The 63,154-nt window shown below is 43.5% G+C and overlaps 1 protein-coding gene and 1 pseudogene across 9 annotated transcripts; both read right to left on the minus strand.

The window, feature by feature from the left end:
* Nucleotides 1-9,658: 9,658 nt before the first annotated feature.
* Nucleotides 9,659-37,430, minus strand: OGDHL (oxoglutarate dehydrogenase like). Of its 9 annotated transcripts, none has more exons than XM_023527969.1 (25): nt 37,323-37,423; nt 36,805-36,983; nt 35,002-35,075; nt 33,278-33,482; nt 31,486-31,656; nt 27,801-27,903; nt 27,284-27,399; nt 26,982-27,136; nt 25,993-26,139; nt 24,151-24,241; nt 21,555-21,734; nt 21,189-21,317; nt 20,060-20,239; nt 19,631-19,783; nt 18,962-19,064; nt 18,339-18,467; nt 17,149-17,299; nt 15,876-16,003; nt 14,773-14,951; nt 13,119-13,190; nt 12,903-13,028; nt 12,730-12,802; nt 11,192-11,355; nt 10,872-11,026; nt 9,659-10,412 (listed from the first exon to the last, which is right to left on the minus strand). In XM_023527969.1, the coding sequence occupies exons 4-25, from the start codon at nt 33,479-33,481 to the stop codon at nt 10,289-10,291; spliced, it is 3,033 nt and encodes a 1,010-aa protein (XP_023383737.1). In that variant the 5' UTR covers nt 33,482; nt 35,002-35,075; nt 36,805-36,983; nt 37,323-37,423; the 3' UTR covers nt 9,659-10,288. The 9 variants fall into 9 exon arrangements, with proteins under 9 accessions (XP_023383737.1, XP_023383733.1, XP_023383736.1 ...); XM_023527965.1 differs by having other exon boundaries at nt 33,278-33,595; XM_023527968.1 differs by lacking the exon at nt 36,805-36,983 and having other exon boundaries at nt 37,323-37,430.
* A 1,088-nt stretch (nt 37,431-38,518) lies between these two features.
* Nucleotides 38,519-39,014, minus strand: LOC111736540 (annotated as a pseudogene).
* Between the last annotated feature and the right edge of the window lie 24,140 nt (nt 39,015-63,154).

The raw sequence follows: 63,154 nt of genomic DNA on the forward strand, positions 1-63,154 counted from the left end.
GTATTTTTTAAATAAAAGCATACCCTATAGAATGCATACTAAAATGAATAAAAATATACATGTCTTCCAAACCAGAGGAAGAGAAATTGGATTTTTAACATTTTTAATGTTTATTCTACAAAAGATAGGATAAATAAAATGGAAAGATAAATTAAAATTTGGAAAAGTATATTTGTAACACATATAACTGTCAAAATTAGATTCCATAATTATAAACTCCTAAAACTTAATAGAAAAAGAAAAATAATTTTCAACTTTGTTAGATTTTATTATCTTAAAAATCATAAAGCATGTATGACAAAACATTAGGATTTGGTCAAGATAAGTGGTTGATGGGTATAGTGATGTCTGTTCTCATATTCTCTTTATTTTTCTGTGTATTTTAAATGTTTTTTTAAGAATTAGAACCATAAGTGTTATAGCAGGATTAAATACATCCCCATTTGATCCCCAAGTTTTTACCTTCACACAGAAAGCAAATGCTCACTGTGCCCTCCCCAAAGCACTCTCAGCTGAGACCAGAAGTCTGGGATGGTGGAGGAAGGGAGGTTCTTGGACATGGCTCTGCCAAGTCGAGATCTTTGCCTCCCTGCTGGAGGGACTCCCTTTCTTTCTGCTGTTCTGAAGAAGGTGAAGATTCCACACAGATGGCAGATGCAGTCCTCCAGCTGGTCTTGCTCCAGAGAATCCAATCTCTTTTTGTGTGGTTTTTCCCACCAAGTCTCCCATGTGGAGTCTGGCAACAAGGAACCACTGGCTGCTCCACAGGGCTCACAAAGGGTGAAAGGACACTGCTGTCATTTCTGCTGCAGCAGCCCCATTTCCACTGACTCCTCAGGACTGCTCACTCCCCTGCATTTCAGGACCTTTGAAATAGGGATTTCAATACAAGAAAAGCCAGTGTAGCAGTTAGAAAGTAAACTGGAGTAACATTCAAGCCATGGGATATTTCGGATGCCACATTCTTCACATTTTCCAGAGAATTAAAAGTTTGAAGATGCAAATTTTATATAAGTTGCTCCTTAAGTGATAACAGGAATCCCATGTAGTCAGAAACTCCAATTTAAAGCCAAAAAGCATGCCAATACAATCCATTTTTAACCCATAGTTGTCTAGCTTTCACTGATTACAAAGAACTTATCTCTTGGAGCAATCTCAAGGGCATTCTGCTAAACAACAACAAAAAAGCCAATCCCAAAAGGTGCCAAACTGTATGATTCCATTTATATAACATTCTGAAAATGAAAAAATCATAAAGATGGAAAAGAGATTAATGGTTGTTGGGGGTTGCCAGGAGATTAATAGGGCGCGGGGGCAGGGAGTGAAATTTGTTACTATAAATGAATAGCACAGGGGAGATCTTTGTGATGGAATAGCTCTGGATTTTGAATGCAGTGGTAGTTACGCAAGTCTACACCTGTGATAAAATAGCATAAAACTATACACACACCCATTACACCAACTGGATCTCCTGGGTTTTATATTGTACTATAGTTATGTACAACGTAACCACTGGGGAAACTGGGTGAAGGGTACACAGAAATTCTCTACTATCTTGCAACTTCTTGTGAATCTATAGTTATTTTAAAATTTAAATTAAAAAAAAGAACTTACTTGGATATAGTTAAATCTATAGACTGAGGGCCAGTAAGCTAAGAATCACAGGCCAAATCTTGCCTACCAACTGTTTCTGTGTGAAAAAAAATCTATGTGTACATGTGTAGGAATATGTCCAGGATAAAAATTAAGAAATAGAGACATTTAAATTTTTAATAGACATTGCCAAATTGTTCTAGGGAACAGTTTCTGGTAATGGGAAGGAGCTTATATCAAATTTCAAAATGCTGGACAAAATGTAAAAAGAACACTGGGGATCAACTAAAAGCTGGCAAAAATTGATGTGATATGACACTTATAAGAAGAGAATCAAAGTGAGAGACACATTCAATCAGCTTTTCCTCTGAGGGTGCCCCCTTAGAGGACAACGGAGAATAGAGCCCAAGTAGTATCTTATAGAGATGAGGAGTCAGAAATCAGATTTTAGAGCTGCTAGCTAGTAAAGAGCAGAGCTTTCTACAACTGCCTGGTATTGGGGAATTGGGAGTTTGGAGTTCAAATTCTGCAACTTAGAGAAGCACGGAAAACTCAGAATTTCCACTGATATCTCAGAAGGATCACAACTTACTAAGGACTAAGTAAAGACTATACACAGAGAGTATTTCTCAGCTTTTTTATCATTATCTCTCCTTTCTGGCCCTGCTGAGGAGAAAATTAAATTTAAACTCTCCCAATGAGAAAAATTAAATACGAAAGAATAATATTTTGTCAGGTAGGGCTGAGCTTTGGAGGACCACAAACCATTGTGATATCTAAGATATTTTTCACTCGCAATGAGTACCAATTTTCACTCCTTTGGGGGAGATATTGCTCCTGTTGAGAACGCATGTCCTGGGGATAAGTGAAAACCTAAAAAAACCTCAGCTAACTAAGCCTAAAGCCAAGCATTCAGTGGATAAAATTGAACCACCAAAAATCTAACTGCTTGGTAGATCAAACCTCAACCTTTCTTTATAGGAAGATAATAGAAATCAGTCTCTACAATATATCACCCATAATGTCCAGTATACAATAACTTTTAAAAATTGCTAGACATCTGAAGAAGCAGGAAAAAAGGGATCTATGACCAAGAAGAAAAATAACTAAAAGAAGCACACTCACAAACAAGCCATTTTGGAATTAGCAGATGTAGACTTTAAAAGAACTATTATAAATATGTTAACAAACTTATAGGAAAAGATAAAAATAATGAGTGAAATGTTGTGAAATTTCAAGAGTATGAAAACTCATTAAAAAAATGACAATTCTAGAACTGAAAAATACAATATCTGAAGTAAAAATTCATTGGATGAGATCGTCACCATGTTTGGACACTGCAGAAAAATGGATCGGTGAATCTGAAAGTCAATCAAAAATAATTCATAAAGATCTATGCATCCCTATGTTCATGGCAGCACTATTTAGAATAGTCAAGATATGGAAGCAACCTAAATGCTCATCGATAGACAACTGGATAAAAAAGTTATGGTTCATATATACAATGGAATATTACTCAGCCATAAAAAAATAAATCCTACCATTTGCAATGACATGGATAGACCTAGAGGTTATTATGCTAAGTGAACTAAGTCATAGAAAGATAAATACCACATGACGTCACTTATATGAGAACTCCAAGGAACAAAAAGAACAAACTAATTGAAAACAGACTCACAAATATAGAGGACAATCTGGTGATGGCCAGAGGGGAGCGGGATTTAGAGGGCTGGGAGAATGGCGGGGAGGGTTAAAGAAATACAAATTAGTGATTGATAGATGTTCACGGGGATGGGGAGCACAGCATAGGGAATGCAGTCAGCAGTAATGTGATGGTTAGGTGTAGAGCCAGAGGAGAGAAAGTAATCAGGGGTATCATTTAATAAACTATATAAATGTCTGACCAATGTACTGTATACTTGAAACTAATAATAAAATTTTTAAATTTTTTAAAAATGATCCAAACAGAAATAATAAAATGAAAATTGAAGTCTCAGTGTTTTAAGAAATGATATCAATTCATCTAGCAAGAGAGTTGGATAGACCTTGAGGGCTTTATGCTAAGTGAAAAGTCAGAGAAAGGCAAGTACTATATGTTCTCACTTATATGTGGAATCTAAAAAGCTGAACTCATAGAAACAGAAAACAGAATGGTGCCAGGGACTACTGGGCGAGAGAAATGGGGAGATATTGGTAAAAGAGTATAAGCTTTCAGTTGTAAGATGAGTAAGTTTCAGGATCTAATATTCAGCATGGTGACTATAATTACCAGTAGTGTATTATATACTTGAAAGTTGTTGAGAGGAGATCTTAAATGTTATCACCATACACATACAAAGGTAATTATTTGAGGGGATGGAGATAGTAACCAACCTAATTCTGGTAATCATTTTATAATATATACATGTGTCAAATTATCACATTGTACACCTTAAACTTAAAATATATTAAATGTCGATGATATCTCAATAAACCTGGAAAAAAAATTAAAGCTAGAAATAAAAGGAGAGGAGAGAATAGGGTAGGAAAAAATATTAGAAAAAATGTTGGGTAAAACTTCTGCAAATCTGATTTAAAACGTCAACCCACAAGCCTCAAAAAATCTCAGAAACTCCAAGTAAGATAAATGCAAAGAAAACCATACCTAACTTTAAATACAACTTTCAGAAGTTGTATTTAAACTTGTGAAAACCAAAAAAGAGAAAATATTGAAGGCAGCCACAGAAAACAACTATTGACTTCTCATCAGAAACAATGGTAGCGAAAAGAAACAGCTTTCAAATCCTAAAGGAAAGAAATGTTAACAAAGAATTCTATATCCAGTGAAAATTTCTTTCAGAAATTAAGATGAAATGAACACATTTTTAGACAAAGAAAGCTGAAAACTTGTCACCTGTAGTATAAGAAATGTTAAAGGAGTACTTTATGCAGAAGGAATGTGTTAACAGATGGAAATTTGTATTCAAAGAAATAATGTCAGAAATGGTAAAGAGGTGGGTAAATACAACACACATATTTTGTCCTTTTAAAACTATATAAAATAATTGAATGTTTAAAACAAAAAAATAATGACAACTATTAAAATGTTTGACCAAATCAGCTCAAAGAAGAGAAGAGGAAATGGAAGTATACTGTTGTAAGATAATTAAACTATGTCTGATGTGTTACAATACTATTGGATGGCAGACTATGATAAGTTAAAGATGTGTATGGTAAACCCTAAAGGTACTACTTACCAAAATAAAAACAAAAAAGTATAACTAGTAAGTCAATAGTGAAGATAAAATGAAATATTAAAAAATAATTCAAAATAAGGTAGAATAAGAGGAAAAGGGGAAGAAATATTAGAAAGAAAATGAATAGTAAGATGACAGGTTTAAGCCTAACCCCATCAATAACCACATTAAATATGAATGGCTTACCAGTGCTGCCCAATAGTATTTTCTATGTTGATAAAAATGTTCTGAATCATGCCATCCAATTGATACCCACTACTCATATGTGCCTGCTGAGTACTTGAAACGTGGCTAATATAACTGAGGAAATTAATTTTCAATTTATTTACTTTTAATCATTTTAAACTTGCTACTCTATTGACAATGAAGATCTAAACACTAATTTATAGGCAGAGAAAATCAGATTAGATAAAATATAAAAGTCCAACTATACGCTGTCTACAAGAAAAACCATTTTAAATATATAATGATACAGATAGGTTAAAAATAAAAGACTAGAAAATATATACCATTCAAACACAAAACAAAGAGAGCTGAAGTAGCTATATTAATATCACTCAAAGTAGAATTCAGAAGGAATAATAACAAGAATAAAGAAAGATACTATGATGACAAAGGGATAATTGATCAAAAATAACAAATTTAAATGTGCATGCACTTAAGAACAAAGTTTTAAAACATATAAAGGAAAAGATGATAGAATTGAAAGGAAAAATAAACTAAACCATAATTATATTTGGACATGTTGACACACATTGGTTAATTGATAGAATAGACCCCCAAAATCAGTAAGGATCTTAAACACTTATCAACCAACCTGTCCCCACTGGTATTTCTGAAAAAGTCCACAAAACAACAGAAAAATAAACATTATTTTCAAGTTCACATGGAACATAACTGAGATAAATTATATTCTGGAGTGTAAAACAAGTCTCAGTAAATTTGAAATAGACTGAAATAATAGAGCTATATTCCCTGACCGAAAAAGAACTAAACTAAATATCACTAGCAGAAAGATATGAAAAAAATACCCAAATGTTTGGAAATTAAAGCACATGTTCCTAAATAAACCACAGGTCAAATAAGAAATCACAGGAGAAATTAGAAAATATTTTGCACTAAATTAAAATGAAAATACAATCTTAAAATTTGTGGGATGCAATTAAAGCATTCCTTAAATGGAAGTATATGCCATTAAGTATTTATATTAGAAAACAATAAAGGTCTAAATAGCAGTGATCTACCTGAAGGAACATAACATCTACCTGAAGGAACTTAAAAAGAGCAAATGAACCTCAAAATAAGAATAAAGATGAGAGCAGAAGTCAATGACATAGAAAATGGAAAAAAAATCACAAAACCAAAGTATGTTCTTTGAAAAGATTTTTTTTAATTGAACTTTAGTCAGAAAAATAGGAGACACAAATTGCCAAAATCAAGAATAAGAGACATCACTACAGAGGCTACAGACATTGAAAGAATAAAGGTGTACAATATTACAAATGTAATACCACTGCACTGTGTATAATTGTATTAACCAGTGGTACTCCAATAAACTTAATTTTTAAAAAGTTTTTTAAAAAAGCACATGGATGAAAATTTCCTTAAAATATATAGTTATATGAAATATGTATTAGGTTTTTATTAGCCTGGCACAGACACACACACACACGCACACACACACACACACACACACACACACACACACACACACACAAAGAATACAGATGATACTGTGAATAATTTTATTGTGGTGAAATACATATAACATAAAATTTACTATATTAACCATCTTTAAGTGTACAGTGCAGTGGTATTACATTTGTAATGTAGTACATTACTACCATCCATCTACAGAACTCTGCTCATCTTAAAAAACTGAAACTCTATACCCATTAAACAACTCTCCATTTCCCCCTTCCCCCAGTCTCAGGCAACCAACATTTCTACTTCTGTCTCTTTGATTTTGACTACCCTAAGTACCTCATATAAGTGGAATCATACAGTATTTATATTTTTGTGATTGGCTTATTTTACTTAGCATAATGCCCTCAAGGTTTATCCATGTTATAGTATATGTCAGAATTTCCTTCCTTTTCAAGGTTGAATATTCCATTGCATTTATATACCACATTTTTCTTATTTGTCCATTGATGGACATTGGGTTGCTGTCATATTTTAGCTATTATAAATAATGCTCCTATGAAAATAGGTGTACAAATATCTCTTTGAGTCCCCGACTTCAATTATTTTGAGTATGTATGCAGAAGTGGAATTGCTGGTTGGTTCTATTTTTAATTTTTTGAGGAACTGCCATACTGTTTTCCACAGTGGCTATACTATTTTACATTACCATCAGGAGTACACAAGGGTTCCAATTTCTCCACATCTCTACCAACATTTGTTATTTTCTTTTTTTTTATAGTAGCCATCCTAATGAAAAAAAAATTCTATTAATTAAGCCACCCAGTCCATAGTACTTTGCTATGGTAGCCCTAATAAATTAATAGAGTCTTTCAAAGAATTTATTCATTTCACTAAGTTGAATTTTGTGGCATAAAACTGTATAGGGAAATGCAAATCAAAGTTACTAGAATATCATATATTCAATGCACAGGTCTCATATATCTTTTCATATTGTTGATGCTATGTAATTGACTATATATACAAAAGGTGCCAAGTTAATTCAATGAATAAGGGGTAGTCTTTTTAACAAAAAGAACAGGATCAATTTGGTATCATATAGAAAATGCTAAATTTTGACCCTTACTTCATACCACATGCAAAATAACTCAAAATGTATGTTTACATACGTAATCTTAAGAGTTAGAACTATAAACTGTCTAGAAGAAAATATAGGAGAAAATCTTTGTGCAGTTAAGTTAAGCAACAATTTTTTACTTAGGATACAAAAAAATTCAAACTATTAAAAATGATAAATTGGACTTCACGAGAATAAAAATCTTTCTCTTAGAAAAAATTAAAATATAAGCCACAGACTGACAATATTTATAAAACATATACATGACAAAATATTTATAACCAGATTATTTAATGAACTCTTATAACTCAGTAACAGGGAGTGAACAATTCATTTTTAATTAAACTTTTTTATTTAATTATATATTTACATGCAGTTGTAAGAAATATATCTCATGTTGCAGTTGTCCAATTTCTCCCAATAATAACATCTTGCAAAACTATAGTACAATGTCACAACCAGGATAATGACACTGATACAATCAAAAGACAGAACATTTCCATCATAAAATTCCCTCATGTTTTCTCTTCCTGGGATTCCTGTTACAATGCATGTCAGAACTGTGGGATCTATATGTACTCCATGTCTCTTTAAAGAATTTTTAAAAATACATCTTTTCTCTTTGTTCTATTTTCTTAGAATTCCTAGGCCTTAAGTCCAAATTTGTTATTTCACACTTCGGCTGTGTCCATTCTTCTATTCAGCTCATTTTTGAGGTTTTATTTTGGTAATATTTAGTATTTTCTCAAACTCTGATTAATTTTTTAGTCTGTTATTATTTCATAGCAGCAATATCCTTCTTGCCCTCTTAAAGTTATTACAGTTCATTTAAAGTCCTTGTTCCATGAGCTCCATTTTACTTCCAGTTAGTTCTTATGTGTGTAGAGTTTGCAGCCATCTTTTCATGTGATTGGTCTTCCTCAGTTTGGTGATCTCGGCAATTGGCCCCTACCAGCCCATCTGCAGCCTTCCTACATGAAAGTGAGGAAGGGGCAGTATGTGCTATGGGCAACCATTCAATTACAGAGCATGAGGGCTCCCTATCCAGTCCAAGTGCCTGCTTCCCTGCCTACTGCCCCAGCCCATCTGCAGGGTGAACCCAGACAGCTAGCACTTCACAGGGCCAGGAATGCATGAAATGCGAAGAGCTTATTTTCCAAAAGAAGGAGTATGGTCTCAGGGATAGAGGCCAAGTCCAGTTGGAGAGTGACTCTGGGCAAATAATATCACGTGAACCTTGATTTCCTCATCTATAAAATGGCCGTATTTCCAGCATGCAAAGCTACAGTGAAGGTTAAATTGTATTTAGTAACATATGCAAAACATCCAGCAGAGGGCCCAGGGCACAAAAGACACACTATAAAGGCAGCTGTAATTATTTCTATTTTATCTCACTTAGAACAAACACCCCTGTGGTGTGATTCAAAGCTTACCCTAACAAGCTTTATTTGAGGCTGATGGAACTTAACACTGTTTTCCAACTTCAGGCTGATTTTTCCTTTAGGTTGCCTTATCCCAATCCTGTGGCCAGATTTCTGGGTCTGCTCCAAGGAAGGCTCATCTCTCCTGTGTTCTCCTGTAATACTCTTCTTCCTTCAAACACCACCTCCTCCAGGGCACCTTCCTGGACTTCCACAATCCTCTGCACTTACCTCCAACATAACTCATAACTTGATGAATAAAAGTGTTTACATGTCTTCCCAGTTGGACTCCTGAAATGGAAGAGCCAGCACACAGATGCACATTCTTTCACCCTGTGCTCCCATGTCTAGCACAGAAGTGCTCTGAGAAAGGGATAAATGAATAAATGATTGGCAAAAAGCAAAAAATCCCTCCTGTGCCGCAGCTTCCCCAGCATCTTTGCAAGGAAGCAAAACCAACCAAAGGCTGAAGAGTGGAGATACCAACAGATTTGCAAACATTGCCTGGTGATCAAAGGAAAATCTGTCCAATAAAGGCAAATATTTTATCATCTACATATTTAGTTTTTTCTTCTCCCCCTTCCATAGCCTCTCTAAACCATCTGCTTCTTCTCCCAATTTTACAATAGGAAATGAAAACAGAAAAATCTCTCTTAAACATTTTTTTTTTATTTCTGTTATTTGGTTTTCTAGTTTGGTGCACATGAGCTGTGGCTGTAATTCACACAGAAGCTGGCATATCTCATTATGAAACGCCCCATAAAACAGAGCACATATGAATCACCTGACATGGTTTTGCTTCACCTGGTTGTTATTGCTGAAATCTCTATTTCTAAGAGCACAAAAGAGAACATTCCTTGAATCTACAGATGTACAAGGACAGGGTGAGGGGCAGCCTGATCTGCTAGAATAAGAGAGAACAACAACCAGGGGTCCTGGGTGGCTGTCTGTAGAGACATGAATGACACAGATTGAGAAGCCACACACAAATTCCAGAAAGACCAGGACAGCTGGGGAAACACTCCAGAACTAAATCTCATCTATCACCCGCTCTGGCTTTCTTGGTCCTAGCAGATTCTGAAATAAACACAATGGCCCAGGTGGCATAATACCAAAGCCAGCAGTGGCTACTCTATAGCCTCAATCACTGAAGGAGTATGTTTTATCCTGGAGCCCCCAGTAGACCTCTCCTGTGCAGGACCACTGCCCCTCCCCTAACCAGACCCCTATATTTCCAGCTAACTCCACAGCCAGACCCAGGCAGGCACTGCCCAGCTCTAAAATGTCTTGCCCTCAAAAGCCTGGAGATTGAAGGCAGTATCCAGAAACTTCTTCAGAGACACCAGGTGAGTGTTCCTGTTTCCTGTGGCTGGTGCAGCCGCTGGGTCACGGCCAACATACCTGGAGTAGGAGAGACAAGATAAGGGGAGAGCTGGACCTGGCTTAGCCACTACCCCAGGACTTCATCTGATCTAATCTTTATCATTGTCCTGCTGTAGCGATGAAGAGCCTGAGACTCCAGGAGGCTAAATAACTAATTGACCTAAGATCAAAATTAGGAGATTTAAGACATGCAAGAGGTTCTTTAGTTCTGTTGTGGCTACAGAATAAGAACAAAAGTTTGCTCTCATAGAGTGGTATTGACTGGGGTCCCTGATGGGGAAGCTGACCTGTCACTAATGGTCACAGAGCCAGTAGGGACTGTGGTTTCCAATGTGGCCCAGAGAAGGGTAGTGACCAGTTCCAGGTCACACAACAATGGGGCAGGCAAAGGCAGAATGGAGTCTCAGGTCTCCAGAGCTCTCAGACCCTGCAAAGGCAAAGGGCAGGTGACAGGCACCCCCACACCCAGCCTTGTACCATATGGGCCGTGCCCGACTCAGGATGGTCATGAAACGCGGGCTGATGTAGTCATAGTAGCCCATGTTCTTGTGCTCCTCCTGGCACCACACCAGCTCTGCACTTGGGTACTTCTCTGCCTCTTGCTTGATCAGGTCAAAGGGGAATGGAGAGATCTGGGGCAAACAGGGAGAAAGGAGAGTGTAGCCAGGGGAAGGGGAATAACACAGCTCCTCTTAGAAGAGGGGAACAACGGGCCCCAGACCTGGCCCTGCCTGGCACACTGCCCAGGGTCAAGGGGCTGGCAATCTGACCTTGTCCATCATTCTGACTAGGTGTACCTGCTCCAGGCGTGTGATGGCCACTTGCTCCTCCAGGCCCTGGCTGCTCCGCTCCTTCACCAGGTCATAGTACACTTTTCCTGTGCAGAAGATGAGCCGCCTCACCTGCTCAGGAGCTTGTGCCGCGGCCCCATCCTCAGGAATCACTCGCTGGAAGCTGGTTCCTGGGAAACCGACAGGGTATGGTAGAGGTATCAGCTCCCAGAGGGGCCAGAGAATCTTGGGAACCAGGCCTGCATCCCTGGCAACCCCAGGCTCTCCCTGACCCTTGAGACTTGCCCCAGGTTTAGATCTAGGCTACACTGGGCATCTCCTGAGCCAAACAATATAGAAAGGGGCAGATGAAACCTGAGATATCATAGGGAGAGAGTTAGAGTCAGGAGCTAGAGCCAAGGGCAGAGCTCTGGGAGGATTAACATTCAAGGTAATGTGGAGGTACGATAAGAAGAGCCCCTGGAAGAGACCCTGGCAGGGATAGGAAAGGTGACATCACAGCCCCATCTGATGGCATCACTGTCTGTCCCAGTCCTGCTCCCCATACAGTTGTGCCCACCTCCTTTGTGCACTCTAGCCACCCAATCAAGCTAGAAGGGGAGCAGCTGTCTCAGAAGACCACAGAACAGTCCTCCCTCCCTCAGTCCCACAGTCAAGCCCCCATCTTCAAGTTCTACCCATTTTTGCTTCCTGAGCTCTCATCAGATGCCGGGTACCAGGCCAAGCATGCTGTAAAACCTCTGAGGAAGCTACTATAGTGTTCCCACATCCCAGGTGAAGACAGTGAGGCAGAGACGCTAACAGCCTGCCAGTCCTCAACAGAGAAAAGCCAGCACCAGGCATCCAGCCCAGGCTGTCCAGCCCCAACACCAGAGCTCTGAACTGCCGACTTTGCCACCTGCCCACACCGGAGGGATGCCCAAACACACACAAGTGAAAGACAAATGCCTGCCCAAGCTGAGGAGGTCCTTCCTGAACAGATTTGCCGCTCCCTCTAGGACCCAGGACCATTCTCTAAGACAGCTTTGCTTTGCCTCAGGGCCCCACGCCTGTCACTCCCTGATCCTCCACTGGCTAATGTCTCAATTCCAACACCTGGCCCTTCAGGTACTTTATCTGATTGACCCCTGAGTCCCAGGTAAATGAGACTGAGAGCTCCTGGAGTGGACACCGTGTCCCCAGGGACAGTAATGTCTATTTGGCTCATGAGTTAAAAAACAAACGTATGACTGAAGAAATGATCATCAGTATCCTGCGAACTAGGCAGAACTCAAACAGGCCTGCCGCCTCTACACTCCCCTGGCAAAGCCAGGCCGGCCCTGCTGGGGCCAGTACACTCCTCTGGCTCTAGTGATCAACCCATGACCCAACCTGGATCAGGCCAGCTGGCTGCAATGCCAGCCTCCCAACCCAGACCAGGTGGGAGTTGCTGCATGACCTTTAGAGCCACAAGTAGAGGCATAGATGGAAGAGTCCCAGGAGAGGCCAGGCCACAAGTGACCAGGCCCCACATCAGCCACCCCCCAGCATGCCCAGGCACATACCACACAGCATGTGGTCAAAGTTGGACTTGGCCTCTGGGTGCCTCAGTAGAGATTTAGGTGTGAAGATGATCAGCTGAAAGAGAAACGTGCCCAGCTGCCAGCTGCCCCTACCAGGCCAGGGCTCTCTACATTTGGCCCCAGCACTATAGTGGTGACCAGGGAGGGCGGCTCACCGGCTTGCGGAAGGGCAGCAGGATCTGCCGGCGTAGTACATGGAAGTAGCTGGCTGGAGTGGAGCAGTTGACCACAATCCAGTTGCAATCGTAGAGCTGGTTTACCTCGAAGTCCTTGGTGAATGTCTGAGGGGACAGTGTGTGGCTGAGAGATGGCCCGCCTGTGGTACCCAGGCGGTAGCCTTACCTAGCACAGCAGATGCGGGCAGCACTCACAGGGTAGGCATCCGAGTCATCATTGCTCATCTGCAGGAACCTCTCAGGCCTCGCTGAGGAGTGCTCCGGACCCTGAAAGCAAATGCCAGATGGCCCAGGCTGGCCTGAGTGGGGAAGAGGGGTGGGATGTCACACAGGACAGACACCTGGCATTGCAGGGTCCCAGGTCTCAGGAAAGAGTAGGGACAGATTCTCAGAGAAGTTGCCCTCCCTCTGAAGCCTGGAAAGAAGCAGGAACGTGGGAAAAGACTAGGGAGGGCATCCTCTGAGGGGGTCCAGCCAGAGCCAGCACATTTGAACACGTGGGGTGGGAGTAAAAGGCAACCAGGAAAAGCTGAGAGGCTCTTCCTCCTTGTGCTCTGACCTACAGCAGCTGCTATTCACTGAGCGCCTGCTGTGCCTGCTGTGCACAGTTCTACAGACCCCACACACAATATTCACTGGTCTTGAAAGCAGCCCCGTGATGTAGATATGCCCTTCCTCACTTTACAGATGAAGAAAAGATTAAGAAACAACCTCAAGGTCACTCAGCCAAAAGGGGCAGATGTAAACCCTGGAATGACTCTTCCTCCTGTACTCGCCCACATGGGCTGCTATGTTCCATGAGAGCAGAAAATCCCACACTGACCTCCAAACTGGCTCCCCATGCAGCAGGGGTGACCTACTCCACAGCCACCACCTGCCCCTCCCAAGGACCCAGCATCACAGGCACCAGCCGGACCAGCCCAGACCTCCTCACTCAGCCTGGCTCGAGCTCCATCAGTGAGAAGATTTTATAGCTGGTGACTCTGGGCAGGTCATACCCCTTCTCTACTCAGGTGTGAAATGAGAACAGGACCAATGCCCAGTCCTGTTACAAGGATTTCACAGCATGTAAAGTGTTTTACACAGCATGTAAAGTGCTCAGCACAGAAAGTCCTGGCTCTGCAGTAATGACAGTGCTGGTCAGCCCCTGACTAGATGACTATTCATAGCTGAGTGGCCCTCAGGGACATCCACGGCAGCCCGATGACCCAGGGTGGGGAAAGCCTTGCCCCAGGTCACACAGACAAGCCCACCCTGCTCAGTGCTAGCCCTGCAGCCAGCACAGCCCTGCCCAACCCCGATTTGGTCAGGCTGCAAGAGCACTTGGGTGGCATCTCAGGATGCTCTGCTCCTCCTCTTCCCTCTCCTACTGGCCTGCATAACTCCCCTCCCTCAACATGTGGCTGCACAGGTTGGTCATCCAGGAGGGGACCAGAGGACAGGCAGTACTACACAGATTAAGTTTAAGTCCAAGATACAAGCTATGTGACTTTGGACAAGCTAGTCTACCTCTTTGTGCCTCAATTTCCTCATCCGGAAAATGGGAACAGGACTTACTTCATTAAGTTATTGTAAGGATTAGAGGAGCTAATACACAGAGAGAGTTTTAAACAGAGCCTGGCGCATAGCAAGCTCTGAGATATGTCAGCTATTTCTGTTGCTAGTAACAGTAGTGTCATCACCTTCAGCAGTGGCAACACAGACCTATGCAGGCCCCACCCTAAGCAGACCCATGTGTTCCAGGGGCCCAGAAGGTACATATGTTCCAACCCTGCACACAGCCAAGGGTCCACCCACCCTTTCCCAGGACTGACAAAGCCCCAGGCCCTGGTCACCAGGCAGCCCTCACCATGCCTTCCATGCCATGAGGCAGCAGCAGCACAATGCCATTGTGTCGAACCCACTTGGCCTGACCGGTGCTGATGAACTGGTCAATGATGCACTGGGCCGTGTTGTGGAAGTCACCAAACTGAGCCTCCCAGAGGACCAGGGCGTTGGGGCTGGCCATGGCATAGCCCAGCTCAAAGCCTACACAAAAGACATCAAGACAGAGCCTGCCACACACTGTCACCAAGTACCAGTGGCTCCAGTCAAACCCAGCCTTTCCTCATACATACTCCCTGCTCCACCCATGTCTCCCAGCAGGCCAGAAGAAGCCTGGGGACTCCTCGGGGTCCAAAGGCCAGGATCTCCCTTCCTGGGAACTAACAACATGCCTAAAGAGGCCACCTCAGGCCTGACCACATGTATGGCCAGCTTTGGCTTTATCCAGACCAGGAGCCAAGTCCAAAGATACCCTGGGGAGGCAGCAGAGGCTGCCTTCCAAGAGGACCCCCCAAAATATGTGCAGGGCTGCTGAGTGGAAGGGTAAGGAACAGTTCTCTTGGGGTTGCTGCTTCTGGGAGGAGGCAGTAAGGGAAGACGCAGGCCAGCAAAAGATCAAGGGAGTACAGCAAAAGAGGGAAAGAGTACAAGGGGACACAGTCTGAGCAGCTCTGAACCTGGAGAGAGTATGTCAAGACAGGGATGCTGGGTGCAGAGTAGTGGAGGCAAGACAAGGGTCAGGAAAGTGAAGCAGGCCAAACCAGGCTTAGGACCAGTTGGTGGCTGTGTCCACAGTGGATTCTATTAGAGTTTTCTGGGCCCGCTGAAACTGGTGCCCAGGGACAGGGTTCTGGTATCCCAAGAGCCCCTCCCAGGCAAGTTACCTGAGGGGCCAGATGAGACAAGACCCCATCTCACACGTATGCTCAGGTTGGGGAAGCCCAACTACCACCCCTCAAGACTCAGGTATGCCCCGGGGCCTCTGAGCCTCTTAGCCCCTGGCTCCTTCCCAGCTCCAAGCCCAGTCTATGGTCAAAACAATAAAGACAGGACACCTTAGGATACAAGCCACTCTCCTGTCCCCAGGTGTCTCAGGCCCTGCCTGACCTGCGGCAGAGTCTGACCTACCCAGAACTCCATATTCCGAAAGGGAGCTGTTGCACACAGTGTACGGGGCCTGGTCAGGCCAAAGATGGTTCATGGGGACGCATGTCCTCCGGTCAATCTCTTGGTCGTGGAGAACATGGTGCCGATGACTGGAGAGAGACAGACCAGGAAGGGATGGAGGGCAGGTGGACTGATACTTATTCACCCAGAGCAGGAGGCAGGCAAACCCTCATCACTGTGCCAGGAATTCTGACAGAGTCCCACAGGATGGAGACACCAAGAAGGTCCTGAAAAGCCAGAGCGATCGATCTCTTCCCTCCTTTAGGCAGCCTCCCTCCCAGCAGTACCCACACACCACACACTGAGGGTCTTGGAGCACAGACATGAGAGTCTCAGCCTCTTACCTGTTAGAAAGGAATCGACTAGACCTGCCTTGCTGACTCCCAAGTGCTAGGTAGAATCTGAGACCCTGAGAGCCCACACCCCTGGGGCACTGTCACCCTGCCCATCCTGCTAGCTCCTTCAGGACCTCACTTGCTCTGCCCAAGTTCACAGGAGGCAGGAACTGCAGAATGAGGGGGACCACTTGGTTATACCCCATGCCCAAAGAGGACTGACATGCAGCTCAGTGTGCAATGGAACAGCCCCCTGTGCCCCCAGTCGGAGCAAAGCCAGCAGTGATGAGCAACTGGGACTTGAGAAAGATGGCTTGTCAAATCCTGGATGCCACAGCACCATGACTCGCTAACATGGCAGTGATCAAGTCAGGATCCAAAACATTTGGGGTCCCAACCAGAGGAAACATGATGGAGATAACTGACAAGTATAAAGCTCTTCCTTCACTTGGACTCAAAAACTCAACTGCAAACAAGAAAGATGTGAGAGGGGTGGCTTGACAGCACACACACACACACACACACACACACACACACAATCATGAGGACTACAAATGACCACAAGGCTTGATATCACTCAACAGCTTGGGCCAAGCGGTCAGTTCTAGATGTGTCAGTTCCTGTGGGGGTGAGAGGGGTGGCCCAGCGGCTCTCTGATGGCTTGGCCCAAGGGTGGGGGCTAGAGATGCTTATGGGGTTACCTGTGATTACCTCAGCCAGACAAGGGCCCTTCATGGACTCTTTAGACAAGGGCTAAGAAGAAGAAAAAGGGCCAGCTCCATTCTAGAGCTCCTGAGCTGACTCTAGGAGATCCCAAACACAGCTAAGGCCTCAGCTCCCCCATGGGCTTTATGGGAGAAAGGCTAATGTCCACAGGGCCTGGAGTCCCTGACTCACACCTGAACGTGCCCCTCTCCACGTCCTGCCCACTGAGCCGCACATGGATGCCCTCTTTGAGCAGGGAGCCAAAGGCCATGTACTCTGCCAGTGCCCAGTCTACAGTCCGCTTCTTGGTCATGTCTGCACGGCTCCGAAGGATTCGAGAGAGGCCTGTAAGAGGAAAGAGCCAGCTTGAGGGACCCAGGGGCTTGGCCACTACTCCTACCCCAAGACAGCCGTAGCCCCAGAGACTAGAACCAGGTATGTATATACTCAGTACATACCCTTCCCACAGAGCAGGACCCAGGCCAGACATCCCTCCTCCAGCACTGCCATTCTGGCCAATACAATGGGCTAGCCTGAGCCCACCATCCCCACCAGCCTCCTTCCCTGTGAGAAGGAGCAGGTACCACTGGGTAAGCACCTGCCATGCGCACACACTGCATGTACTGAGTTGGGTACATTCCTTACAACCCCATGGAGCAGACTGTTCCCACTCTCCAGATGAGGAGACTCAGAAGAGAGAAGTCATTTAATCACATTCACACATCTATAAAAGTGCTTGGATTTAAACTCAGGCACCCAAGTCACGGTGGGCTCTTGTTGGCCCTACATCTCCACAGACCCCCTGTGACACGCACATAAAGTAGGTGCCCCAGAACACCTGGGTTTCCATGCACACTATGGAGGAATCCCCTGGGAATCTCCACAGGCTGGTAAGAAGGAGCACAAGTGCCCCTCTCCCACCGTGGGGGCTCTCGAGGCTGCCCAAACAGAGACCACAGCCAAGATTTGCAGCCAGCAACCATCCACTAGCCCAGACTCATCCAGGGGAAGCAGTCACCTACGTCATCTATCCAGGATGCTGGCAAGCCCAGCACTCCTGCCTCCCCACATTCTAGGTCCAATCACTTCCTCCATGGGAAGCCCTTACTTCCCTGCTCTCCTTCTGCCTAATTCAGGGATACCATGTAAGCCTGGGCTTCAGAACACAGTTGGGAGTGTGGCATACACATCTGCCCATCCTGAGAGGAGCTATTATCACAGTGACCTCACAGGGCACAAATGAAGCTCTGAGAGCTCAACTGACACACCAATGACCAAGTGGAAATGTAGGCCAGGCCTCCCTGACCTCTGATGCCATCTCTCTTGGGGCACAATGTTGGATCTGAGAAAGTGGTCTATGCTGAAACCTGTGCAGCAACCTCACCTGTGTGGATCTTGAAGTCCTCCAGGGGCACAGAGCTGGCCACATCGCCAATGTGGGTCAGCACATCCTCAGGAATGCCTGTGGCTGGGCACGTCATACTCTTGGGCTCTCCATCCACATTGAAAAAGCCTGAGAAGGCAGAGACTGTGTGTACTTTTGGTTGGCAGTGGGGCCTCAGATCCCTCATCAGTCTGCCTCCCCAGGACGCAGGGTCCCCTCTTCCTTGACCCTACTCGGCACTCAAAGCCTGAGCTCATCCTTGGGATCTGCGACAGCTGACAGCCACAGCTCCAGCTCCTACACTTACCCAATATCCTTGCCTGGCTCCTCACGAGAGCTACTTCCAGGGCCCAGGGCCAGAGCATCTAGCTCTACCCCAGGGAGACCCTCTGAGCACCTCACCTCCCAGGCTCTCTCCACTTTGGCGTTCATTCACCATGGCTCAACCCTCCCAGAAATCAACTGCTCACAGATGCTCTGAGGTTAATGCCGTCTTCCCTCTATCCCAGACTATCTCAACCTACAGAAATCAGCCCCACACAGCCTTGGGGGTCTCAGAGACGGTCTGGAACCTCTGGGCAGGGCCCAGGTGAATCACTTTCAGCCACTTGCCACTCACTCACCAGGCCAGGGGGAGTCCAGCCAGTGCTTTATATGCAGGATCTTTTTATCCTTGGACTTGCCATATGCTTCCTCACAGATCCGGTCATATTTGGCAATTTCTTCCTAAAATCAGGGTGAAGGCATGGTAGAGGCAGCAATGCCCTGGGCAACCAGAGGCGAGGTCGACCTGGACTCATAAGTCCTGGTCCCCCTCACCATGTTCTAGCACTTGCTGTCTACTGGCCTTCAGGGACCTTGCAGCCAGAGACCAAAGTCTCAGGGTTCAGGGGGATCCTGGACAGAATTCAGAGGGGATCTCACTTTGCAAAAGACTTGAGGAAGGCTTAGGAAAGACTCACAGTCCTTGGTTTCAGAACCCCATCAAGGCGGGAGGACCAATGCATCCACAGATAATTGTGAGGACAAAGGTAGCTGAGGGCCACCTCCTATAGGAAGCCTTCCTAGACTCCTGCCTGAGCCTGGGCTTCCCCATCACAGCATTTGCCGCATCTCACAAGACTGTAATTGACTTTGGTCTTCTGTCCCCCTTGATAGCTGTGGGCTATTGGGAATAAGGACCATAGAGACTACTTTAAATCCTAGCATTGGGCTGGCAACATCAGCAACAGCCCCAGGGTCTTGGCTCTACAGAGATTTATCCCAGGCATTCATTAGGCCTGCCCACCCACCTCAAACTCCTGCAGGGTGACCGTGCCCTCAGAGATGAGCTTGTCTGCATACTTCTTTAGTACAGGCATCTGTCTGTGGATCTGCTTATACATGAGTGGCTGCGTGAACATGGGCTCATCCATCTCATTGTGGCCACGCCGGCGGTAACAGACCTGCAGGGGCCATGGGGGCAGGGGACTCAGTGCAGGTGTAGTCACTGCGCAATTGGGGCACATCTGGCAGGGCACATCCTTTGAGGCCCCTGAAAGACCCCCACTACCACCTCTCACTGAATGTACCACCCCCAAGCCTTTGTACAGATTGCTCTTGGTAGCACTAAACCTTCTGTCCCAACCCCGACTGTTGAAGACACTGCAGACCTGACGTGCTCAGCACAGCAGGGACAGGCCACACTTACCCCTGCCCTGGCCTCAGCACCCCAGACCCACCAAGTCCACAACAACGTCTTTATTGAAGGTGTTCCTCCACTCAGCCGCAACACTGCACACATATATCACAGCCTCTGGGTCATCTGCGTTTACATGGAAGATGGGAGCGTTGACCACGCGGGCCACATCAGTGGGGTATGGTGAGGAGCGGGCCATTCGGGGGTCCGTAGTGAAACCAATCTGCAGAAGTAGAAAGAACTGGCAGTGCCTCTCTATTTACTCAGAGCTAGACCTATGGGTCAAGGAATGGGGTTTGGGGGCGTCTTTGCCTCGAGGTCCATCAAGTATGCCCAGGTGGCATGTGGGACATGAAGGGAAAATGGATGAGTGTCCTGAAAATCAGACATAGCAGCAAATCTCACAGGGGTGGAGCAGCGCCAGGGGATTGTGCCTGCTCTTTCTCCTACAATCACTTTACAGTGGTTGTGAGGAGCGCAGGTCTGGGTGAGCCCCAGTCCCACCAGTTACTCACTGTGAAATCTTGGGCAAGGCACTTAAATCCCCAAACAAAGCCTTAGTTTCCTCATCTATCAAAGGACTCATTAAATTCCTAGCTTACAGGGTTATTCTGTGAAGATTAAATGACTTAATGCATACAAAGCAGTTAACTCAGGATTTCATAGGCTCAGAAGAAGGGCTGTTATTGACCACAGCTGCCTGAAAAGCAAAGGCCTGTGAGAGTTGTATTCTAAGACTGATTCACATGAAACTAAAGGCAGCATCTAGTTACATGTTCAGCCTCTGTACTAGTGACACCTGTACTCTGTCCTTACAACTTTCTCCGTGATGATAGGTGATAGATGATTGATAATAGATAGACAGATGATAAATAGATAGATGATAGATAGATAGATGATAGATAGATCGATCGATAGATGATAGATAGATAGATAGATAGATAGATAGATAGATAGATAGATAGATAGATAGATAGGTGTTTATATCTCCCAATATCACAGGCCAGGAGACTGAGGCTGGGGAGAGCAGGCATCTGGCCTGAGATCATGCACTGGGACATGGCAGAGCAGTGGGATTAGAATCAGAACCATCTCATTCTTCCCCTCAAAGTGCTGCCTGGATTTAAGGATGTGCAATGCTGACAAAGCTTGGCATGCAGCCAGGCCCTCACCTGGTTGTTGACGACGACATGCACAGTGCCATTGGTGGTATAAGATGGCAGGTCACTCAGGTGGAATGTCTCATAGACCACACCCTGGCCAGCAAAGGCGGCATCCCCATGGACTAGGATGGACATGACCTGCAGGGCAGGGTATGAGCCAGGAGGAGCCCCCATGCCCCAGCCTATGCAGCCCAGCCCTGCTCCTTGCACTGTGGGCCCACCTCTCAGAGCCCAGGTCCTCAGGGCTCAGGTCCTCAGATCCTCCCCTTCTGAGCTCACCCCTCAGGGCCCAGGCCCTCACAATTCACTGCTTAGATCCAGTCCCTCAGAACTCGGCCCCTCAGGGCCCACCCCTCAGGGCCCACGTGAGTTCACCTTCTTGCCCTGGGCATCTCCGCGGTAGAACTGCTCAGCCTTGGTCTTCCCCTGTACCACAGGGTCCACAGCTTCCAGGTGGGAGGGGCTGGCCACAAGTGACAGAGCAATGTTTCTGTTCGTGACCCGGTTGATCCTCTCATGGTACATGCCGAGGTGATATTTGACGTCTCCAGAGCCCTGGAGATTGATGTGGGCTGCGATAAACTTGGCCCTCCCATCTCAGACAGGAAGACAGATTGGCAGACAGATGCAAGCCCATAGTGGGGCTGGGGCAGACCCTGGATTCTGCCACCTGGGAAGGCTTGTGCTGCCCCTGACCTATGCCCTCTTCCAGCCACCCCTCACCCCTGCACACTGCCGCTCCTTGTCCTCCAGGCTGGCCTGAGAAAGGTTCAGAGTCCAGACCAGCTACTCCCTCATCAGAGCCCTTCTGCATTTCAATCACCCTCCTCTTGGCATGAATGATCAGAGTGGGAGTGGAGTAAGACACCAATAGGAAGGGGCTAGCCAGCCAGCAGCAGTGAAAGCAGAGAAATGAGGATGGCTCATAAGTGGTGTGGAGACCCCGGCCAGGCCTCGGGGCAAGCACTGGAGCTGGGCCCCTCCTACCTCCTTACACCAAAGTAACTAAAAATGTACATGTAGCAGATGAAGCCATAATATCAGAGGAAAACATGACATTTTATGATCTTGGAGTAGGGAAGGCCTTTCTAAACAATGTATAAACCTCAGAAGCCATAAAAGACAAGACAGCTAAAATCTAATAAATTTGTCACAGAGGAAACAAATTCATGCACAGTGTTAGGGGAAAAAATCAAGCTGAGAAAAATATTTGGACATACGCAGGCAAAGGGCTAACTCCCTCAATATATAAAGCACTTTTATAAATCAGTAAGATACAGCCCAAAACTCCATAGAAAAGTGTGCCAAAGCCATTAAGAGAAATGTACAGAAAAGAAAATATATATGGCTTAAAAACATGGAGATATTCAAATTCATAACAATATGTTAAAATGCAATAATTTTTGCACCAATCACTTCGCAAAGATGAAAAGATTTGATGGAATAAGAGAGGACAAGGGCCCTCACACACACCACAGGTGGGCTTGCTGATGTCTGCAAGCTCTTTGTAGGGTAATTCAGTCCTACTCCCTTAGCTCCAGCCACAGAACCTCTCAGACATCAGCTAACAATGCAATCACACACTTGTGCAAAAATATTCATTCCAGCAACCAACCTTAATGCCCATCAATAGATGGTATAAACCAATAGGGTGCTTGAAGCTCGGAGAGCTCTGAGTGCTACTGTGAAACAGTGACAACTTATTGAGAGGTAAAAACAACTAGGTGTGCAAGCTGCTCCTCTGGCCTTTTACAAATAAGGCTGTACTGGACAAATATGTGTATTTGTAGCTGCATGGAACATTTCCAGAAGTATAAAACTTAACAAAACAAACACTGGCCATAGTGGAACCTCTGGAAACAGAAAAAGGGGCTCACCAAGGAAACTTACTCTCATTATATAAGCTTTAAAAAAAATTGTTTTATTTTTTTTTTTTTTTGTTGAAAAAAAAACCAAAAAACTAGTAAATACTTTTTTAAGTATCCTTTGACCAGCCTTTACAGTTTACACACATCATCTCTGATTTCTCATAACCATCCTGGGGCAAGTGCTACTATCCTCATTGAACAGAAGAGCAAACTGAGGCTCAGAGAGATGAACATGACTAAGCAAAATGGACCACAGAACAATTCTGGGCTGGAAGCCAGCAGATGCAGATTCCAGTTTTGCTCTGGCTTAATGTGCTGGTGACCTTAGAGCAGTCATTTAATGTAATTCATTTTAACAAACCAAGCACCTGTGCTGAGTGCTAGGGCTTTGGGAATGAGGTCCCTGTCTTCACCCTGCTACCAGCCTGAAGGGCAAAACAGATAAACAAACATATACACATACATGTGCACACATGTGCACAGACTGTAGAAGACCGAAGTAGAGGTGATCTGAGAGCAAAGGGAGCCCAGAGAAAGGGGTGACAGGCTCACTGCCTAGAGGACCAGGAGAGCCACCAAACAGGGGAGGCCCAGCATTGCAAAGGCACAGGGTATGAGGCATACATGACGTACATGCATGCTAGGAATAGGGTGTGAGCAGAAAAAAATGTTTCCTCTGCTCATCAAGGGGCACAGGAAACTGTCCTGACCTCCTAAGGCTGTCCTGGTCAAACAAATGACTGACGCCCTTCTGGGCTGGTGAACAAAACTTTGGGCACAGAGGCAAAGCCCATGCCAAAGTAAATGCCTCCAAGACTTCCCTGCACCTTTCTGGGCTCAGTTTCCTGAAACCGAGTTAACTGAAAACAGGGAGGCTGGCCTAGATTAACAGGGAGGGCTCTTCCAGCTATCAGAGACCACAGAAGTTGCTCCAAAATGCCTTAGTGGCCTCATGCAAATATCCCCAGCTTCTCTCCCACTCTTCTGCAAGTCTGCCCATCTCAATGCCTATCCAAGCCTGGACACTTTTGGTCCAGTTCCTCCCCAGTCCACTTCCCAAATACCCAGCTCTCCAGGGGCTCTGACCTGGGCTTGGTACCCACCTCATCTGCAGCCTCCAGCTTGGGGTCAAACTGGCAGAAGATCTGCTCCAGGTCTTTGCGGATGACATTAGCCAGCACATTCAGCCTGCCCCTGGAGCCAGAGGAGAGTGGGCTCTCATCTGGCACAGAGGCCACCTGCCGTGACAGGGCCCAGCATCACCATGCTCCCTGCCTACCCGGGACTTATCAAAATCAGCATGGAGTCTGAGGGAACTAACTCTCTCCCTCAGTGGAGCCCAAGAGAGGCCCCGCTCCCTCATCCTGTCTCGGTCTATAAGACATGTTAGCAATTCTGGCTGGTCAGTTCTCCCCGGACAGATACCCCTACACATCTCAGACTCAGGTGGCTTTCATGAGCAGGGAGCCATCAGCCTCATGGCAGAGTGATCTCTCTCCCCACCAGCTGACGGGGGCACAGCCTATGACTCAGAACTCACCCCTCAAAGCCCACCAACAGATGTCAGCCCCAGGCACACACATACCCTGACCTGACCTCCAGTCCCACATGGCCCTGTGATGGAAAGGCGGCCCTTTTCCAGGTGGGCCTCTCTCCTGTGTGTGGGTCCATGGAAGCCAAATAAACAATCTTCAACTTCTTTGGGCAAACAGCCTCAAAGACCCTTCCTCGACTATGGAGTCCTGGCCCAGAATATCCCTCAGCTCCCAGAGGCCTCCTAAGGTCCAGAGCCTGCCCAGCACTACCATACAGTCCCAGAGCTGCCCCTGACCACCGAATGCTATCCTGTCTCACAAGTCCATGCCATCTCAGACCATGGAGCCAGCTCTGCCTGACCCTCTGACCAGACACTGGGCATTTCCAAGCCCCTCACAGCATTAAGCCTATAACAGGCAAACTTCCAGCTCCTGGTAGTACAGCCCACAGGATGGGGACCCTCTTGCATTGCATGAACTCCTGGACACTCCTCATGCTGATGCAGTCTGAGGGGCTGGTTTCACCATGAGCAACTAAAAATAGTCACAGAAAACGCTAGGGCTTTGTCAACCCCAGACTGCTCAGCACATCCTCTTATAAGAGGACCTTATTCGGCAGGACCCCTGGCTACCTTCATTTGTCCTCAGGCTGTATTCTTCATTAGACCACAGGCTCTAGCTCAGAGGTAACTGCCCAGTTGCCAAGCCAGTCTTCTAAGTCTTTATCAAGGTCATAGGGAAATGTGTAGTCAGCTTGCAGCCAGAGGAAGAGACCCTTGGCTCACCTTCAGAGATCTCCCACTAGGGCGTTGGTCTCAATATTTTTGAGAATCTAATGCCTGATGATCTGAAGTAGAGCTGAGGTGGTGATGTTAGGGCTGGGGAGTGGCTGCAAATACATATAAAGCCTCACTCACTCACGGCCACCCACCTCTTGCTGTGTGGTCTGTGTTCCTAACAGGCCACAGACTCATTCCAGTCCATGGCCCAGGTTTTGGGGACCCCTGCTCTAGAGGATGACAACCAGGGGTCACCTGCCCAGGCCCTGCCTGCATTTCCCTAGGATGTACCCCTTCACATCTCCTTGTCCACAGGAACCTCAAGAAGCATGATACAACTCTTTTCCCAAATCTTGACCCTCCTGGGGACAGCAGCAACATAGTAAGAGAGAAATTGAGTCTGAGAGAAACTGGTTAGTCCCTGGCTCTATGTGGCTTTGGCCAAGTGCTTAGCTCTTTCTGTGATGAGCAAGCCAGGGCCCAGGGACTCTGAGAAATTTCTAGGCCACTCTCTTTCAACCCTCAAGTCCCACCAGCATCCCTGCTCTGATTTTTATTCTCTTCTTTCCCCCTCAGTATGCTAGGCCTGGAGGAGAATGGACAAGGCTGTGGAGGGGAGAAAGGGGCCTACCTGTGTGGCATTCCCAGGATGACATTCTCAATCCCCATCTCACTGGATTTGTCAATGATGGTCTTAAGGGCAGGTATCATGACCTCACAGCCTTCCAGGCCAAATCGCTTCTCTGAGGACCACTTCCTGGCTAGGAAGTCTTCAAACCTGCTTGGGGAAAGAAGGAAAAAGATGGAGAATGGAAAGGATGGAGAGGCTTGGGAAGTTCATGAGGGCTCAGAGCAGGGTGCCCAGAACAGAGGATATTGTAAATTCACCTCCCTCCGCATGTCCAGGACCTTCCACAGATGCCATAATCTCCCCACCAGGTAGCAGCTCAGGTCCAGGGGAAGTTGGGGTCCTCCCAGCTTAACCAAAACCTCTGCCTACATCTAAACTCAGCTATCATCTTCTCTCCATCTTCTAGTCAAACTGCTTCTATGAGCCATCTCCCCTCCTCCCAGCCTACTGCCCTCTTGCACATGCACTGCACATAATTCTCTCACCATACTCCAAAGACCTCCTCACAGCTCAACTCAAATTCCAGCTCACACCTCACTGTTCAGGGATCTACTCTAAACCTAGTGGCTGTGCCAGGTGATCCTCCAGGTCCTTGCAGCCCTGGGTAGACTCAGTTTTAGAGAAGCCAGTAGGCAGAGCCAGGTGTGTCCACCAGGGGGGCCCTGCTATACTCAATACACACGAGTATCTTTCTGCCCAAACATTCCCATAGCCACTTTTTCCACTTCTGCCCTTGCTCATTGTGGCCCTGCTGTCATGTCCTGGAGCACCATCCCTGCCCACCTGAACAGCTCTTTCTGAGCACACAGCCCCAGTGCTCCTCATAAGGGCCTCCACAGGCCAAGCGGTGAGGCCCATCCAGCCCTGCCTTCCCTTGCCAGGCATCCTCCTAGTTTCTTAGCCAGGACCAGGGACATCTTATACAGCCCTGGAGCAGGCCCACCCCCGCCAGCCACTCGAGCTGTCCAGGGTGGTGCTGAGGGCCTGACCTCATGGAGCGCACCAGCCGGGCCAACAGGGTCCGCTTCTCCTCACTGGAGAACCGCATCACACCAGGGGTCTCAAACTTCTGCCGGATCCACTGGCACTGCTCCACATCATTGATGAACATAAACTCCAGGCCAATGTGCTGGCAGTAGGTGCTCTAGGGGGACAGATGGGTACTCTTCGAGAAGCCAGGAAGAGCTACGACTGCCCTGGCATCTGTAACAAAAAAGTCAGTGCCCTCCCTCCCTCTAGGAGGCTCCAGAGAGCTCCATCAGGTATGCCCTACACATATGACCGTGCTCACCTCCAGGCGCCGAATGATCTCCCGCAGAGAGAGGGTGTGTTCAGAGCCCCCAATGAAGGTGGTCATGGGCAACCGGAACTCCTTATCTAGGTCAGCCTCCCGCAAGTCATAGAAGGCTGGGAGACACATATAGCAGAACCCAGGCGGCAGAGAGGAGGGAGGGATGAGGCCTAGGTGGGGCCCGGCAGTATGCCCAGACCTCCCACCAGTCCCCCCAGCACCCTCCCACCAGGTCCAGCCTAAGCTCAGGGACCCTCTGTCTTCAGGGAACAGATGGTGGGAGTCAGAGCCCAGCTTGCTGCCACAAGGGCAGGCCTGGACAAGTCTCTCAAGCTTGCTGAGCATAGTGGTCCAGCTAGGGAAGATGGTAAGACAGTGCAGTAGAAAAAAAAGCCTCCTGGGCTGCTTGCTGGGCCCGAGTACCCAGAGGCACTGCTGTCTCAGAGCCCCTCACTAGGCACAGGCAGCAGCTGGCTCTGGAGTCACCAGAACAACAGGAAAGGGTACCGACTCTCACCCAATTTATCGATGGTTGTGATTAAGTCTGAGGGTACAAAGGAGTCCAAGTCTGCATCCAAAATGCCCAGGGGGTCCAGCTGGGCCACATGGTGACCCCGGATCTGGGAGAAGGGCAAAAGGTCAGGGCAGGGCTAGGATGCAGCTGGACAGATCCTCACCAAGAGTGAGGTTCCGGGCCCCAGCTCCTCACTTCCCACTTCAGAATTTCACGTTCCCACATGTCTCCAGCACCCGGCCACTGCACAGGTACTTATAAGGTCCCACCATGGCCACTGAGGTGGCAGGAGCTCAACTCTGTTTAAAAGTACAACATGCAGCTTTCAAAAACAGGAAAGGATACATACACAAAAATAGTTACTACAGTACTATTAGAAATCGCAAAATTCTGGAAACTTCCCAAATGTCTATCAATAGGAGACTGGCATATGAATATGGGAAATCCAAGCAGGGAAGTACTAGGGAGCTGCTAAAAGAAATGAAGAAAATCCCTATCAGCTACTATGAGGTAGTCTCAACAAACAAATTATAGAGAAATGTGTGTGGTAAACTACCATTCATTGTCTATGAAAGGGGAGCTACAAGTAAATATATGCATTTGCATATATTTCTAAATATACAAATAAATATATGCATTATAAGAATAAATAGTACAATAAGAAAAACAAAATATGGAAAATTATTTATGGGGAAAGGACAAATTAGGGTAGAGTGGCAAAGCTAGAAGCTAGACTTTTAAGAATATCTTGCTTTGAAGATTTGACTTTGGAATCCTGTAAATATTTCATATTATTATAAAATAAAATTAAGTTTTAAAATTGGAAGTAAAACAAAACAAATGAATTAACACATCCATTCAGGGGCATAACTCATAGAGAGGAATTCTTCCAACTGACTAACAGAAAATTTTCTAAAGCAAACAGAACTGCAGGAGAAAAGTTCACAAATTCATTTCTATAACAAATCAGTAGTGGTAGTGTTAGAATTGTATTCTGAGACTGTTGTATGTGGGTTATAGGCAAAATCAAATAAGTCATTGTATTGCTGTCCTGGAGAACCCCTATTCTTAGCATCTTTAAAAGGAGGTGGTGACATAAGATCGATGAGGTCAAGGATAAACCCTAAGTATCACATTTGACACATATAGAAGCATCAGTATAGACTCATAAAGTATGTCTGTCAGCTTTAAAAAAATACATACTTCCAGGCTCTAACTACTGAAAGGGCCCAGAAATAATGACCAAACCAATAGCAGTGAACACTGTCAGCACTCCCTGGAGAACTGGCTGGTCCCAGGGCTGAGAAGAAATGTACAAAGATGAGCTCAGAGCATCGTGTCATACCAGATAGTAAGAGAGTGCTCAAACACAACTGGGGCTGGGAATAAGGACACATTATGAGTAATGATAAGGATAATATCTGTAACAGATTGAAACTCATCAAATATGTTTAAATTCATGCATTCACACCATACTTAAAAAAGAAAAACCTTCACTGGCCATCTTTGGATGCTGGGGAATCGCCTCACAATTCTGAAAATTCATCAAGAAAAGAAAAAATCAAACAATGATCCTGTCTTTCCTGTACAATTTGTACCTCAGGATAAATGGAGCTGACAAAGAGAAGTTTCTCCTGAGAATTATTTCAGGTAATAGACAAAGAAGGATAGAATTAGAATATCACCATTTTTTATCACCCCTAATGAATTAATGTATCCAAGAAGTAATAATCATCAATAGCCGCTAACTCATGAAGTGTCATCACCACCGGGAAGCTGATTTTGAAACAAACAAACAAAAAAAAACAAATCTATATTGAATAAAGCTTCTAGATCTAACTACAGAAACTACGTGGGACAAAGGGACAGATGAAGTGACACCATGGGGATGCAATCAGCAAAAGCCAGACTCAGGAAAATTCTACAGGACAAACAATCTGGTTTCTTCCACACAAAAATGACAAGGAACACAAAAAGAAATAGAGAGGAACCTGCAGAGTACAAGAGATTTAAGAGTCACATCAACCTATCACAACCTGTGGCTTTATTTGGATCCAGATCCAAATAATCAGTAAAAAGAAATCGTAAGACAACTAGGCAAACACGAATGTCAACTGGATGTTTGATGACATTAAAAGTTATTGTTATTATTTTAAGGTGTGATAATGCCATCGTGGTATATTTTTTAAAGACCCTTTATCTCTAGCAATACATGCTGAAATGTTTGATGAATGAAACGATGTCTGGGATTTGCTTCAAAATAATTAGTGGCCAGTGGGTAGAGCCAAAGGTGGGCAATAGATGAGTCAAGACCAGTCCTGTATTGATGGGTGTAGGGGTTCACTACACAAATTTTCCACCCTTCATGTTTGAAAATGTTCATAATAATGTTTGAGTTTTCTTCAGTGCTGTGTACAGATGAGTCAAACCAGAACCCTGCCTCCTACTAGCCTGTGAGGGGCTGCAGCTGCCCCAGGGGTGCCGACCATCAGCCACAACCTTCCGCGAATTTTTACCATGCAGATACAGAGTAACATGCCTGAATCCAGAGACTATTCTGCTGGAAGGCCTCTCTAGAGTTTAGTCTTCCCTAGTTAAATAACAAATAGAAGCTGAAGAGCTGAGAACTATGCTTAGGAGATAAGTCCCTTAGGCAGCACTCTGAACTGTTAACTTGTATATAACATAGAGTTTTATATTCTTTGTCTTTGTTTTCAAAATGGTTAAGATCATCTTCTGCTTCTTTCAGCCACCCAAGAAAACACAATTATAACTACTGCTGTTTGTTCCCAGGTGGCCCAGAATCCATGAGTCCTGCTCGCATTCCCTCTCCCATCTCAGCACAGTTGGCGCACAAGGAGTGCAGCTGCCATCCCACAGAATGCCTCACTCAGAGGCAAGGCACCATTTCCATTTGCTAAGGCCTCCCCACCCCTCAGCTCCTGCAGTGGCTTGCTGCTACCTCCCATGGAGTCTCTGCCAGGGGATCCAGGATACCCTTGCCCTTCCTTCTGTGTGTCTGTAAAACAACTTTCTCTTATGAAATACCTTCTGCCACTGATTCCCAGGGAGATCCCAAATGACTACACTTGTTTTGGAGTGAACACCCAGAGCAACCCTCCAATTAGTCCTGTTCAGTCAAGACCAATAATATGGAACATAACCAAGGCTCTTTGGCAGAGCAAGGGCCCAGCCTGGGGACCCGCTGGGAAGAACTTAAGTCTTCAGAACAGAGCAGCTGGTAAAAAGAGAGCTGTTTACTGAAATATTCATTCATTCTATAAACACTAATTAAGCACCTGCTGTATATCAGTCCCTGTCCTCTTGGAATGCTTAGTCAAGAGAAGAAAACAAACATGCTACTCAACTTTCATTCAACATTTGCTGATATTGATTATTTACTAAGTCCTCCTCTAGGTACCTGGGGCACAGTGGTGTGTGAGACAGATAATATTCCATGAGGAAGACCACACATAAAAAAGCCCAGGGGGTGGTAAGTGACACAGTAATGTGACAAAGAGTAGCAGGAGGAGTGAGAGCCACCTGACAGAGGGCTTGGAGAAGGGCTCTCTAAGGAGATGATGCTGGAGCTGAGCGAGTTCCCTGAGAGAGTTCCCTTTCCATCAGCACCTGGACACACTCCAGGAGTCAGTCCAACCTCACAGCCTGTGCCCTCCAAGCTGCTCACCTGGTAGGCCCGGATCAGGGACTGCACAGCCAGGTGGTCCTCCACCAACTTGCTGGTCTTGGTCCGGCTTGAGACTGCTGGCCTGCTCTCGGGGACAAGGAAGGAGAGCAGTGGCTGAGCCGGGACACAAGAGCCTTCCTCACTGGCTTTCCGGAAGAAGCTGTCCCAGGACTGAGCAGGGCAGAAGCAAGAAAACAGCCACGTCAAGGCCTGGGAGGAGTGGGGGCTGGCTTTGGCTGGGGCCCCAAGGGGTGTCAGATGTTCCTTCAACACCACAGTTCTCAGAGCCTAACCACGACCATGCCAAGAAGACCCCTCAAAACAGGTCCAGGACCCCCACCCAGAGCCAAGATCTCTCCAGGACCCAGCTTGGTAGTGGGTAGGGAAAGACTTTTAACTTGTGACTCAGAGGCTTCGGGTGTGAAAGGCAGGGCTTCTATCCCTGGGAGAAGTATGCCCTCACACACAGTGGGTTGGAGGAGACCTTTGTGGAGGGCAATTTGGTGGGCGGGCCATCAACATTTTCAATGCATGTATCTTTTGAACTAGGAATTCCATTGCTCGTAATTTATTCTACAAATATACTTGCACAGGTGTGCCCCCATGTATGTACAAGAATGTGTCCCTGCAGGACTGTTTATGAAAACAACAATATAAAAACAATCTAAGTAGAAACCAATAGGAAACTGGTTAAATAAATAATACATTTAGATTCTGGAAGATTACGTAGTTTTTACAAAAAATATAGCACATTTATTATTGTGGATGTGGATATATTGTAAACTGAATAAAGCAGAAGAGGATGTATGGTTTGCTACTATTTGTGTAGAAGCAAAAAGCACACATGCATATGCACAAGCTGTTCCATGTTCTAGCAGAACACATAACAGGGCTTTCTTCTATATACTCTCATATAGTACTGGTGGGAGAATAAGGTGGTACAAACCCTGTAGAAAGTTGCTTGGCAAAAACCATCAATATTATATACACAAATACTCTTCAACACGACAATTCGACTTTGAAGAATTTATCCTACAGATAGCTGCACACGTGCAAGATGAGGAATATACAAGATTGAGCACTGCAGCACTGATCATGACAGCCAGAGAATGGAAATGTTCCACAGCCATACAATGGAATATTATGTAACTGGAGAAAAAGAACAATGAGGCTCTGGACATCCTGACAGGGAAAGATCTTGGAGATAGATGTATGCTAAGTGAAAAAGTCTGGAGCAAAACAATGAACCTTAAGTGTTACTTTTGTATAAAGGGGAAATCTAGAGTTGTGTTTATAGTAAATTTACCTAAAGAAATTCTCTGAAAGAATACAGAAGAAGCTGTGAATAAATTGGAGGATAAACAAGTGGGAACTGAGCAAACAAGTGGATTACTGTCTAACTTTATACTTTTTGTTTTTGGATATGTGAGTGTGGGTGAAGAATAGGGAGAGCAGCTTCACTTTTCACTTTCGCCCTGTCATCTAAGTCATTAGCAGGTATTTATCAGTTCAATACATACATAAACACTTATGTGCCTTACTACATAACAGAGGGCCATCTAGAAACAGCACAGCTTGACAAAGCGGGGAGGGGCAGGTCTCAGACCAGGTGTGGCTGAGCAGGGCATTGGCAGGGCTTCTCAGGCCAGCCCACCACCTGCTGGCTGGTTCAGCAACAGGAAAGCAACAGGCGTTCTTCATCCAACATGAGGATAACTTCTCCCACTTCCCCCTCCTCGGCCCAGCCCCAGGAGCTTCCCTCCCACACAGTGGGCAGGGTGGGGATACTGACCTTGTGGACACTCTGGGGGTTTTCCAGCCAGGCAAAGTACATCTCCTCCATGTAACTGGAGCTGCCTCCACCTTTGCTGCTTGGGAAGGTGGCTGGTGGCCCAGATGACCTGCTGTGCCAGCTGAACATCTGGACATTATGTGGGGTCAGAATCCTCGTGGCCTGTGCCCCCAACCGGGATGGCAGCAGCCTCAGCTGACTCATTCTGGACACAGGCAATGCGGGAGAGGCATAAACCACAGGACCAGGGCAGAAGGAGGCTCTGGTAGCCAATCCTTCACTCATCTGGCATTTGTTGGTCCTACTAGGCAGTTGGCCCTAGGCAAGGCAGTGACAATTCAAAGGAGAAGGGGACAGTCTGCTAGCCCTCCTAAGTTCACTGCCTAGTGGTAGATCCTAGCTCAATAAACTCTACCTGAACAGCTTTCAGAGTTCCTGAACCCCAGTTCTACAGTGCACCACCCACTCCAGCCAGAGCTCCCTTCCTGCCATCTCCCAAAACCTGGTACAGAGACAATGGCCCTGCCTCAGGGAGCACCCAGTCCAGGTCCTGAAGCCCACTCAGAGGGTCATAGGGTATGTGCATGCAGAATCCCTAATAAGTAGGCCACACAGCTGGCTACCCTGGAACTTGGGCCAGGGAGTCCTCCAGGGGCTGGCTATACCATGCCTAGTCAGGAAAAAGCCAGAAGATAGGGGTATGGCTGAGTTGCACTATCTCAGGAGGCCCATGGCACAGCTGGGTCTCTGGTCATTGTGACCAAAAGTGACCAGTGACTTCCTCCAACTGCAGTCTGACCCAGAAAGCCACGAGTCCAAACAGCCCCACTTCATAGCAGGGAGGACTGAGGCTCAGAGAAGGGAAGGACACTAGGGACCAGTGAAGGGTAGATCAGAAGGCAGGCACCATGCCCAACTCTTGGTTGGAGCCACTCTCTGGCTCCTGTACCCTGCCCAGAGCTTACATTCAGCACCAATGTCACTCAGGAAAGCTAACAGCTCAGGGAGTACATACAGGCTGGAAGTCCACCCAGGCTGGACAGGAATGAGAATCTGGAGTTTATCTCACTCCACAAGGTCAGTCACCTGCTCTTTCTCAGGGAGAATTTCTGAGTAACAGCAGAGAGCTTCTTCCACTCTCCAGAGGACATGAGTTCTAAGAGTTCCCTCCTGAAGAGCCCCCAGGGCTCCCTATCAAGGCAGGCTGAGGATCGACAGGGCCCACTGAGGTTCCTGCTGCCCCCGGACCCTGCCACCACATCCTACACAGGATATATATAGTAGAACCTCTGTTCCCCCACCTCCACTACCATAGTTGTGATCAGCGCCCCATCCTCTGCCCCAGCTCAGCAATACCTGGACACAGAACAGCTTCCCATGAATATCTGCTAATGCTCTTCTGCCCAGAGAATCCCAGCCTGTGAGTGGGGTGCAGCACCAGAGACGATACAGGCAGGATGGGGCCTGCTTCCCCTTGTACAACTCAGTCCCAGAAAATGTGCCTTCTGGAACATAACTGGCTCCCAGGTTCTGTCTGGGCCAGGCCCTAAGCCAATGCACCTGTGGCCTGGTGTGCTCAACCAATGGGACCCCTCCCCCACCCAATCAGTTCAACCAAGCCACCAAACCATCTGGCTGGGCCTTCTACAAGGTATCAGGTCCCCAAGGCAGGACAGGGCAGAGCCCTCCCAGCCTGTCTACTCCCTCAGTCCCTCTAAACTCACATGAGGTGAAAGGAAGTGGGGAATGATCTCCTTAAGCAAGGGAAAGTGGGCTCCTCAGGCAACCAGCAGCAAGTCTGAACAGAGAAAAGTTAAAAAGCAAAACTACATTCCAGTGCAGAAAGGAAGGAGGTGGGTTCAGCTGGAACTTCAGCCCCAAGTGCCCCAAGCCTCTTTTCCACGTGCTCAGAACCTGAAGTTTTGGACTACATGCCCAGCCCTGCCAGCCAGTGATGATGCCAGGACTACTAGGGGCTGGCTCTCCCTAGAGCAGCATCTCTCCAAGTGCGGGGTCAGGACTCGAGGCATGGGCTCTGGTGTCAGAATGCCAGGGTCCCAACCCTTGCTCTGCCTCTGACTGGCCCTGAGGCCTGTGCAAATACAGGGCTTCTACAGATAACCACTGGGCCCAGGACCTACTGTCCTGGGCTATCAGAAGAATCTAAACAACCCACGAAGCTCTGCTATCCCCATTCTAAGGCAAGAAAAAACAGATACCAAGACTATCCATCACGGGAATAAAAATAAGAGCACGCACAGCACTGATTCTAGGGCAGGCATTGTGCTCATTTAACCCTTTCAACAATCTCTTGATGTAGGTACTTGGATTAGCCCCACTTTATAAACAGGGAAACTGAGGCACAGAGAGTTTAAGCTGGTGAGTGACAGGGTTCTGTGTGGATTCAGAGCCTGTACTCTCTTCACTCTGGAGTCAAGATATAAACCAAGATTTCATTTAAACAATGCACTTTCTAACTACTGTTATCAGAGTTGTTCTCTCTGCCTGCGCTGACCTCCATCCCCATGGGAAGGGGCCAGACACAAAGTCTGGCTGTGTCCAGCCTGGCTCGGTGCAGGAACACTGTTTTACAAACACTGAACTGTCTGGCATAGCCACTGGGCACTGCTGTGGCCTTCACCCAGCCTGGCAGGAAGTCAGTCAGCCAGCCATCCCTGCCCCCATCTCAGCAGGGCTTGAGGATTCAGGAACCCTGGAGGACTGGGGACAAAGCCGATCTCAGTATCTGGAGCCAGAGTCCCAGCTAGCTCTGCCAGGTCCTACCTACACAGGTAAAGGCAGCAATGAAGAGTCAGAGTCAGGCACCTTGCACACCCCCTACCTAGCCCAGGGCACTCCCAGGCAAGTTGCTCTGGGCAGCTCTTGGGAGGGTCTCCTCTCTAGGGACAAGGTCAGTACCATCTCCAGCCCCACCTCAGAACCATAACATCCCTGGACAGTAATCTTCCCACACACAATGCCCTGTATGGGCTGCCCTGGTGAGGACTGCTCTGCAAAACGCCCATTGTAAAAACCAGCTAACAGAGATCCCAAGAAAGGAAAGGCCCTCTCCAAAACCTAGAAGCTGGGCAGTTTCTGAGTGCCCACATTCTGAGAACTGGGTGAGCTTTTCTCAGGAATAAACCCCAATTCCAGTTTGCAGAACCCAAGAGAAAGCCCCGGGGGCAAACTCCAAGGTGGAAAGCAGGGTAGGGAGGGGGTGTGCTTATTTATCTGGCAGAAATGAGGGGCCTGAGCTAAAGCACAGAGGTGGGCAAAATACAAAGATAAATGGGGCCTGTTCCAATAGCCCAAGGAATGTGTGGGGAGGGAGTGCAAGGGTGGTCTGTGATGGAGGGGTGTCAGAGTGGGGCCCTTGGAGTCCAGTTAATGGCCATTGCATCCTGCTTAAATCTCTGGTTTACCACCATCTTACCCCCTCCCGCATCTCCCTGGGGGTGGGAGAAGCACTTCCCAGGCTGGCTGTAACCACAGGCCAGTCTTGCTTCTCTCAATGCGTCAGTTACCCTATTTGTGAGTGGAGACAGTGGTTAAAACCGTCTATAAGGGCTCTGCCTCCACGAGGTCCTGAGACACTGAAGCTGTCTGCGTGTTCCCACCAGGCACATAACGCTGATCCTTCTTCCCCAGTGCGGCTATCCGCAGCACCGGCCTTGTGACGGGGCGACAAGTAGACCTCCCTAGACTACAAAAGATAGCGTGGACAGTCTGTAGTCTTCGGGCTGGAGAACCCTGGTTGTTGCCAGAAACCCCACCGTTAGCGCGTCGCTTCTTTACGCAAAACACGGCCCTCGCAGGGTCGGACCTGCGCGAAGAGTTGGGGGCCCTAAGGGAGGCCGCGCCAGCCAAGGGCGGAGCCAAGGTCACGTTCACCCACCCCCCCCCCCGCCTCCCCCATCTAGGCCCCGCTCCGGATTGTGGGCGGCGGCGCCCCAGGACCTGGGAATCGGGAGCAGAGGGGCCGCCACCAAGACGGTGAGAAAAGAGGCGCAAGGACCCGGAGGGGATGGGCTGCCGCGCTCACCCGGCGGGCGGGGTTCCGCGCGGCACGGTGGTCCGCAGGCTGCAGGTCAAGGGTTGAGCGCCGGGGTGTCCAGTGCGCTGTGCCAATTACCTAGGTCACGTGACACGATGGCGCTGGCCGCCGGTGAGCACGCGCCTCGGACTCCGCGCGTCGTGACGTGTCTATGGACGCCCCGCCCCGCCCCTGCCCCCCGCTGGCGCTGTCCGCGGTGCTGACCGTCCAGGTCCGAGGCTCCGCAAACCAAGGGCAGACTACAGGGCATGACGATTCTGTACGGCTGGGAGACTTGGCAAGCTGTTGAGCTCGGAACCCCAGTGTCCTCGTCCGGACACTGAGGAGAGCGTACCAGAAAAAAACAACAGTTTGTGTGTATGAGAGGATAGTTTCCATTTTATCATCCGTAAAACGGGATGCTGTTAAAAGTCCCACTGTCTTAGGGCTGTCTTTGAAGAAAAGATGAGATAATGCATATAAAGTGCTTATCATAAAGCCTGATACACATTTTACCCATCCATTGTCCCAGTGATGGAAATCTAGGCTGTCTTCATTTTTTTGTTGCCACAAACAATGCTGCAATAAACATCTTCCTACACATTCCCCTATGAACATGTGTGGAAATTTCTCTAGAATATATAACCAGGAACTGAATTGCTGGGTCCTGAGTACTTAACTTGACTCAGCAATGTCGCATTTCCGCTCAATTCTATACTCCCATAAATAGTGCAAGAGGATTTTCAAGTCCTTATATCCCAGTCAACAGTTGGCAGTGTCCAACTTTCTAACATTTGCCAAAGTAACGGATGCAATGCCATATTATTGTTTTAATCTGCATTTCTCTGATTATCAGCTATTCTCATATCATGTTCTTTGTTAGTTTGGGAGGGTTTCTGTTGTATTCCCCTTGGGTTTTGGTTCTTATTTATATACAGGAGTTTCTTATGTAGGAACATATTCATTTGTGGTTTAAATCACCATCAACTCTCCCATGGATTACTGCAACAGCCAACTAACTGGCCTTGCTTCCACACTTGCACCCCTGAATTTTATTTTATTTTATTTTATTTTATGTATTTCTTATTAATACAGTATTTATTTGTCTTCCCTCTGTCAAATCCTGAGCCAATCACTTTCCCCAGGCTGCCTGGGAATGTATAAGAAAAGGGACATACGGGGCAGATGAGACGCTGGAGAAAGAGCTATGGGAGGTGGAGATGGCTCCTTCGCATGGCAAAGAGGATGAGAAAGGCCACCATCAGGCAAAAAGTCCCATGGCCTCTGAGACAGCAGAGCCCAGAATGGCATAGGGGAAGAGCTATTGCTTCAGAGAAGGATTCCTGGCATAACCAATGATAAGCCTCCCAAACACAGTCCCAATTCCAGCCCCAGAGCCAACCACCCCTACTGTGGCAGCCCCAGCCCCAATGAACTTCGCTACTGTGTCAATGTCCCTTAAAATGGCTCTGTTTTGGAAGCTGTGGCTAGAAATAAGTGAGGTCAGGGGACATGGGGTTGTCAAGCTGCTGAGGCTCTCATCTGTCAGTGTCTCAGGTTGTTTCAGCACCACTGTAGACAGTAATCGGCTCAGCAGCTGAGAGGTACTCCTGACCAAGGAGGGGTTAGAGACAAACTTGATGCAGGCATACATTTTCAAGGGATTAGGGGCTATGACAAGACAGCTGCTCCCGGGGTTAAAAAAGATAGAGCACACCCCTGAATTTTAATCTCAACACAGCAGGCAAAGTTTTCCTTGTAAAACACCAATTCGGATCATGTTGCCTCTCTGCTCAAAACTCTCGAATGACTTCCCATTCCACTCCAAGTAAAAGTCAAAATCTTTACATTTGCTTCTAAGGCTCTTTATCTCATTTCAACTACTTCAGGCAACCATGCTTAATGAAGACGATTAGTAAACCAAAATAAATATGTAATGTAATATGCTTCATGTTAATTAAAAGCACATGCCGACAAAACTACAATATACATTTCACAAGAAAACATTCAAATAGATATCAAACACATTAATATGGTTGCCTATGCGAGTATCGCGGGACGTAGAGGTAATTAATCGATTGCCCATACCGATACTGATAAGGTGCCATGAATGGAGGAATATAATTAATTCTGCCCTCTATACCAAAGTCCCCTCCCCCAGAGTTGTTTATTTGAAGATATTTTAAAGTTCATATGGCTAAGAATTATTCTTGTTTAATTTACAATTATATCTCCAGCACTTAGCATAGTGTCCAACTCATAGTATGCTTTCAGTAAATATCTGTTGAATTAATAAATGAATGAGTAAATGGACACTTAACTTGAATCCAAAAAGATAAGTAAGAGTTTGTCTGATGCAGAAGGGTGGGGTTCATTGGGAGTTCTTTGATTAAAAGCACAAAAAAATTACCTGGATGGCTTAAGCCAAAAAGGAGAGGATAAGAAGATTGTCTATAGCACAACTCACAGAGTCAGAGGAAAACTGAAGAATTACTCTCAGGAAGCAGGGCTGAACCAGAAATGGACTGTCTATTCAAGGCTCTTCTGATGTTCAAAATCCAAATTCCAGAAAAAAGAGAAGCTAAATAATCTGGTCTGGCCTGAAGCAGGTGAGAAGGGCATGGAGCCACCCATTTGAAACATACTTAGACTGAGAAGCAAGGCAGATGGTTTAGGGGATGCTGATACCACAAGAAATAGAAATGAACACTGGGGAGGAAAAATCAACACATATGCACCAAAGACCTCCAACAGGAAAGCATCATAGGCAAAGGCAGACTTGTATGAAGAGCTAGGGGAATGGAAACAGCCTGGATGTGTACAGGGGGCTGGTAGCCTAGGGCAGGTGGGACCCAGTTTTGTATACCATGTTAAGGGGTTTGGACTCTATCCAGTAGGCTATGGGACACCAGCAACATTTTAAACTGTCAAGAACATGTTCAAATTTGCTTTTTGGAAAGCTTTCTCTGGCAACTAGAGGGAGGACAGAGTGGTAACAGTTGAGAGCAAAGATGTATCCAGATGAGAGGCAAAAATACACTGGCAGTAGAGATAAAGGAGGACATACACTTAGGAATCAGCTTTGTAGGGTTTTGTGGTTGACTAGGCAGAGTGGTGGGGCAATGATAACTCACAGATTTCTGGTTTCAGTGACTTTGGGGGATACTGACTGGAACCTCTTAGTGAACTGAGAAATAGGAAGAGATGTAAGTTAAGAAAAATGACAGAAAAATTTACTAGTTGGAGCCCCGAATGATCCACCTAACAAAGATGAAGTGTGTGACATGGAGCAGCAGGCAGGAAAAAAGCCCTAGCAAACCAAAAGGTCCCAGAGACTCCTGTTTGCCCATAGTAGTCTTCGGTCATGAGAGGAAACACGGGGCCGTGGACACAGAGAAAGCCACATTGGTTGAAGAAAAGCTGAGTCACCGAAGGGACTGGGCAGGGCAGCCAAGGACAGAAGCCACAGCCGTGGGAGCCTGCAGGGCTGCCAGACCTTCCAGCCTAATTGATGCTCTGCTAATTACACTGATTAAAGCAAACTTTTAGGGCAATCAAGCCTCTCATGAGGTTAGCTGCCATTCTTAGAAGACTGAAGAGTTTGATGAATGACTGTGAAGATCTGCAAAAGATCTTCAGAAGCAGACACCTTCCTTTCCTTATGTATGTATGTCAGAACATGCAAGTTTGTGTTTATTCTGGTTGTACAGAATTCAAGTTATTCGGGACACAGAGCAAAAGGTGAAAAGTCCCCCCTTCAAAATGCCCCAACTTCACCTTAGTCCCCCTCCAGTTAGTGGGGGACTTCTGGCCAGGGTGGTGAACATCTTCACAAAACCATGTATTTACCTATGTTTATTTTATAAATACACAGTTATAAAAATATATAATGGATCCACTAGAATATAGTTCTGCAATTTGCTTCTTTTATCCCCTTGTCTTGAAGATCTTTATTTTAATCTCAGTATATGTAGGAACACTCACTTTTTAATGGGTATATTGTATTCATTTTACATGTATAGTATTTGTATTTAACTTCTCTCCCATGGAATGGACATTTACATTCTTTTTGACATTTACGGGAGAAAAAAAAGTCCTCCTATGTATAGATCTTTTAGCACATGTGCAATTATTTTAGTAACATTGATTCCTAGAAGTTTAACACTGGGTTAAAGAATATAAATGTTTTAAAATTTTAATAGATTTTGTCTTTGGTAAGACCTTTCCAATTTATGCTTCCCTGTTAGCATTTAAGAGTTCTCACTTCATTACATTCTTGTCAAGAGTTGTTATTATCAATCTTTTTAATTTTTGCTAATCTGATAAATGAAAAAAAATCTCATTTTGTTCCAGTTTGTGTAAAATTGATAAATGAAGTTGAGAATCTTCTTACATATTGATTATTTTGTATTTCTTTTCTGCGAATTTCCTGTTCATGTTCTTTGCCCATTTTTCTATTGGGTTGTTTACATTTTTCTTATTGATTATATAAACTCTATATATTATGGATAAAAATAATCTGTATATTATAAATGTTGCAAATATTTATTTCTCCCAGTCTGTCACTTGTCTTTTAACTTTGTTTATAGATGCTTTATCCATATGGTAATTTATGCTCTTCATGAGCTAAATTGTGTCCCACCAAGTTCATGTGTTGATGTTCTAACACCCAATCCATCAGCATGTGATCGTATTTGGAGATAAAGTCTTTAAAAAGATAATTAAGCTAAAATAAGCTCTTTTGGGTAGACTTAATCTAAAATGACTGGAGTACTTATAAGAAGAGAAAATTTGGACACAGATATCCACACACACAGAGGGCAGACAATGTGAAAACAGAGAAAGAAGACAAACTAAGGAGAGAGGCCTCAAAAGAAACCAACCCTGATGACACTTTGATCTTGTCTTCTGGCCTCCAGAACTGTGAGGAAATAAATGTCTGTTGTTTAAGCCTTCCAGTCTGTAGTGTTTTGTTATGGCAGCCTGAGCAAATGACCCAGTGCTCTTGTTGGAGGCTTCATTCCTTGATTTGAGAACCACTCAAGACTCTAGGGTTTTCTCTCAATTCCAGCTTCTCCTGGGCTCAGGCTGCTATCCTCAGGCAGTGTAAAACTGGTCCATTTTACCCTTTCAGACAGCTCCTCAAAAAGTCTGTTTACGGTTTATGTGTGCATTTCTTTTATTCTTTTCCTCTTCTATCTCATTATATTATTATTTTGAAGAAAGAGAGATCAAAGAAAGAGATCATCTTTCCAGAGATAAATACTGTTAGTTTTTGGAAAGATTTTATCTTCACTTTTTAAAATGAATCTTTTACACTTACGGTTGAGATAATACATTATTTACTATACAGGATAATTTCTTATGTTATTAAATATGTATAAACCTGATTTTAATGACTGCAAGTGTATTTAATATACCTTTTTTGGTGCTTTCTCCAATACAACATTATTTACTTCCAACATGAGCCGTTCTTTCTCTGTGGCCTCTGACTAGACCTGATGCTGTTTGCTTGGCTACCATCAAGATTGCCACTCCCACCAAAGTGCCAGGTTGTGTGATAAGCACCTTGTGTGTCTTCTCATTTAATCTTCACAACATTTAAGAGATGAGAAAACTGTCACTTGCAGAGGTCACTTATAAACAACTAGTAGGTGGAGGCAGGGTTATGCTCTATGAAGGAATAAAGAAATATCAGGGTAGAACTCTGAGACTTCCAGCTCTAGTCCCAACACTCATTTAATGAAATAGGAAGCTGAGCACCCACCAATGTCCTGTTTTTGGCATAGGAACACAGAACAAAGCCAGATGCAGAAGACTAGCATCCTGCCTCCTCATCCTGAATCTTTCCATGTCCCAGTCTGCTTCTCACCTGCTTCATGTCCTCCTCTAGAGAGGGTACGACTCAGAAGACCTGAATCCTGAGGACTTCTGCAGACAAATCTCTGCCCCAGAAGAGTCCAAATTTCCATCTTCTCCAAACTGTAGTTCTGGCATTTGGTGGGTGGTGATTTATAGCTGAAAGCTTCATTAATTCAGTTTCCAATAGATCAGAATCAGTCTATGACTGTTCAATCTCAAAATACATTCAAATTACCCTGAACAATCTATGCACACGGTGATTTAAAGCAAACATTAAAATCAGTGATATGGAAAGGGGATATTTTAAAAATTAAATTCTTATTTTGAGATGATTATTAAAAAAAAGAGAGAGATGATTGTATTTTCACTTGCAAATTGTTAGAAATAATACGGAGAGCTTCTGTGTACCTTATACCCAGTTTCCTCAGTGGTAACATCTTGATACAATTTTGACGCATTGATATAGTCAAGATACATAACATTTTCATCATAACTAGAGTCCCTCATGTTGTCCTTTTGTAGCTACATTTGGTGTTATCACTTTTTTAAAAATTTCAGTCATTTTTATAGTAGTGATATCTTATTAAAGTTTTAATTAGTATTTCCCACTAGATAGCTAATGAGCATCTTTTTATGTGCTTATTTGCCATCTGTATATCTTCTTCAATGAAATGTTTTCATATCTTTTAGCCCCTTTTCAATTTGAATTGCTTTTTTATTTTATGGGAGTTTTGAGATTTCTTTATTTATTCTAGATACTAGTGCTTGGTCAAATATATTGGTTGTAAATATTTCCTCCCAGTCTGTAGCTTGTCTTTGCATCCTCTTAACAGGTTCTTGCACTAAACAAAAGTTTTAATTCTAATGAAGTCCAACTTATCAATTTTCATTTTATGGCTCAGGCTTTTGGTTTCCAGTCTAAGAACTTTTTGGCTAAACATAGATCTTGAAGATTTTCTCCTCTATTTTTTAAAAGTTTTCTAGTTTTGACATTTTATATTTAAACCTGTCATCCATTTTGAGTTCATTTTTATACAAGGTGTGAGACTTAGGTTGGTTTCAGGGTTCACTCTTTCTTCTTTCTTTCTCTCTTTTCTTCCAACTATGCCCAATTTGCCAACACCATTTGTTGAAAAAGCTCTCCTTCCTCCATTGAACCGGTTCTACATTTTTGTTACAACTTAGTTGGGCATATCTGTGTGGATCTATCTCTGGGTTGAGCTTTATTGAGATATAATTCACACACCATACAACTAATTCACTCATTAGAATGTACCATTCAATAGTTTTTAATATATTCCTAGAGTTGTGCAACTATCACCACAATCAATTTTAGAACATTTCATGACTCAAAAAAATAAACCAAAAGAGGTAACTTTTACCATCTTAACAAGTTGTTCCAAGACGTATGGCATATTAAAAATTGCCTCTGGGTGCCCCAAAGTGAAGAACGACCTCTTCTGATAAGCCTGTGATTTATCAGAAATCTGATCATAGTCCTGGAGTGGTCAGTTTCTTCAGAAGGTCCCAGAAGCACTTTGACAAGCTCCGCACAGTCACAGTTGCTTCCCATTGGCCTCACCTGCCCCTGGCATTACACCTGGTCCCCAATCTCCAGAGACAGGTGAGATTTCCATTCAGAAGATGGAACCCATGCTTCCAAGCATCTTCACCTCCAGCTGGACCTTTATACTCTGCCCCAGGCCAGGTGCAGGGGGGTGGGAAGAAGCCTGCGGTGACTACTCTTTGGAGCAGCAGGATCTAGATGAAAGTTCAGCCCCCAACCCTCTGCAGCTTCCTCCCCTGAAGCAAATGAATACGCCCACCTCCCACAGCAAGCCACCAAGAGAAATCACAGTCCGGCTAGTGGAATGAAGGTAATGACAACTCAAGTGTTGCTCTCCCTCCATGCTCGGGTACCTGAGGGTGCCCTCACAGGTGGCTGCACCTCAGGCCCCTCAGTCACTGAAAGACTTCTGCTCCTCTTGGCCCTCTTCAGCAAGGGAAGCTTCTCTCTGAGGAGGCCTGTGACAGTCCCCTTCAGGGAAGTGCAGAGAGGGCAGAGAGCTCATCAGCACCACAAGCAGCAGCAGCGTTTTCCTTTCCTGCTCCTCTGAGTGTGGACTCTACCCGACAGACATCCCGCGGGTGAACCCTGTCGTCCCGAATGAGCGCACAGATACCGCCGTCTGCGAGCTGGCCTCGGGTGGGCCAGCCCACATCAATCGGTGAAATCGGGATCTTGTGGGGTGGGGTGAGGATGGGCCTTCGGGCTGGGCCCTGAACCATGAGTAAGAGTTTCACAGGCAGTGAACCAGGCGAGCGCAGGCAGAAGCAGCAAGAGGGAAAGCACTTAAACTGACTGTTTAAGGGATGCGGGGTCGTTTCCTGGGGTTTTGGAGGAGGTACAGAGGGGAGAAGAGGCTGCAAAGGCAGGTTGGGGCCAGACGCCCTCCCCCGGGGAGTGTAGAAGGATCAGCTGCACGCGGGCGGAGCCGCGGGGATCTGCGCTCCCTGGGGCCGGCCTCACCCCTCCCTTCTCCCCTCCCCAGTGGAGAACCCCAGCAGTGAACTAGATCCTCCCCAGCCCTCTGTTGGGTTCGAACCCAAGGTCTGGGCTAGAAAAGACCCCTCACGTATTTCCGCGTTCACTCTTCCTCTTCCCGGCTCCACTTCCACCCAGCACGCCTCGCGGAGAAGGCAGCTCTAGTAGGGCTCTAAGCCCAGGCCCGGCAATTACTGCGGGCGCGCAGCTGGGCAATTCACTCGGTACCTGCCAGAGCCGGCTCCAAGCTGCAGGGAGGGAGCCGCGCTGTTTGCAGGGGAGAGCGAGGCGGAAAGGTACCCATCGTTTGTGGAAATGGGCGCCTGGGAGGCAGACCCGTGTCTCCACCCCTGATTGACTCCTTCAGAGAGTATCAGGGGAAGATCCAATCCAGGCCCCTGATGTGGGGACACAAGGCCTGCTCTGTGAGAAAGCTACGTCTCTCGTAAGAGGGGCCTGAGTTTCCCATAAAATGGAGACACACAGCCTGATATCCCACACACCACTGAGCACTTTGGCATGGGGTCTCCTCCCAGGCAGGGCCAGGCAGCCTGACCCCCAAGCTTGCCCTCTTGGGCACTGGGGATGAGGACAGATGTATCAGGGAGGACTTCCTGGACAAGAAGAAAAGGGTGTGGGAGTAAAGGGGAGTGTTAGGGGCAGAAGCCAGGAGGTTGAGCAAGGGAAGAGGTTTCTCTGTGGCCAGGCATGGAGCGCTCCAGGGCAGGGCTTGGAGTTAGCATGGATACATCAGCCTGGCCCATGAAGGACCTCAGACATTCCACCTCACATTTGAGTCCTCAAAGCTCTGTGGAGCCTCTTCGGAATTTAAGTCGGGGACTTGTTCCCAGTTTATTTTAGACAAATCATTCTGGGGGTAGTGGAAGACTGGTAGGAAACAAGGCAGAGTCAGAGAGGAAGCTCCCCATTTGAGGAAAAAGCTGATTAGGCCTGCATAAACTGCAATTGTACCAGGAGGGCCTTGGAGGAGGGACCCTAGGTAGAATGTTACAGAGGTGGGATCAGCTGGGATGGGAGCAGTTTGCCATGGTTCATGAGGGAAGAAGAGTCAAGGGTCCATTCCAGGCTCCTGGAGGAATGCCCAAGACACCTCATGCTTATCAAGGAGGTGGTTACCACCTCTTAGGAAGCCCTGCCTGGGGCAGAGCTTAACGATCTTTGAGGCCAAGAAAATTGTTTCCTCATTATCCTTGGAGAACTAATATGAGCTCAGTAGGGGGAGAGAAACCTAAGCAGTCCCTGCTTACATGGTTTCATTGCTTGCCAGGTTCAGCTTAGTTCCTGACCCTTAAATTTCAGTGAATCTGCAAATTTTGAATGCAAACATCGCTTGGTTTACTTGCCTTTTACATTATTACAAATGTTAAGAAACCTGGCTTCCTGACTTTTATTAATCCTTTTCTGCAGAATATTTAGGCAATTATATGTACAGTGACTTAGAAACTACAGCAGTATAATTAACTTCCAGTGGGAGCAAAAAAGGAAGTATGGGCTGAGGTTAGCTAATAAGATTGGAATAGTCTCCTGTATTATATGGCAGCCTTTGAGAATACTCAATGTCATTTTTGTTGGGTTCAGATTAATTTCGTAAGAAAGAACTGAGCTATTAAAAGATCATCAGATAGAGATGTTGTCTAATTATTTAAAATCCACCAAAAAAAAAAAGTTTGCAATATATTCTCAGTGGTTGATCCAGAAGAGGGAAGAAGATATTTGTCATTATTCTCACTGCGAATCATAATTAGGAATTAGGAAGAGAGTCTCTGCTGACCTCTAATGAAACCTTAGGAAGCAAGCCATGTGTTTTGAGCTCAGAGAACTGGAATATGGGTGCTTACATCTTCCAGAAACAGTTCCATCACCATCTTTGTCCTTGCTCTTCTGGCTGGGGTTCATAAACTAAGAAGCAGAATCAGGCCCCTTGTTAGCAAGCCCCACCTCAGACCTACTGAATCAGAATCTGTACTTAAACAGCATCCCCAAGTGATATGCACATTAAATCTGAGAAGAACTATAACATTAAGAATCCTTCAGTCTTTTACCTTCAGAAGAATTATAATTATATGTTCAAGGATCTTTGCCACCCTGAACAAGCCCAATCCCGTCTGATCTCGGAAGCTAAGCAGGGTCAAGCCTGATTAGTACTTGAATGGGAGACCACCTGGGAAGACCAGGTGCTGTAGGCGCAAAAAAATTAAAAAAATAAAATAAGGGATTGTAAGCTGACAAGTTCCTTGCAATTAGTGAGGTCAACCAAGGGTTGCCTCACCAAAAAAAAAAAAAAAAAGAATTCCAATCTTTGAGAATCTATTTCCTTTTTCTCTTTCCAACTTTCCAAGAGGCAATTATTTTTTCCCCAAGTATTGCTGGGGAGTGTTTCCTACTATGACTTTTATGGAGGATCCCAGGAATATGAAATTTGAGGGCCTTGCCTGTGTGTGAGTCGCAGACATGTCTTCTTAGGAAGGTTTGCATCATATCTTTAGTATATATATTTTTAAAGTTTTTATTATTTTTGAGCATTTATGACTGGCTCTATTTCTTCTCTTTTGGTTCACATCATGGACCAGATCCCAACTCAAAGAAAGGAGCCCGGCTGCAGGTAGAGACATACAATCCCCTTGTTGAGGGCATGGGAAGAAACAAATCTCTGGAAAGGCTGATGAACTGTGCTCTTAATTCCATCGTAGTTAAAGATACACTGAATTTATCATCTCCAAACTATTGGAAACCCACTTATTTAACACAATTAATCAGTGCCTTATTACTTTATCATAAGAGAAAAGCTATGTAAAGGAGGTGACTGGAGACTTAAATTTAAAGCTCAGATTTGTCACAGAGTCATCCTGGTCAAGTCGCATTCTCTAGAGTGTAAATTGTGGGTGAGACAGCCCAATGTGAAGTATTTGGCATACCTTGGGAGTGAAATAAAGGTGTGCAACAGTCTTATAAAGATACTATTTTTGGTCATTAAGATCTGATCACTTCTGCGATGAATAGCTGGCAGATTATAGTGGCTTTTACTTTGATAAATTATGGTTTACTTTGCTATTTTTGAGAATATTATAGCTTAGCTGCTTCTGAACACTAACACCAGTTTACAAAATACATGAGTAATCAAGAGACCAGAAGATGGAAAATAGGGCTTAATAAACTATTTCCTGGGTCAGAGCCTAATAGTATCCTTCTCCAAAAGGCCTTGCTAAGCCTACAGCCAGGCCTTAGTCAGTGACTATCAAAGAGGTCCGCATGCAAAATGTGAATGCCACATGAGTGCACTAAGGCTCTCCTATTCCTGACAAGTAGTTTTTCATGCTACTGAGCTCTATTGAGTGCCAGATACTGTGCTGGGGACAGTGAACATGCCATGATCCCAGCCCTCAAGAGACTCATAGTCTGTGTGATAGAGACAGAGAAAGAGATAAACAAGAAATTACAACCCAGCATGACCAGTATGTCTGATAGAAAGTGCGGGGCCAAGGACCTGAAAAGAGAGAAGTTAAAGCTGAAGTTAAAGCTGGCATAATACGAATCAAGAGGAAGAAGAACAATAGAAATCTTGAGTAAATACTGATATACCTAGAACCTAAAAAAGGAAAAAAGAAAAATTAGCTTACGGAGGTTTAAAGGGGCCTCAAAGTCCCCCAGAAGAAGGAAGTATATTGCAGGGGACTGGCCTTTACTATAAGGTTCAGGAACAAGGGCTTCCAGATGCAAGAGAAGAGTCACTGGTTTCTGGTCCTGGCTTGGATGTTCTCTTCCTATGGTTTCTTTGGCTTTAGTTTCCCTATCTGAAAATAGCTTTAAACCAGATGATCTCTGCAAGCTTTCCAAGTGGGACATCCTATGGTTGTTTAATATTTTAAAGTGGTGTAGAAGTGTATCATCTCAAATGCTCACTGTAACTCATCTGTCTATATATGTTGCATCTTTTTATGATATAATTTAGTTTTGTTTGTGTACCCATTTTACATATCAGACGACAAAGGTGTGCATAAAAAAAAAAAAAAAGACAAGCCAGAGAAAAAGGGAAAAAAGAATGGCTTGGAGATGTACCCTGGGGTGAAAAAATGAGACCTTTTTAACTCTTGAGTACTCATCATGCAAAGAGAATCCAAGACTGCCTTGGGACAAAATGGATGAGGGCCACTCATCCTTCACAGATTTTATCCTTCTTCCACCATCTTCGAAGTATAACATCTAAAACTAGGATACACATTAGTTAACTAGAATCTAATGAGAATGAAATCCAAGTATGATTTCCATTGGATCTTAGCCATAATCACTAAGCAATGACAAAAAATATGAAGTATGCAGAGTGAGAACTGAGCACGTAAATGAGCACTGAAATCTTGAAGTCACACAGCAGAAGAAGCTGCAAACTCTTTACCTTAATACAGCCTGCTAGACCAGGCGGTTTGGAACTTTTCTCTAAGTCTCTCTTTGCTGGGTTAAAAAGCAACCAACAACTTTTAATTGCCTTAAAAGTAAAGTGAACACCAAAAATGAAAGTCCTGACATAAAGAAAATGAAAAAAAAAAAAAGGCAGTAGCTTCAAATATCTATGAAGTGATTGTAATGGTGGAGGAGGGGAAGCTGATGTTAGCAAATGTCCCCATTCAACAAATATTCAGAGTAGTGCTGTTGGTTCTTCCTTTAGTGATCAGCACTCAAAGGTGAAAGAGCCAGTTATGCTGCTACAGCAGAAAGAGACACACACAGACAAGAAAAACCACTGTGCTCAGAACTCTATATTCTACCCATTCAATGTGTCGCCATAGATTAGCAGCAGCAGAGTCATCTGGGATTTTGTTAGAAATGCTCCAGAATCAGAATATTCATTTTAACAGGAACCTCATAGTTTTAGCAGCACTGATGAATATAGTGAGAGACTGTGGGTAGCATGGGTTTGGGAGGAGGAGAGATGACTCTGCCTGAGAAGGTCAGGGAAAGCTTCCCCGAGGAAGTCACATTTGGGCTGTTATCTTCAAAGATGAGTAGGAATTGGGTAGGACATTCCAAGTAGAGGAAGGGACAGGATAAAAAGGCAGGAGGCTGTGAGAGGTGAACCTGAACTAGAAACATGGGCTGGAACCGGAATTTGAAGATACTTATCCACCCTATTAAGGAATTTATATTTTTGTTTCCTAAGAGTGGAAATCAAGTAAGGAGGAAAAATATTCTCCAGGCCCCCCTGCTATTGTTTAATCAGTAGTAGTTCATTGCAGATTACGTGTATTTGATGACCTTGTTCACAGTGGAAATATGTTTCCAAGGGGGAAAAAATCAGGACAGACCAGTGCCCTTTAGGTGGCTCACAGAGGGTACGAATGCCCACGAATTTGAAAGGAAACAGAAAATTTCCATTTAAGCATATTTTTTTCTGAAGGCAATAAAGGCAAGGAAATTATTGATTCCTCTAAATGGTATTAAACCAAACACAGTGCCAAGAGACTATAAATTAATTTTTCTTAGAGGCAAAGTAACAAATGTTTAATCTTTTAAACAACCTCGTGAAAACCCAAAGCAGATAGAGAATGCTTGCCTTACTTTAGCTGAAACTTAGTTCTAACTCAGTACCCAAAAGTCTGGTGTTCTGATAAGAACAGTCAATCAATGTGCCAGATCAACTGAATGTTGAATCTTTGCCCAGGATCCTGGCTCTGGGTGTCATTGCCATCCCCAAGCATCCCCAGGCCTTCCTTCATCGTCCAACTGGCTGGATCCTCTCAGTGATGAGCTAGAAAAGATCATAGGGCTTTTTTTCCTACTCTGCTGTTATAATGATTATTGATTTATTAAGTGGTCCTATGTATGTAGAATAAGATAGTGCTTCAAACCTAGCATGGATAATTCAGACAGCTCCTACTTTTATAGATAAACTTGTTCTGGCATCTGAAGGTGTCTTATTGTAGCAAAAGTCTTAGGGCCATTGGGGTTGTTAACTGAAGAGTAAAGTGTGTGAGAAATAAAAAGCAGGGCATTAGCAGGTAGGACTAAATCATGCTGCAATGAGTAGAAGAGGCAAAAACAAAAACAAAGTGGAGACTTCTAGTATTAGCACCCACTATATACTGGCACTATGATGAGTGCTTTATGGTGTTCACCTATAATTTGTTCCGTAGCCCTATAAGACAGCTGTCATCAACCCCAAATTCAAATGAGGAACTGAGGTCTCAGTGAAGGTGGTTGTTAGGGTCCCTACAGGATGTGCAGAGCTGTGATTCAAACCTAGGTCAGACTTATTGTTGACCACCACCTACTAACCTTCCACCTCTGGAGTGCACTACACTGTCACTCAGAAGTCTCTAAGAGTCTGCAAATTTGCTGAAATTTTGTCAAGCCTTCAGAAAATTCACCAATACAAAACAGACAAAATCCACATAGATAAAACAGATTATTGAGCAGTGATCATTTAATGATATAACATTTGTAAACTGTATATAGTCATATATAATAATGATAGTTTACTTTAAAAAGCTTCACTTTATGAAAGACTTCAGCATAAGTTTTATACATACAGCTTCTAAATGCACTTAAGATGATCCGTTTACAAATATTTCATGTGTAGTTTTCCAGAACACAGTTTTCATGTCTCTATTTTGTAGATGAACGGATATTTCACATAAATGCAAATCTGTAAGTCCATTTGGTGTTTTGAAGCACTAGTAACAGTAAATCAATAAACATTTATCTATCCCTTACTCCATTAAAGATGCTATGCAAAATCCTAGAAGAGAAAAAACTAGGCACACAGAGAGGTACCTGTCCAACAGGGGGATAAATCAAACAAGTAGAGAATTAAGTAAAAGAGTTGTTTTTAGTGTTAGTGACAATAGGGAAAAAATTAAACACAGGGAGAGATAAAGATTTTACCAGACTAACTAATATTCAGAAAATATTCAGAAAGGAGAAATGGGATCAGGGACAGGAGGGTTAGGGAAAGCTTTGCTGAGCCAAGACTTGTTGCTAGGTTTAGAAGGGAGATAAATGTTGAAAGGCAAAAAGAGAATGTATTTATCAGGCCTAAACAAAAGTATAAAGGAAGATGTATTTAGGGAAAAGAATGTGGTCTAATTTGAATTTGAAGAAACATTTGCAAATGGGCTTAAGATTGTTAAATCGGAAAAGGCAAGCTGGAGCCAAACTATGAAGAGAGCCTGAAAAGACCAATGCAGCAATTTGGGCTCTCTTTAGGTGTGGCACCCACCAAAGGTTTTTAAGCTGCTAAAACTCTTCCTTCTTTCCCAACAATTGGTGCTGAGGCAACTGGATATCAACATACAAAAAAAAAAAAAAAAAAAATGAAGCTGGACCCCCTACCTCATATCATATGTAAAAATTAACTCAGAATCAATCACAGACCTAAATGTGATAAGACTATAAAACTCTTAGGAAAAAAATAAAAGTAAATGTTTGTGATGTTGGGTTAAACAATTATTTCTTAAGTACAATACCAAAAGCACAAATGATTTTTAAAAAATCAATTAACTGAATTTAACCAAAAATTTTTAATTTGTACTTCAAACAACACCATCAAGAAATAAAAAAGACACCCTACAGACTAGGAGAAAATATTTATAGTTATGCCTTGTTTTATAGTGTTTCTCTTCAGTACACATCGCAGACATTGCATTTTTTACAAATCGAAGGACTGTGGCGACCCTGTGTTGAGCAAGTCGATAGGTGTCATTTTTTCCTCAGGTGATGGTTAGCATTTTTATCAATAAGGTATTTTTTAATTAAGGTGTTTATATTTTTTAGATAATGCCATTGCATACAACAGACTATATGATAGTGTAAACATAATTTTTTATGTACTGGGAAAGCAAAAAATTCATATGATTTACTTTATTGTGATATTCACTTTATTGGGGTGGTCTGGAATTGAACCTACAATGTCTCCAAGGTATGCTTGTATACCTTGTCATATATCCAATGAGGACCTTATATCTAGGAGTTTTTTTTTAACTCTTACAACTCAATAATAATAATAATAATAATAATAATAATAATAATAATAATAATAATAATAAAACAATTTTAAAATAGTTAAAAGATTAGAAGAGACATTTCTACAAAGAAAATATATGAATGTCCAATAAACACATTAAAAAATGTTAAACATCATTAGTCATTAGAAAACTGCAAATCAAAACCACAAATGAGATACCACTTTACACACACTAGAATGGCTATAATAGAAAAGAAAGTCAATAACAGCTGTTGGTGAGGATGTGGAGAAACTGAAATCCTCATATACTGCTTGTGAGATTCTAAAATGGTACAGCCACTTTGAAAATTGGTTCCTCATAATGTTAAACATAGAGTTACCATATGACCTTAAAATTTATTTCTTAGAAAAATTATCTAAGAGAAAAAAATATATGTTCATACAAAGACTTGAATGTGAATGTTCATAGCAGCATTATTTACAAGAGTCAAAATAGTGAAAACAAAACAAATGTCCATCAACTAGTAAATAGATAAACAAAACGTGATATATCCATACAATGGAATATTATTCAGGCATGAAAGGGAAATAAGTACTAGGCATATTACACCATGGATGAATCTCAAAAACATTATGTACAGTAAAAAAAGCCAGACAAAAATAGCATGTATTGTATTATTTGATTTATATGAAATGTCTAGAAAAGACACATATTTAGAACTGGAAGTAAGAGTATGTGGTCACGAAGTTTCTTTTGGGGTAATGGGAATATTCTAAAATTAGATTGTAATGATGGTTACACAATTCAGCAAATACACCAAAAATCATTGACCTGTACACTTAGAAGAGGTGAATTATGGTATGTAAATTATACTTTAGTAAAACTGTTTTATTAAAAAAAAAACCTCTTCTTTCATTTCTCCTTTTCTCCCTTCCTTCTTTCTTTACTATCTTTCTTTTCTTCCCTTCCTTTCCATTACTTTTCTTTTTCCCTTACTCTTTTGTGCAACTCTTAAATATAGATGAGCATTTAAAACATAAATGTTCAGCAAGCATCCATACTACCACTACTCAGGTCAATAAATTGAATATTTCTAGCTCCCCAGAGGGCTCTCCTACACATACATTTCCTCTACTTAACCACAATCTGCTCCTTCACCTGTAAATACCAGCTACAAGCTTTTATAATAAACACTTTCTAACTTTTATTTATAATTTTAACAATAAGTATGCATTTTTAAATACTTGATATTAGTTTTGTTTTTTAAAAAAAATAGATATATATTCATATGTTATGTGTACTTTTGTGTCCAGTTTCTTTCATTTAACATAATGTTTGTAAGAATAGAGTCCAGAAATAAAGTCACAAACCTTCATTGACTTTTGATGAAGTTGTCAAAGTAATTCAATGTAGAAAAAAATCTTTTCAACAAGTGATTGAAATCAATGAACATCTATATACAAAAAGAAGCTTAACTCTTATACAAAAATTAACCTGAAATCAATTGTAGACCTTAGTGTAAAACCTAAAATTCCAAACTTTTAGAAGAAAATAGGAGGAAAAATCTTTGTGAATTTTGATAAAGCAAAATTTTTCTCAATAGGTTACAAATAACACAAACCATTAAAAATTATTTGGTTAGCAGACTTCCAGTCAAGATGGTGGAGTAGGTGTGCTGTGCTTGCCTCCTCTCGTGACCACATCAAAATTACAACTAAATTATAGAACAACAATCCCTGAGAACCACCTAAAGACTAGCTGACTATAACTCCTATAACTAAAGATATAAAAAAGAAGCCACGTCAAAAAAGGTAGGATGGCCGGAGACAAGAAACATGCTGGTCCCATATATGACAGGTTAAGAATCAGGATGGATATGTTGGCTGCAGTGGTCCACTCTAAGAGGCAAGGGATCCCAGCCCTACTGAGCACCAGTGCCGGGAAGAGGAGTCCCCACAACACCTGGCTTTTAAAATTAGTAGTGATTATAACTGGGTGAGATGGGAGGCTACCGAAGTCCCAGGTCTTCCTCTTAAAGGTCCCGAGCACAGATGGATTCACTCATCTTGAAAGGGTCAGGGACATACAAGGAGGAACTGAATTGTCTGGCTTCAGGCAAGGGATAGAGGGGCAGCTATCTCCTTGACAGAAGTGCTGGCAGGTGCCAATTTTCCTTTGCTGAGCCCTCTGCCCACCCAACCTGAAGGTTCAGGCTGGCACCAAATGTTAGTCTCCATCAAATTTGCTCCACCCTGGCAATTCCCTGAGAACCCACCCCACCCAACCCACAAACCATCCCAAAACTCTTTTAGTGGCTGTTCCTCACAAGGTACCAGTCTCAGCCCATGCTACAGACTTTCTTAAAATCTCTCAGAGGTCCACAAATCTCAAATAAGCAGTAGTTGGAATTGGCATGCTTATACCTCTGGCTAAGCAGCTCCTGGCAGTAGTGGCAATCAGCCTCAGTTCACAGCATAGCCTCTCCCAGGTGCCTTCAAGTCCAGCACAAACTCCAGGCAGCCACAAACTCACAGATCATTTTGTAGCTCCTACCAGGGGTCTCTGGGCTTGGCACAGGCAGTGGCTGATCTGGCCTGTACCCTCCTAAGAGGCCTCAGAACCAACATACCCAGTGGCCAGCTTCAGACCACACCAGAGTACCACCTAAATAGCTCCTCAAATGACACACCCAAAGGGTAGACTCAGCAAGCACCAGAGCCTCACTAAAGTGAATCCCAGTCAGTAGAGTCAGCCCCCCACATGACAGTTCATCAGTGATAGTCATGCCAGTCCTCATAGCCAGTCAGCCTGAGGATCAACCCCACCCACGGATATGCCAACAACAATCATGGTTCAACTATAACAGGGGGAGACACACAACCCACACAAAAGATACTCCTGGAGTACTCAGATCAGGTGACCAGGGAGTCTGCGCCAATGGACCCCACAGGACACCTACTGCATAAGGCCACCCTGCCAAAACTGGGGGATGTAACAGATCTATCTCATTTATAGAAAAATACATAAAGAGGCAGCCACAATGAGCAAACAAAGAAACATGTCCCAAGTGAAAAAACAGGACAAAACTCTAGAAAAAGGACTAAACAAAACAGAGGCAAGCAATCCACCCACTGCAGAGTTCAAAACACTGGTTATAAGAATGTTCAAAAAAATCATCCGAGTTGTATGGAATAACAAAAGACCTCGAACTGCCTAAGCCATGCTGAGAAAAAAGAATGAGGCTGGAGGTATCACTCTGCCCAAGTTCAAATTATATTACAAAGCAAGAGTAATCAAAACGGCATGGCGTTGGCAGCAAAACAGACCCACAAACCAGTGGAATGGAATCAAGAGTCCAGAAGTAAACCCATATTTATATGGGCAAATAATTTTCAACAACAACAAAAAAACAAAAACATGCAGTGGAAAAAATAAAGCCTCTTCAATAAATGGCACTGGGAAAATTGGAAAGACACCTGCAAAAGAATGAAACTAGACTTTTTTCTATCACCGCACACCAAAATTAACTCAAAATGGATTAAGGACCTGAATATAAGACCTGAAACAATAAAATGCATAGAAGAAAACTTAGGACTAACTCAAGGACCTTGGGCTTAAAGAGGATTTTATAAATTTGACCTCAAAGGCAAACGAAGTAAGAGCAGAAATAAGTGAATGGGACTACATCAAACTAAAAAGCTTCTGCTCAGCAAAAGAAATCATCAACAAGGTAAAGAGACAACCATCTGAATGGGAAAATATATTTGCAAGCAACACCTCCACTAAGGGCATAATATCTAAAATATACAAAGAACTCATATGACTCAATAACAACAAAAACACAAACAATCCAATCAAAAAATGGGCAGAGGACCTGAACAGCCACTTCTCTCCAGAGAACATACAGATGGCCAACAAATATATGAAAATATGCTTAACATTGCTAGCTACTAGGGAAATGCAAATCAAAACTACAATGAGATACCATCTCACACCTTTAGAACAGCTATAATCAACAGAACAGGTAATAACAAATGTTGGAGAGAATGCGGAGCAAAAGGAACCATCCTACATTGCTGGTGGGTCTGCAAATTGGTACGGCCACTATGGAAAGCAGCATGGAAGTTCCTCAAAAAACTAAGAATTGATCTACCATATGATCCAGCAATCCCTCTACTGGATATTTGCCCCAAAGACTTGAAAACCCATATCCGAAAAGATATTTACACACCTATGTCCATAGCAACACTATTCATAGTGAGCAGGACATGGAAGCAACCGAAGTGTCCTACGATAGATGATTGGCTAAAGAAGCTCTGGTACATATATACAATGGAATATTACTCAGCCATAAGAAGAGATAAAATACTGCCATTTGTGACAACCTGGATGGACTTCGAGATAATCATGCTAAGCAAAATAAACCAGACTGAAAAAGTTGAAAATCACATGATATCACATATGTGGGATATAAACCTAAAAGCAACAAATGAACAGGACAAACATGGACATGGACAGTAGACTAGTGGTTATCAGAGGGTAGGAGATGGGGGAGGAGGGAAGGGGTAGACAGGGTAAAGGGGGTCAAATATAAGGGGGTTAGGGGAGGGTGAAGTGAGTTAAGGGGATCAAATATATGGCGGCTGAAAGAAACTGGACTCTGGGTGGTAATCACACAATAGAATATATAGATGTCAAATTATACTGTACACCTGAAAATTATATAATTGTATTAACCAATGTTACCCCAATAAACTTAAAATAAAAATTAAATTATTTGTACTAGGTAAATTTTTTTTAAAAGGAATGTTCAATGAATTTAGGAGAATAGATGAAATCGGTGAGAATTTACACAAAGAGATAGGAACCATAAAAAAGAACCAGTCAAGAATGAAGACTACAATAACTGAAATGAAGAATACATTAGATGGAATAAACAGTAGATTAGATGAAGTGGAGAACAGAATCAGTGATTTTGAAGACAAAGTAGAAGAAAATGGCTAATTGGAATAGGAAAAAGAAAAAAGAATTTTAAAAAATGAGAATAGTTTAAGGAACCTCTGAGACAACATCGAGTGTAAAAACATTCGAATCATAAGGGTTCTGGAAGGAAAAGAGAGAGAGCAGGGATTGAAAACCTGCTTGAAGAAGTAATGATGGGAAACTTCCCTAACCTGGAGAAATAAATAGACATAAAAGTCTAGGAACCACAGAGAATCCCAAACAAGATGAACCCAAAGAGGCCCACAGCAAGACACATCATAATTAGAATGCCAAAGGTTAAAGACAAAGAGAGAATTGTTAAAGTAGCAAGAGAAAAACAGTTAGTTACATACAAGGGAGCTCCCATAAGACTGTCAGTTGATTTCTCAACAGAAACCTTTCAGGCCAGAAGGGACTGGCATGAAATATTTAAAGTGATGAAAAGCAAGGATCCTCAACCAAGATTACTCTACCCAGCAAAGCTATCACTTAGAGCAACAGTCCCCAACTTTTTTGGCATCAGGAACCAGTGTTCCTATGAGAAGCTAATGCCTGATGATCTGAGGGTAGAGCTGAGGTGGTGATGCTAGTGCTGGGGAGCAGTTGCAAATACAGATGAAGCTTCGCTTGCTTGCCCCACCAGCTACATCCTGCTGTGCAGCCTGGTTCCTAACAGGCCATGGATTGTTACTGGTTCGTGGCCCAAGAGTTAGTGATGCCTGATTTAGGTGGACAGATAAGGAGCTTCCCGGACAAGAAAAAGCTGAAAGAGTTGATCATAACCAAATCAGAATTACAAGAAATATTAGAGGGACTTCTTTAAGAAGAAGAAAGGGAAGAAAGATTAAAAATATATAAATAATAAAATGGTAATAACTTTCAATATTTACTTTATATGTGAATGAATTAAATGCTTCAATCAAAAGACATAGATTGGCTGAATGGAAAAGAAAACAAGACCCTTACATGTGATGCCTACAAGAGACCCGCTTGATGAAGTTGTCAGGGTAAATGGAAATGAAAAAAAAATAGCTGGATTAGCAATATTTACATCAGATATAATAGACTTTAAAACATAAGCTATACTAAGAGATAAAGAAGAACATTTCATATACAATAACCAAGATATGGAAGCAACCGAAGTATCCTATGATCGACAATTGGATAAAGAAGATATGGTACATATATGCAGTGGAATATTACTCAGCCATAAAAAAGAATAAATCTTACCATTGCAACAGTACAGATAGATCTAGAGGTTGTTATGCTAACTGAAATAAGTCAAACAAGGAAAAACAAATACCATATTATTTACTTACATGTGAAATCTAATAAATAAATAAATAAATAATCATGGACCTATAAAGTAAAGCATAGGGAATATTGTCAGTAATATTGTCATACATATGTATGGTGCCAGGTGGGTACTAGACATATGGGGGGATCATTTTGTAAGTTATATAAATGTCTAACCACTGTACTGTATACCTGAAAGTAATATAATATTGGATGCCAACTGTAATTGAAAAATAAAAAATTTTTGGATTTATTGGACTTCATTATACTTTGAAACTATTCTTGAAAGACACTATTAAGAAAATTAAAAAAATAAGCCACAGAATGGAAGAAATTATTTGTAAAATACTTACCTGATAAAGAACTTGTAACCAGAATCATAAAGAAGTCTCAAAATTCAATAATAATACCAACTAGTATGGCTAAAATTAAGAAATCTGACAGCACCATGTATTGGTGAGTCTGAGAGTATATATTTCTGGTGGGAGGGGAAAATAGTCCAAACACTTTGGAAAACAGTTTGGAAATTTCTTATAAAGCTGAACACATACTTACCATAGACCCCAGTGATCTCATTCCCAGGGATTTACCCAAGAGAATTGAAAAGATATATCCACACAAAATCCAAATGTTCATAGGAACTTTATTCATAATCATGAAAAACTGGAAAATACCCAATGATCAGCAACTGGTGAAAGAATAAACAATATGGTATCTCCATACAAAGCATTACTACTTATCAGTAAAAAGGAGAGAGCTACTGATACACATGCTACAACATGGATGATTCTTGAAAGAAGAATCATATAAAAAAGTGAAAAAAGTCATATAAAAAAGTTATATACTGAAAGATTTCATCATATTCTGGAAAAGGCAAAACTGTAAGAACAGAAATCATATCAATGTTTGCCAGAGGCTGGAGTGGAATTATAGGATTGACTTCAAGGGATAAGGGAGAACATTTGGGATCATTAAAATATTCTATATCTTGACTATGGTAGAAGTTATATGATTGTTTACATTTGTCCAAACATCCAACTGTATACCTTTTTAGGATGAATTTAAATCTCAATAAATTTTACTTTAAAAAAAAAAAACCACATTTATTCATGTGGTTTTATGTAGCTATCATTCCTAAATTGTTGCCTTAGGTTATGTCACTGTATGAATATACCACAATTTATTTACTTATTTTATTACTGACGGGATTGAAGTATTTGTCATTTTGGGCTATTACAAATAATCCTGCTATGAACATTCTTTTTACATATCTCATAGTGCATGTGCATGCAATTCTGTTGAATAAATACTTAGGAGTAAAAATGCTGAGTCATAAGGTATGCATATCTTCGACTTTAATAGATAATGCCAAACTTATTTTATGAAGTGATTGTAACAATTTTACTCTCACCAGCAGTAAATGAGAGTATCCCTTGTTTCACATCTTTGCCAACAGTCGGTATTGTTAATCTTTTTTCTTTTTTAATAGCCAGTATAATGAATGTGTAATGGTATTCATTGTGGTTTCAATTTCCCTGATAACTAATGATATTTAGCACTTTTCCTTAAGTTTATTAGCCACTTTTATTTTCCCTTTTGTGTATTTCTATTAAGAATATCTTGTTCATTTTTTTTTTCTGATGTTCGTCAGTTTTTTTTTTTCCAATTTGTAGTAGTCCGTTATGTTGTCTCTTTGTTGACTATGTGTGCTGCAAACATCTACACAGGGGCTTACTCTTTCATTTGTAACTGGTGTCTTTTGATGAAAATAAGTCTATAATTTTAATGTAGTCCAATTTATTATTCTTTTTCTTTATATTTGGTGTTTTGGGTCTTGTTTAAGAAGTTTTCTTCTAACCCGAAATCAAAAGATATTTGTTTTTTCACTGAATTCTAAAAGCTTCATTATTTTGACTTAAACATTTATACTTATAATCCACCTTAAATTGCTTTTTCTGCATAATGTAAGATAAGAGTTAATATTAGTTTTTATCCATATGGCTAGTCAATTATCCAAGCATGATTTATTCAAAAACAAATTCACCTTTTCCTCTCTGTTCAAGTATCTGTACAAGTATCCGTGTACATATGAGCCTGAGTTGGTGCATATTTAAAACTGGTTTTTGTTTTGCTTTGTTTTAGCATTAAATCTTGAAAGACAGATTATCTTGATATAAAGTTGTTTCTGTTTGCTTACTTTCATTTAGGGTGACCTGACTTCTTGTGACCAAGGTGAACTCTGAGTTTATTTTTAAATACTGCTCCACTGATACCTTACTTAGTATGTTTCTTTTGGGAAGTCTGATGTCAGTCTAATTCTCTTGGTATTATGAGTTGTTTGGTCTTTCCAGACCTGGTGGCTCTGAAACTATTCATTTTAAAGTCTCATTTTTTACCAAAAATTGTGTTGGAGTTGAACCTGGAGTCACCTTTACATGGTACCCAGTGGACCTTTCAATCAAGTAGAGTCAAGCATTAGTTTATCTCTGGAAAGTTTTCTTGGATTATAGTTTTAAATATTAATTGTTCCATTGGTTCACTTTTCTTCTTAAGGGGTTCCTAATATATGTATGTTGGCTCTTCTTTGCCTGTTTTCTATTTAAATAATTTTCTCTCTGGTCCTTTTCTACTTTCTTAATCTCATTTTTTATTTTTTGGCCATTTTTCTGCTGTTCTTCGATATTCTTTATAAAATTTTCATTTAACTATATTCTCCCTTGGGCACTTTTAAAATTTAGTCTTCATTTCTGATATGACTCTATCTTCCCTTTCTTTCCTGAATTTAATCAACTCATTTCATTTCATATTTTCTTTGCTCATTTCTCTTAAGTTTTGAATTGCTGATCCAATGTGTTTTTCAAATACTTATGTTCTTATTTTAGGTTAATACAGATTAGAATGTTGTGTTATAGTTTTCTTCTGTTTCTTGGTTTTAAGGATGTTTTCATCAGCTGAAATTCTCTGATTCCCTTTTTCTGTTTTTTCATTGTAGCTTTGTATAGATGAAAACTGTGTATGCATACACATTCCATGAACAGGATTGGTGGTGACAGTGGGGTTTTACAAGATTGCCACCTCAAGAATCCCCTTCCTCTTCTGCCAATGTAGCTAAGCACATCTTGCTTCACAGCTGGCTTAAGGGAACAGTGTGTGTGTGTGTGTGTGTGTGTGTGTGTGTG

Source organism: Pteropus vampyrus, unplaced genomic scaffold, assembly GCF_000151845.1.
Source record: "Pteropus vampyrus isolate Shadow unplaced genomic scaffold, Pvam_2.0 Scaffold20, whole genome shotgun sequence".
NCBI lineage: Eukaryota > Metazoa > Chordata > Mammalia > Chiroptera > Pteropodidae > Pteropus > Pteropus vampyrus.

Coding starts and splice junctions, on each gene's coding strand:
- OGDHL (XM_023527964.1), bottom strand. CDS start 33,562: ATGAGTGAAGGATTGGCTACCAGAGCCTCCTTCTGCCCTGGTCCTGTG. Junction 27,904..31,485: donor CCCTGATCCGGGCCTACCAG/GTGAGCAGCTTG, acceptor CCCTTCTCCCAG/ATCCGGGGTCACCATGTGGC. Junction 10,413..10,871: donor AGTCGGGCACGGCCCATATG/GTACAAGGCTGG, acceptor CTCCTACTCCAG/GTATGTTGGCCGTGACCCAG.